Here is a 72,089-nt window from a genome sequence, read left to right on the forward strand (position 1 = left end):
TCTATCTATCTATCTATCTATCTATCTATCTATCTATCTATCATCTATCATCTATCTATCATCTATCTATCTATCTATCTATCTATCTATCTATCATCTATCTATCTATCTATCTATCTATCTATCTATCTATCATCTATCATCTATCTATCATCTATCTATCTATCATCTATCTATCATCTATCATTTCTCCCTTTCCCTTCCTCACTCTCTAGTATCAATGAAAAACATATCCTCAGGTGAGGATTTAAAAAAAGAAAAGACAAATCTAAAAACTAAAGTAAGATTTGTTTGGCAGATTAAACCTACTTCATTGATAAAAGTTCCCTGTGATTTAATTGTCTCCCTCTTCCTGGTACCCTTAACAAATGGAGATTTCCTTTATAAATGTAAATTTCCCTTACAAAAGGGTAACTGCTATGTTTTCAGAGCTTTTCCTGTGTCTGCTGTTTCTTAATCAGCTAAAATAAGATTTCTGCTGAAGAGTTTGGGGTGGCATGTTCTGACTCGCTGGGAACCATTCCTGGCTGGGTCAAAGACAGATGAGATGGAAGAAGAAAAGATTTTAAGAGTGAGAGTGACGAGACCTGATTTTGCTGCTTTTGTTATTGGCGAAAGGGGAGTTCTTGGGGTGTCACAAGGAAAAGAATTTCCTGAGGCCCCCACAGGAGGATGGGGTTTCATGGAAAGTTTTATTGATGATGTAAAATTAAGGGTGGTCCCCTTCAATGTCCCATCTCTGTTCATCCTGCCATGGAAAAAGTCTGATCATGTCTTCAGCAGGGCCAGAATTAAGGCCGCTGCCCAAAGTTTCTGCTCCATATTAAAGTTCAGTCCATGTGGCCAGCTGAGCTTGTGTTCCCAGCAACAGTGCATTGGGTGTGGGGTCCACATGGCCACGGGCCATCCTGCTGCTTAAGACCACATAGCTATGGAGAGAGCACAGGCGAGTGTGGGTCATAGAGCAACAGAGAGCAAGTGAGAGGGAACTCTTTGTCGGGGGATTTTTTAACCAGGAGCTTCTTCAAACTCACCAATTAACCCTCCAAGATTTTTCAGGCTTCTGATGGCATCCACCCTCTAGCCAGTCATTGTTCCCCAGGCTATACCGACAGGCAAGCATCTCCCCAGGGTCACCCTGACTTCACTGCGCATATGCCTGTCTCCCCCTTTGTTCGGTCCCTTCCCTCAGTGATCTTCAGGAAATGGACCAGTGGATGGTGGTTCCCTGGAGAGTGTGAAGCTGTAGCTTCCTGGTGAAGCTGCCCAGGTGACCATGCTTATAACTTCTGACTTCCTTTTGCTCTCTTTCCTTTACTAATACATTAATAAACTAGCTAATTATTATGATAATAGTTTGAAAATGGAAAGAGGTGAACAGAAGCAGGAGAATAGGGGTGACCTCTGGAAGCCAGAAATGGCCCCCATCTGAGAACAAATAAGGAAATGAAAACCTCTGTCCTACACATTTCTTAAGGAATTGAATTCTGCCAATAACTTAAATGAGGAAACAGGTGAAGAAAATAGATCTTGTTCTAGAGCTTTCAGAGAGGAATGCAATCGGCCAACACCTCGACTTCAGCCTGATGAAAACTTTGTCAGGGTTGTCATAACTAATTTGTATTGTTCAACTCATTAAGTTTATTGTAATTTGTTAGGGTAGTGATAGAAAACTTATACAACACCTTAACAATTTCTCTTTCTGTGTTCATTTAGAACTTGCTGAGCTTCCTAATATTTTTATCAGTGAGAAATTTTATGCACCTTATAAGAAGTATGTGTAAATGTCTTTTAAAACAATATTACAAGTTTTTGCTATTCTACCTAATTTAGATCTGTTTGTCCAAGTATTAAACTGCTTAGTGTTGAAGGGATACACCAAACAATTGCATGTTCCTATTTAACTCAGAGATTTAGAAAAAAGAGAAAAATACTGGGAATTTGTACACATATAAGTTATCTTTATGCTTTCCTTAAAAAGCAAAAAATATATAAAAATAAAAGAAGCATCAACTTTAAATAAAAGTGTATAAATTTAATCTTATATTCCATTTCTTGAGTAACAAATGAAAGATTTAAAAAGCTTACACTTAAACCAAGACAATTTTCCTTCAAACCACTCCTAATCCCCTCTTTTTCTTTCATTGTCCCTCTTCATTTATCCTGAATACAGAAGAAGCTACAAAATCCATAGCTTGAATCATTTATTGAGAGCACATGTATTTCTTCTCTTCAGCTTTAGTTACAAAATTCCCTGGGATAGAAACTCTGCTCCAAACACTACCAAACAAAAAAGATTCAAAAGAACACCAAGCCATTTAAACATCTTATGAAACACAGAATTCTAAAAATCTCTATTCATATCTGTTGGGCCCATTACTTTAAAAAGCTGGACACCAGAGCTCTGGTACTTGAACTCACTCTAGTATTTGTGAGGCCTGGATGTGGCCTTTCCCATTAGAGTGGGACACAGAACACAGTTCTACTCATCATGTCTCTTAAACAACTGGTGAGACTTCATAGTCACTTTTAAGTTTAGCATTAAAGTATAAATATCAATTGTATTTTTAAAAGTCATATATTTTATCCACTAAATACCTAGTTTGGAAATCATCGTGTACCCCATGACATATATGATTTATGCTGTGATACAAGGGGCTTTACTTAGGCTCAGGGAGAAATGTGTTTATACTGCAGTGTGCATGTTTGCTTTGGGCCATTCTTATTTTAGTCCAAACTTTCACAGTAAACCCAACCCCAAACCCAAATATTCTCTTTTATGCTCTCTTCAGCTCTCTATCTTCTACTTTATAACCAGCATCTGGGTTAAAGAAAAGCAGCTGACAGCTTTAGGACTTGAGATGAGTAGATTTTTATCACTACTCTGACAAAAAAATAAAGAGAAGAAAGCATCATAAAAATAATTAATTCTGGAAAAAACAGCCTGCTGTTCCAGACACAACAAGAACTCATCATGGACACGGACAACCGTGTGGTTGGTGATTGCAGGGAGGAAGCGGGGGAGCTGGCAGAGGGCAGAGAGGGGATAAATGGTGACGGAAAAAATCAAATTAAACTTTAAAAAAATATGTCCTCGGGGGAGGATTAAAAAATACATAAATAAATAGAAAAGCAGACATATTGTAAACCTGGAAGAAGGTCGTTTTATTTGCATATCCTGAGATTTTAGTGGCAAAGGTATGTCTTGGTGAGATGCACACAATCCAACACCTGCGCAAGCAAACTGTTGCCTACAAGCAAAGTGTGTGTGTGTGTGTGTGTGTGTGTGTTCCTGCACACGTGCTCATGTGTTTCAATATGAAACCACTTGTTTGGACCTTTGAGAATATCCTGACTGGACATTTTATTATTAGAACCTCATTTTCAAAATGTACTTTCAGAAAGAGGGAACCCCGCGACTCCCCCTGGCTGGAAGATCCCTGATCACGGTGGCTGAGCCAGCCTTTCAAAGGGCCTGTCATTTACCTCCAGAAAATAACATCAGGTCCACAAATTACTTGTTTGCAGTCTGTTTGTTTTCTCAGATCTCAGTGTCCTTTGATCTTGGGTGAGCCCAAACTAATTTGGAATAAAAGAAAAACAGTTCTGTTTCCCTACTTTTAATCAGCAATGTCCCTGACCGTTTTAATTAGAAGCAAAAGCACAGCTCTGTGTCAACTCTAGGCGGAGGACACGCAGGCCTGCCGTGGAGAGGGAGCTGGGGCCTGGGTGGAAAGCCAGGCAATATGAGATGGCATTTGGCTCTGTTTTCCTAGGAAAAAGGAGCGAGGTTTTGCTTCACTCTAGTTTAAGTTACAACACACCCTTTCCTCTTTATTTTTTGTTACTGTTCTTACGTACTCCAGGAATTCTTCCAACTCTGCCTCTGTTCCCCAGTGATACCGTAAGCCCCTGGCATTTTTCCACCGGAGAATTGTGATTATAATCCTTCACTCAACTTGCTGAGCTAAGCATGTGACTTTGTCAAAAACTATATAAAAGCTGTGTGGGAAAAATTGGTATCTTTTATTCTGAAGTTGCAATCAAGATGTACACAACTCGTGAGCCGTTCCTCATGATGCCAGCACTTTTGACTGTCCTTGTCACTCTTATGCGCTGGCATGACCGTAAATTAGAGGTAGCAACTAGGCTTTTTATTAAACAGCATGTCACTGAAGCAATTTACTCAAAATATAGGATTTCATAAACTAGGTCAGTGGTTTCAAAGTGGTGAATGCAGATTTCCAAATTTGGTATATTTATTGAACAAATAGATATTGCTTTATCATAAATATGCAAAAGTACATTTTTGTCATTTTCAAATTTTTGTTTAGTGTTTCTTCCTCACTTTCTTATGAATTATACATCAGTGACAATTCAAGCCTCCTTTTTCATGTACAATGATCCTATTTTGCTGAACAGAAACCCTGGACCGAAAGCATTAACATTCAGATTCCAAAATTAGCCAGTGGTAGAGGAGACGTAGGATGGAAAGTTCACACACCCATTCATTACACACTGTGCAAGATGAAATGGGGAAAGATGCTTCACCATGTTTCCATTCAGTTCTGAGCATTTTCCCTACTGTGCTTGGAGAGTTACCCTCAACTAGCATCTCCCGCTCTGGGGAGTATCTAGACACTCACTCCAGGTGCTCTGGCCCAGGAATCAGAACACTTGGGTTGTAGTCATTATACGGTGCTTAGCCTTTTGTGTAAATAAGTCTGGAGCTTAATTTCTTATCTATATTATAATGATGTTGAAATAATTCCTAAAATTTTAAAAATTTACAATATTATATAATTCTTGCTCTCAATGTAACCAACAGATGGTGGGATTTCTCCCCTTTTGTTGCAAGTTTTAAAAATTTACAATATTATATAATTCTAGCTCTCAATGTAACCAACAGATGGTGGGATTTCTCCCCCTTCGTTGCAATATTTAAAAAATTTAGAATAGCCCGGCCAGCATGGCTCAGCAGTTGAGCATCACCTATAATCCAGGAGATCGAGGTTCAATTCCTGGTCAAGGTACATACCCCGGTTGGGGGCTCGATCCCCAGCAGGGGGGTGCAGGAGGCAGTTAATCAATAGCTCTCTCATCATTGATGTTTCTGTCTCTTTCCCTCTCCTTTCCTCCCTCTGAAATAAAAGTATATATATTTAAAAAATAATAATAAAAATGAAAAAATATATATAAATGTAGAATAAAGATTTTGTCACCCCAGTCTCTGCATCTCACTACCTTTGGTATCATAGGATGTTTAAGCTACGCATTGATTGTATACATGCCATGAAATTCAGTAAGAAGATACTATGTAAATGAATCAAATTTACAACTTAGTAAAGGACAAGGAGCCCAATTTTAAAAATACAGTTAATAATCCACAAACTATAAACAAGTGTTTTTGTGCTGGTGTGTAGTTATGGGGCGATCAGTTTATGTGCTTCTATTTATTTTCCTCTAGCCACTGAGATCTTTTCTCCCTAGTGCTCTGACCCTTTATTAAATGTTTAGCTGTCTAAGCTCTTGTTTTTTTACTACTCTCAGCATTTTCTCACTTCCCCCATTCTTCAGCTTTGGTTTGGAATCTTTTTAAGAAAGTTGCTATAAAATTGCCACCAGCAACCAAAACGCAGCCAGCTGGCATAGTACCAAAAGTGGTATAATTGGCGTAAAATGCCCTCACATTTTTGCATGGCCTTGCAGGAACAAAAAGAGTAGGATGCTCTCTTCCTTTCTCTTTCCAACAAAGCTCAGCTAAGCAAGGGACACAGATAAAAACTTGAGAGAGGAGAAAAACAGGGAAGTTTTTTTTGTAAAATCAAGTTTATAAAAATATGCCTTAGTGCCACAGTTAAGGACCTTTCCCCTTAAGGACCATCACAAAGGCGCATTGTAAGGGTGTCCGCAGACGCTCCAAGAGGAGAGCACGCGCGCTGCTGAGCTTCTATTGCATGAATGCTGCAGGCACGCCGTTCAGCTGCGTGAAGCCATGTGCTAAGAAGCTCAGCCCTATCCTTGTTGGTCAGATCAGAACACACGGACCTTCATCTGCTTCTGGCCCTACAGCAAACCTTTAACTGGCCATAGATACAGGATTCTGGGCCCACGGTGGTTTTCTTCCCCCCAACCTACAATGGAAGGATTTTCCTTCTGCCCTTTCCCCAGGGACCATGGGTCTTTCCTCTGCCCTTAAGTTAGGGCTTCTGCTCCTCCTCCTGGTGCCTCAGGTTTTTGTTTCCTAGGAGGGAAATGCCTAAGGGAAGCAGGTGGCATAAGAGTCCCCTGCAGAAGCTCAAGGTCATTTTCTGCAGTCTTGCACGGAGAGGAGCACTTTTTGGCCTCTATCCCTGCCTCCAGATTTTCTCCTATTTACTTTTAGAGCAGCTAAGGAGCCTCTTCTTCCCTCATTGCTTTGGCCCGGGTGAGCTACTTCTTGTATCTTATGTCCTTCTATAAGGGCATGTTTATCTTTGGAATTCAAATAATTTGGTTGAATTGCAACCTCAGCTTTCTGAATTTTCATCAATGTAACCTAAGTTAGTCTTCTAGGATTCCTAGTTGAGAAATGTTTTATCATTACTATTTTACAAATAAAGGAGATGAGCAGTTCAGCGTCATCACAGGGTACTTTGGTGGAAAACTAAACATAATTCCTACGTGTTCACAGACATTTAATTTGGATTAATTAATTTATAAATGCATATTATAATTTAAGTCATTTTTATAACTTTTTAAAGAGTCCCAAGAATGTAGAATGCATTTATACTGTCATTAAGTGCATTATTTAATACCATATTAACTAACATATAAAGATAGGAACAATCAATTAAAAAACTATTGCATGAGAACTACTAGAGTATAATTCTGCACACTTATCTAAGGTTAACGCTTCTCTTAATCTTTAATAAACTTTATTTTAGAAAGTACCTCAAATATCTAGTCTTCATACTTCTTTCAAGGGTATTCTTAATTTTAATCTCAGATGTAATATGATTTTATGAACAAACACTAGATTCTTTGTCCATGAGACTATCCTGCTCTTATTTAATCCCATTTAAATTCCTTGCAAAATATTGAACTGATGTCTTTGCATGTTTTTGTTTTTCTTTTAAACAGAACAGAGCACAAGACCTTTTGGAAGCCGCAGTGCTTATTTAGCAGCAGTACTGAGATGAGAAGTAATCTTTTTAAATGTTTTACCGAAGATTTTTTCTTACTGGGAACTGCATGATGTTATGCAATTCTCTTTAAATCTCTACCTTTCTTTCTGCAAAGGACAGAGTGATTCGTTTTTACTGACATAAGTGTTTCTCCTGTGCTTCCTCCAGCCTGCTCATCGAGTGCGTTAACGTACATTCTGCGCTTTCCAACACAGCACTCACGGGTTCACGTCAGTCTCCTGAAGCAAGACGCTCTCCTCCCTTGGTCAGCTCCGGGGGGTAATGGTGGAGAAAGAAAAGGAATTTTAAATGCTCAATGAAAAAACAAAAAGACCATGTTTTTAGGCTCTACTTTGTAATAGATCACAATCACGGAGGCCCTTAGAGCTAGAAAGATTTCTAGTATAGAGATCTGTACAATTCTGCTGATACAGTTCTAGTGATAGGTACCTCACTGACAATTTCACTTACAAATTTAAATAACTTAGTCAATATCTGACTTCTTATAATTACCCAGATTAAGTCCAATGGGCCTACATCAAGTAATTTTAATTCTATTTTCTCATGAGAATCACTTAAGGACAAGACTCATTAGCAATAGCAAATATGCTGTTTTCTGCCCACATCCCCTCTTGAGCTTCCTTTGCTTCCTTCACTCCTTGTAGCCTTTGGTGAGACCATCTTGGTGGCATGTGGTTGGGGTGACCAGAGAGTACACTGTGTCCCCAGCACAGCTATGATTCCAAGGGCTGACGTGTGGACAAAGTGGAACTCTCCTTGGTCTTTGGAAACTAAAGCTAAGTGAGTCAAGATCTCCCATTTTTTGCTTATAATAACCTGAGTTATTTCTGAGCCTTCACTAACCATGAACGACTTGTTACTATTCTTTGTCTATATCATACTTTTCCTTTTTCCGTTCCCTCTGTTACAGCTTTTTTTTCCATTCTCAGTGTCTTTACCATGTAAGCATTCTTTCTTTCAGTGCAGTGCACTTTTTTGTCAATGATTTCTTTTTCTTAAAATGAATTTTTCAGAAATGAGCAAAAATGTGCTCCATGCCCAGCGCAGAATAGTGTGCAGGGCCACTCTCCTCGTTCTGGGCACTGGCCTTGCTTTATGGCTCTTTACCACCTAATTTGTTTACACTGAGTTCGTGATTAATGCCTGGGGCGCCCTCACTGACCATCAGAGGGATGAAAGCGGGGAAGGTGGGCTATTCAAGCCCTTGGATGCCTTCCAGTGAGCTGCCCCCAGGCAGAGGTCATTACCCCTCTTACACAACCTGTTCTCTGCAATTCTTCCCCTTCCAGGCTCTGGTAACCTGTCCCTGCCTTTGAGTCTAGGCTTGGTAACAGCTTCACTGTGCTAGCCAAGCTTCCTTTGATGTTTTCCTATACTTAGTTTATACTTCTGTTTACTGTTGTTGTAAAAAAGTTTCTTAAAATGATCCTAATTTGAGTGTCATTTGTTTCTTATCTCAAGCATGGCGAGTAAGTTAAAAACAAATATGAGTCCTTTACCTGACCAATAGACACCTCTTTACAGGGTGGCATTGATCTTTCCCTCTAAAGATAAAAAACAAAATAATGCATTGAATCTTAAGCCAAGTACTTTATTAAACTGTCTTACAGATACCTTCTGATTCAGTAGAGAGAACTTGGACTTTTATAATCAGGTAGAATTTGGTTAAAAACCTTATTTTACTACATTAAGTTTGTTTCTTGGATCTAGGAATCTCAGCATTCTCTTTTGTACCACAGGGATAGTAATGTATTTTTCTAAAGGTGGTTGTAACACTTAAAGAGGTTACACATTTAAAGAGCCGTATAGAGAAACTGAAGATCAGTAGATAGTCTATCATTTATTCCTCTTTGACTTTTATATATTTTACAATGGATTCTAGCCACTGGGCACTAAAAGAAAAGAGGATCTGTATTTGTTTGTTAGTCTTGAGATTACATGGCCCCACATCTAGTTTAAGTACCTCCCAGAGTTTAGGATATTAAGTCTTGCACATTTAGAAAATGTTCTGGACTGGAGTTGTGGAGTCCTGGAGTCTAATCTCTTATCTGATGATAGTTATGTGACTATCTTTCCTTATTTATAAAAATAAAAATGTAGAATAGTTAACTCTGACGGTATTTTCCACAGCTAACATTCTTATATAGAATATATGATTCATCTACATGGTTTATATATATGTTGGGGTTGAATTCACTAAATATCTCTTAGTTTGAATATCAGGAGTTGAAAAGCTAGAAAATATTTATACTTTAGTAATTACCAAAAATGAAATGCTTATAGAAATTATTTTTTCTGTAATTTTATTTTCATAAAAGCTTGCTATTTAAGCCCATTTGCCTCAACCTTCTCACCATCAAATTGATTTGCTACCTACTATCAGAACTCCCAGGTGCCAGGCAGGTCTCTATCCTTTAGCAGAAGCTTTGAGTCCAGATGAGTTACATTTTAATCGAATTGGAAACTAGCAGAAGTGCTATAAAGTGATTGGCTGACTTATAAAATACCATTACTAAAATACTATTTAATAAAATAATGTATTATTATTATCAATATAATAAAATGGTATTATATAATGGTAGTATTATTACATAATAATATGCTAAAATATTCAAATAAAATAATGCTTTATTACAAAAATAATAAAATAGTATTTAATAAATATTAAATATACTAGTTAACGTAGTATAGAGGTAAATTATATGTTATAAATAAAAGGTAACTTTTGATATGAATGATATCTTTTCATAGTTGTATTTCATCAGCAGAGTGCAACTGTGTTAATAGCTATATGCTCTTTTCTTAATATCTAATAATACCCAAGCATGTGTAGTTGAAGATGAAAAGTAGGAAATAATTTTACATACATATAAACAGAAATGACTATGACCATTTGCTCACAATAAAAGTAATCCCACTACCCCTTTGTTTTATTGATTCATATCAAACACTGAATATTTGTATTTTAATGGGAAGGGAAGGAATGATCTAAGTTAAACAAGGCTGAGAGGTATGACCCAAAGACTTAGGTTCAACTACACTTCTTAAAAAACACTTCTCCACTTGAAAAGGAAGTGCTTCTAGACTGTTTTGTTAGAAGGTTCTTGTCTTATTTCAGGAGGAGTATGTGTGTGTGAGTATGTGTCTGTGTGTGCACATGATGTGAAAAAAATTTTAATATGCCAGGCGATAGTGAAAATACTAATGGTAAAAAAGAGTTCCATTTGCTAGATATATTGATTAGCAAGCTTTAAAGGATGTTTGACATTTTAAAAAAAAACACAACCCTCCTAATTCTACCATTCAGAGATAAGTATTTTTATTTACTTTTAATATTTTTCTTCTGAAGGTATTTCTATTCATGTTAATAGCATTTTTTAGACTTGAGAATTACAGTCAAGTGGTGTAAATACTTTTAAGTTTCTAAACATGGATTGGTAAATTCTATATTGCTGAAGCTGTTTGATAAGGTTAGACCAATTTATATTCCAAACAGCAGCACAAGGAGCGCTGCTCACACTATGCTCGCTCACATTGTTGAATCAGTCTAACTGCAGCCCTCTTCACAGGTACAGAAGCAAAATCCTTGGGAGATGGCCAGACAACTTGAAGGCAAGGACCCTGTTTTGTTTAGAAACACCTCTGTTTAATGTTTGCCCAGTTAACTTTAATCCAGACCCACCACCTAAACTTAGCCCCCCATACAATTGAGAATCAACGTCGAGAGCTAATGTCGATTACCTTAAAGGGACCTTAATGTGGCAGGAAGAGGCTTCATATATTTAATACAGAATTTTTTTTAACAAGCTGAAGGGAAGCGATGCATATTTAGAGAGAGATGAAGGAGAGGATGAGAGATGTTTGTACATTTCAAAGGAGCCCATTCCAGCTGGGGGCCCATTTGTCTCAGGATTACTTGTAACAAAGAAGAGAATCTTGCCTCTAGGACATTATTTCAAGTGTATTCAAAATTTCATGCAAAAGTAGTCATCCACAGCTGGTTTCTCTGCAGCTTGCTTGATTTGAACAGATCGTCCCAGAAATGTTCTTAGCAGCGGATGGCTGCCCGCGTCACAAATCCCTGATTGTCAGTCCCCGGGGAGCGGACAGGGTGGAATGCGGATGAGAGAATCTCAACCCTTCCTCCAGCCCTGGAGAGGCCTCTTTCCAGGGCCGCGTTCGCCTGCCTCCTGCAAGGCAAGTTCTCTGCTCTAGGGGACATCAACCCAGAAAGGCTAAAAACCCTGCCCATGTGCGTTTAAGACCACATTTTACTGACACGCAAAAAAATTATGCTTCTGACCTTTAACCATGCTTTTAAAAATTCTCTATTTTAATTCTTTTAATTCATTAAGAACAGTTCCAGGCCATCAGGTCCATGACTACCCAGACCCACAGTGAACTCCTTTCTGGTGTTAATTATCTCTATTGTCATTTATTGCTTCCTATTTCTTTGTTATTGTTGTAAACATGCTTTGAACCCTAAGAAAATGATAATTATGTCGAGGTTAGGGCTGTATATTTTATTTCAGTCTATTTCCTTAGGTGCCTTGGACAAAGTAGGTTCCATCCTTATGTCCTGAGTACTCGCTAACAATTCTCAAAATACAGAACATACCAAACGTTTAGCTTGTTGGAAGAGTAATTTAACATAATCATGTTGAATGTTTATGGTCTGGTCGGGGAGTGATATTTCCTCCCATTAATTCCCATATGTAGACTACTTAAACTAGAAATAGTTTTTATTGGACAAAAAGAAAAAGGAAAACCACATTGAATCTTACTACTAGTCATCATGGGCCTTAATTTTAGTGATTCCAGACAGAGAAAATGAAGTTTAACGAATAAACCATAAGTAAACATTATATATACCTTTAAGAAAACAAATTTTGAACCTTTTAAAAGAAGAATATTTATTAGAGAGAGCCAATTAAGTGAACTGAGGCGAAAACCCCTCAAGGTTTTAATAATGGGAGATAATTTGCAGTCTTTGGAGTATTTATCGACACCTCTATAAAATTCCTTTCTGAGTAGGACATCCATACACAGAAGGACTAAAGTGGGTTATGGTTGTATGTGAAACACAGTTTATTCTTGTATTACTATTTATTAATTGTTGCATTATTTTCCGTATGAACAACTGTAAACCTACTTTGCCGCACCGTCTATATCTCAGAGTGGTCAAGATAGTTCTGGCTTGTGCCTGACATCCTGAAAGGTTATGAATGGCCTTCTTTTGCCCCTTTTCATATCCATCATGTCACAAACGGGATAATAAATTTTATGATCAATGCATAACTGATATCTTAGTCAAGGTTCTTGCTTTCAAAGCATGGAAAAACACAAACCAACTCAATAAAAAGGAGTATTCCAAGATTAGATAGTTATATAATTTGTTAGTTTTGAAACACATATCATGTAGTGGACTGTTTGAAATATACTGCCAGCTTTATTATAGTAAAAGTAAAAAATATATATTTCTAGTCAGGTTCTAAACTAGTTCAATGTGTGCAGACTTTCAAAATAGAATTTGAGGATGTCTGTTATTTGCACTTTGTTGATGCAAAGTAAATTACAATGTGGTATATTGTAAAGAGTTTTTAAAAGAATGTTTGACTTCTTTCCTTGAATTGAAAAAAATTCTTTAGAGGGAACATTTTGATCTGATTAAAGCTATTCAAATTGAGAAGAAATAAATGACTTCATCGCAGAATGATGGGATATGTGCAGAGTGACTTGAAGTCTCAAGAGGTGATGAACTTGTGTGTTAATTTTTTTTTAACAGTGTTATTAACAAGCAAGTGGCTTTTTGGTGCAAGAGCATGGTTTCCAAAAGGTAAGTCAAAATTCATCCCATATTTTCAAAAGCATGCCCATTTAAGAAATTCAGTCTCACAATGCAAGCTCATGTCAGTCAATCTCTAGCTTCTAGATTCCAAAGATGCTAGAAGAACAATCAGTCCTTCAACCTTCAAGTTTCATCTGAAGAAGAAATCAGTTGTTGGAATGAACAGAAGCCATCACAAATAGCATGACGTTCTGGGACAACTCATTCCTCTCAAATGTAATCTGTTTTTTTCTGCCTTATTGAAGAGAGAGCATTTGATGGTCAATACCTAAATTGTTTAAAAATGTTTATCATAAAGTTTGAAAATAATATAAGTGCATATGAAAAAAGGAGCATATATTTTGAGTCCTGGGAGGTAGGTGGAGCTTATACCAGGAAGTGAGCAGGAGTACATTGCAGTTGCCTTTGTGGTCACTGGCCACTGTTGTTCGTTGTCAGTATATTTATGGCCCAGGCAGTCTGGAGATAGAAAGAACTCCCTTAGATGGTAAGAGACGAAGGTGAGGAATGAGATTTGAGGGTATTAGAGGTGGAGACTCATGTATATTGTGAGTCATGAGAGATCAAACAAACAATATCCATGTGACAAAATGTCAGTCACTTCTGTGGTTCTGGAAGACGGGCCTTAGATTTCACTGTTATTACTAGCAATACGTTGACTCAGTCTCCCATTCTCGTTGCTAATTGTGCCCATTGGTTGGAAACTCATTATCACTTTGTATTTATTTATGCATTCTAAGTACTCAATACTTTTGGCTCATTGAAAATCAAAATCAAAAATTGGTCTTGAAAATGATGTTGTAAATGGAGGAAGAGACTGCTATTGAGAGAGAGAACAAATCAGCTAAAACCTGTGGGTAGTTCATGCTTAGAACCTCATTGAACTAATCAAGGGTAAAAAAATCTTTGCGACAATGGGGAAATTTGAAAATGGAGTAAGTACTATATTCAGGAATTCTTTTAATTTGCTCTTGCTTAATAATAGCACTGAAATTATGTAAAGTCTGGATTTCTTGGAAAAGAATACCAAAGTCTGTATAACAAAATATATTCTGGGGAAAATGTGGAACATGAGAAACATAATTTCAAAGTGTTGGTCATTGTTGAAGATTAATTATGGGGATTTTATAATCTGGATTGGTAAACCAACATTATATTTCAAGTCCCTTACCAAGATGAATCTGAAATGTTTCTGATTGCTGAGACCCAGAGATGAGCAAGGCGCTTGGGGGGGGATGAGGGAGAGAGCCCCCTTGTCACATTTCAGGACTTGCTGTAAAGCAGCGTGAACGCACTCACTTAAGTGCTTGTTGTTCACAACCATTTTCCAGGTTCTCCCATAGGCGCTGAGCCCACAGCGATGGGGACGATGAACTGAAGGGGCTCGGAGGCCAAGGGCAGGCCCCGCCTACGCTGGTGCTTGATATGTGACTGGCTGGGAAAAGATACTTATTAGGGAAGATGTCGGGCAATCAGCTGTCCCCAAGAAAATAAGATTCGATCCCTATACGACTTGCACACGCACATGCACCCTTAAAGCGCAGATTCGGTGCCCCGGCAGGTGTGGCTCAGTTGGCTGAGCATCGCTCCACACCCCGAGAGGTCACTGGTTGGATTGGGTCAGCGCCCACGCGGGGTTGTGAGCTTGATCCCCAGTAGGGGATGTGCGGGAGGCAGCCAATCCATGTTTCTCTCTCTCCCTCTCCCTTCCTCTCTCTCTAAAAAGTCAATAAAAACATATTTTAAAAAACACACAAAAAGTGCTAAGCATGAAAGGAAATGTTTATCAATTTGAGTAGACAAAAATTAAGAATTTCTGCTCATCAAAGCATACTATAAAGAGACACAAATAGATGCTCACACAGAGATACAATCAAGAAAGAAGTTTTTAAATTCTGTAACTCTTACAAATCAATAAGAAATAAGCTAAACAATCCTTAAAATGGGCAAAAAGGTAAAAAAGGGCATTGTGCTAAAGAGGAAGCATAAAATGTGAATAATTGTAGGAAAAGTTGATTGACATCTTATGCCACTGGTGAGAGTGTGATTTGGCATAATCACTTTGACAAAAACATTTTTGCACCGTCTTATACATTTGAGATGTTCGTTGTCTATGATGCAGCAATTTCACTGTTCAGTATATTTCCTAGCAAAGCTCGTGTTCACAATGTACCAGGAGTGTTCTGATAATATATTGCTACATAATAAAGTACCTACAGTAACTTTATGGTTTAAAACAACTTTCACTTTCTTACATACTTAATACTCTGGGTCAGGAATCACTCAGGGCTCATTTCAGTGATTCCTTTGTTCCAAGTACCATCACTGAAGTCACTCAGTGGCATCCACTGGTGACTGGCCAGGTCTGGAGTTTTCAAAATAAATGATGTTCCCTCTTGTCTTCTATATTTGTTACACAGGGCTCTGTGTAACAAATGAATGTGTGTGCATAGTTAATTATCTTGTATAATGGTTTTTTTAAATGCACTTTCAGAATTACAACCATGAGAATATTAGAGCTAGAATAGTGGGATCGAAAATGTTGAGAGAAAACATGTTTGGAACATATACTCTGAGCACAGCAAACAGGAACTATGGGCAAAACGTCCCAATGTGAATTCAAGCAACTCACAAAATTCACAGAAAAAAAGGTTTCCCAATAAAAAAGGCAAAAAATAATATTATAGTAATATTAAATCTATACAACTTTGGTTTGGAATAGAGAATCTTACACATTGAATCTCACTAAATCAGCCTTATACAGTAGTTTAATTAAATAGTGATACACATTTTGCCTCTAAAATTTTTGGACTCTCATCTAAAATCAGATAATAAATTTGTAGCAATGTTTATAAATATTTTTAGAGACACACACACACACACACACACACACACACAGGGAGGTTCAGAGTTTTGTTCAAAAACTTTCCTATTGCAGTCAAAACTATTCCTTGGCAAGTTACTACCCATGTGCATACATATTTACGACAAGTTTATATTTCTTATAAGACAGTCACACATACCGTGACATATATTTTATAGACCCAGATGCTGTAGGGACAATATGCTACAGTTGTTCAAAATTTGAAAAGGTCTGAAAGATTTAAAAGCAAATATGAACTTGGTTGTGATTAAATAAATAGACTTAAGTCCAAAAGTGTATTTCAATTCCCTTATTTCTTAATACAAGATGGAAGAGGCAGATGGATACTTTCACATCAGGACAATTTCAACCAGAATGATCTTAACTGGACAGTTAAATATCATAAATAAAATTAGACTTAAAAACCAAATGGAACTAAATGTCCTGCCAGAAACAGCAAAAATATATCTCAGGGTAATAAACTATAATATCTTTAGAAATTTTCCAGGGAAATAGATATCTTAATTCTCTCAGCAGGTAATTCTATATTATACTGTAGGATTTCTTTTTAATATGAAAGTCATAGTCGGCAGCTGCTAAGGAGCTGAGTTTTTTGAGCCAGGCACGTCCAGTAAGCATGTTGTTGTTTCCGTTTGCTGTCTTGGTCTTATGAAGATAGCATGGGAGAAAGAAATTAGAAAATGGACGCTGATGACCAAACACATTATAAAGTTCAGTTCACTTCAAGATAGCAAAGTGGCTTCAGGCTCTTCTTCAAAGTCAAGAATCTACTCCTGTAATTATCGCTAACCTTTCAAAACAAGGGCTATTGATCTCTGTCAAGACCACCGTAGACTTTAGATTGAACACTTGTTATAGAGCAGCGATGAGTAAATGCTGCCCGCAAAAATACAGGCCTGAGGCCCAGCACAGATATACTGTGCTGGGGCTCAGGAAGCTTTAATTTCCAGAGTCAAGCTCGGAAACTACTGCCTCGGAAGAGACAGAAAGGAAGAACTTCTCCCCCATCGCTGCTCTTTAGGATCTTCTATAAAAGCAGGAGACAGTTGCCATAGGAGTGGCACCAAGAAGTATGTTAGAATCACCAAGTTGCCTGTCTGTCCGGCATTGTCCTGTCCTGCCTTAATTTTACTTTATGCCACTCCACAGTCACTATGGTTGTGACGGACGATGCATGAGTGTAGGAACCATTCATAGAAAAAGAATAAAATAACCTACAAATATAGAGAACTCATTTCCTGCTAGATGCTTATTGCTTTACATCATATGACTGAAACTTGCCACCACTCCCACTAAGGGCGCATCACCTTCTTTCCGCACATTGTCACCGATGAGGAAGGACATCCCCTGGAGAACAGCGAGACATTCCAACCAGGCCATGCAGCGCAAGTTCAGGTGCAGGTCCTTTGAAGGAATGGAGGAGGCAGAATCCCCTTAGGGTCTTTTACCCTTTGTCCCCTGAAATATGGGTACACTGGTAAACCATTGCAGAACCTCATTTCTTAGCTGCAGTAGGAGGGAGGAGACAGCTATGTCCCTTCTGATAAATCTAGAAATCTGAAATTGTGATCAACAGCTTGAGGGGTTATTATTATATCATAGACTAATTTCCATCAGATGCTTTTCCACTTCTAGAAAGTGTATTGTCCTTGTTTTGTGAACTTTGTGATTCCGTTGTCATGAATTTACCACATGGGTTGAACTGTGAAAATGCTAGGCCTAAATTTAATATCCTATCAGTGTTCTTATCTTATGGCTTATTTTAACAAAGGAAAGGTCATCATGTTTTGAAGAAAATCTAGAACACAAATAAGTTTTTAAAGATAACTAAAGATCACAAAGTTGTTCAATCTATGAAACTAGCTGTTGCCTTCATTTTCTTCTTTTCTAAATGTGATTTTTTAAATGAGATGTTTCATAAATAATACTCAGAATTAGAAGCCAATCTCTACATGTAAATGTACAACCAGGTGGAGGGAAGATGACTTCATCTGCAGTCAGCCATTTCTGACCGGCTCTAGCAGTAACTGCAATCAAGGCGTTTTTGTGAAAGAAAAGTGTCGATGCCCTCATTGGCTCTGTTTTTGTCATTCATTCATTCAAAAGTGTCTCGTTTGTACCTACCTTGTGCTGGAAATTTAAAATTGAACAAGTGGCTCCTGAGTTATTTGGAGTAAGATTAGGGATCAGCTTTACAGCCTCTAGACTAGACACTCAGCAAGGGCCTTGAGAAAGACGGGTCTCGTTTACTGCAGGTTCTGTCTCACCTATGGCAGTGTCTGGCATGCAGTCATGGCTCTTCCAACATTTGTTGAATGAATAGGCAATTACAGGGACTTTTCTTGGAATGGTGTTTTTTTCCTGTTCATCCTGTACATTTCTATACGTTCCACAGCCTTCACCAATTCCCAAGTAAATGGTATGTTACTGTCCCCATTTGAATGAGTTTAATAAGGTGTCACTGAAAAGTATCCTTGAAGGCAGATTACAATGCTCTTTCTTTTACAATGTGGAAATCACACACACACACACACACACACACACACACACACACACACACACACACAGAAAGATACTGAGAAGCGCTGGACCTCTTCAGATGATCACAAGCAGCAGACATTGCGAAATACCTGAACAGTGTGCTTTCCCCAGGGGAGGTGAGCACATCATAAGATGCAGATGTGTTCTTGGTTGTTCCTTTGGTTTTTCACATGTGCACAGAATACATGTGCATTGAATAAAATAAAGATAAATGTGCTCTTTATAATGAAGACATCTGGCTTTGCGGGAAGTTAGATGGCTATGTGATGCCTTAGAAAATGCCTAAAAGGGCCCAGCGGGGCGTGGCTCAGTGGTTGAGCATCGACCTAGGACCCAGGAAATCGCGGTTCTATTCCCAGTCAGGGCACATGCCCAGGCTGCGGGCTCGATTCCCCCACTGGGGATCATGCAGGAGGCAGGTGATCAATAATGACTCTCTTATCATTGATGTTTCTATCTCTCTCTCTCCCTCTCCCTTCCTCTCTCTGAAATCAATAAAGATATATTTTTAAAAAAAGAAAATGTCCAAAAGGAACTTGAACTCAGCATTAAATTCAATACTAAAACCTCTTGATCTTAAACTCTAACTTAAGTTACCATTTGAGTTAACATGCAAGTGATAATCATATGCCTAAGCTTTCTCAAGACCGCTAATCTTGGGAAGAACCAGTCCCATGTCCTGCAAGTACCTATGTAAGCAGTTTTGTTTCACAGAAGCCTGGGCCCAAAGGGAAACAGCCAACATCTACTGAGCACTTTGTGTATTTCAGGCACTAGGCAAGCAAGGGGCCTTTTTAGGTCAGCGACTTCCCTCTCAACATGAGGCTACAAAAAAGAGGAAAACTAGTAATAGTATAGATTTTAAAAAGCAATATTTTATTCTTTATTATTACCTGCTATTGACATTTCCCATCTACCAGCCTAGGAAAAGGTGTAACAAAAACAATTTCCCTAATTGTGGAATTAGGTACACCCTTACATAAAGAGTTTGTCTGGTTAACAGTGATTACTACCACCGCTTTTTTTTTTTTTTTTTTTGGCCTGAATCCCTATGATAAGAGATGCCATGAGAATCAAAAGAGTGAATCCACATAACGCCTTTAGAAAAATACCTGACATATAATATATAACAAACTGTCACTATGCACTAGTTGTGATTATTATTGTTACCCTTTTCCCTCATCTCACCACACTAAGAAGCCACCAGGTATTTATGACTCCTCCCTGTGGCTTGTGCACTAATTCTAACCATTTTTCACTGTCACTGCCAGAGACATGATGTCCCTGTTACCTACCCTACCATTCTGCTTTGGCCTACAATTGCCACCTGACGTTTCACTATGCTGCAGATTTCTCCTCCAAGATAGCACACATACCACTACTATCACTCTTACCTTTTTTAATTTATTTTTTTATTTTAAATTTATCTTTATTGTTGAAAGTAATACAAATGTCCCCTTTTTTGCCCATTGATCCCCTCCACCCTGCAACCCTTCCCCCAGGCCTTTACCACACTATTGTCTGTGTCCATGGGTTATGCATGTATGCATATAAATTCTTAGGCTAATCTCTCCCCACCCAACACCCCCTCCCCCCCGGCCTTCCCTCTGAGATTCCTCAGTCTGTTCCATGCTTCTACGCCTCTGGATCTATTTTGTTCATTGTTTTATTTTGTTCATTAGATTCCACATATGAGTGAGATCATGTGGTACTTGCCTTTCTCTGACAGGCTTATTTCACTTAGCATAATACTCTCCAGGTCCCACCATGCTGTCTCAAAGGGTAAGGGAACCTTCATTTTTACAGCTGCATAGTATTTCATGGTGTAAATGTCCAAGAAGATGCTTGATGTGATTTCAGTCTTCTTGAACTTGTAGAGACTTGTTTTGAGTCCTAACATGTGGTCTGTCTTTGAGAATGTCTCACGTGCACTTGAGGAGAATGCATATTCTGCAGCTTTGGGGTGAAATGTTCTGTAAATATCAATTAAATCCATCTGATCGAGTGTGTTATTTAGAATCACTGTTTCCTTGTTGATTTTTTGTCTGGAAAATCTATCCAGTAAAGTCGGTGGGGTGTTAAAATCCCCTACTGTGACTGTATTGCTATTGATCTTGCCTTTAAACCCACCTCAGAACCAAAGACTCACACAGGCTGAAGAAAAAAACAAAAAAAAAGAAGAAAAAAAAAAACCTCATCTTTTTAAAATGGCTTTGGAAATATAATCTTCCTAAAAAACTTCTTTCACTTCTCCCACTTTTTGAATTAAAGTCACAGTGTAGGTTGGCATTCAAGACGTTCTACTGTCTAGAATACACTGTTGATTTTACTAACAGGTAGCCTCCAGATGAACTGGATTATTATTATCTTTTCAGATACAATTTGAATATATGTATTTCTCAGGATTAGGGAAATGATCATTTTCTCAGAAAACTCTCCTTTAAATCAAATGACACATCACTGTCAAGAACTTCTTGATTCTCCCAAGTGAGTACCTTCCTCCATGAACCGCCTTAATCTATGTGCTTTTTTAAACATGTATCTTATGTTTCTTTGTATTGAAGATGTTTACATATCTCTTTCTATCAATGTTATAAACATTCTGATATGCATAGGACATTTAAAAATATATGTGGATATAACAAATGAGTGAATAAAAAATATATTTAAGGCTTACAAAATAATTCCACAATGAATGTCTTTTAATACTGCCAAAATAATTGAATAAGAAAGGTAGAAACAGCAATTACATGTATATTTTATGTGCATAATACAAATAATATTTTAAAATAAAGGTATATTTGATATCACATATACATAAATTAAGCCATGACCAATTTAAGAAAATTCTATTTCAAGTTTTTAAAATTCAATATCAATTCCTTTCACTCTTTAAAAGTCAGAATTATCTGAAAAAATGCACATGAAGCATAGAAAGCTCTCCTCCTTAGTACAGGGGAAGCAAGGAAGAAATAACTTTTGTTCTGGTGAAAGACTTAACGAGGGAAAAAACAGAGGATGGAAAGCCCTAATCTGACTTTCAAACAAAAAAGTTCTTTGAAAATAATGAAGTAAGTGATTTCCTTCCCTCTCTTGGCAAAGCCATTTCAATCTCTAAGAATTTCCTCTTTACCCCTTGACCTTTCAAGTGAGGTCATCACTAAAGGAAATGTCATATTTCAAGAGTAACTTCTGACTTGAGAGATCTTAGAGAGTTGCAGAGTATAGACCTTGTTAGATCCGGTTCTTATGAAGGGGAAGAGTAATCAAGAGCATTTGTCAATGAAATCACTTGTCAATGAATTTCAAAGTGCACGGGTGTTTCGTGAACGTGCCGCCATGCTGTGTAGAACTGGACTCTAGGTAATTCTAACATTTTAAAATATTTCCTAATTGTTTGTCTTGAAATGACACCTTAGAGACTGAGGTTCTATCAATTTAGACTCTTAAGGTTGTAAAAGCAAAATAAAAGTTGAGCTAAAAAAAAAACCTGTCAAAAATATGTCAGTACTATTCATTTCATTTATGCTGCTAGGTGGGTACTTGAAATACTGGGGGAATTACTTTGTAAACTATATGATTGTCTAACCACTATGCTGTATCCCCAAAGCTAATATAAAATTATATTGAATGTCAACTGTAATTTAAAAATAAAGTAAAAAAATACTATTTACTACATGGCTTCTTCAAATTCAAATAAGACGCTAATTTTCTATAAATCTACTTATGTGTGTAAAATTATTTGAAAATTTTAGAAAAATATATATCTATATATCTATCTTAAGATTATTAATAGTGATCTTATAAAAATAGCTATAATGTTAAAATTTCTATTAAGTTACCTTTACATTTTTATTATTTGCATTTGATTTATGGTGTCCAAAGCTTAATTAAGGCAAGAACTTAGTGAAACATATTTACCTCATAAAACATAAAAAATCAGCTAAGTGTATAAATAAATGATGATATAAGATACTCTTTTCATGAAAATATTAGTTTCAAAGATTTTAAATCAAGAAACTGAGTTGAGGGAATAATTATTTTTTAGTGCATCAGCTTTCTCTTTTCAGATCTGTTATAAACATTTTTGTTACATGATTGGTTTATATTTAAAAGTAAGAGATATTAGTGTAGTCATAAATAATTTTGAAACCATCTTAGGTTAAGTTCTCTCAGAGGACTCTGAGCTGAGCATTCAGGAGCAAGTGATTTAATAAGGAAATTCTTCCAGGAAAAACCTGTAAGGAAGTGTAGGAGACAGGATAGGAAAAGGGAGGAAGTCAAGCAAGGCTATGATCTCAGGTGACGTACAGACTTGGCCGCATCCCATGCGAGCTCTAGAGTAAATTACACAGTATGTTCCATCTGGAGTCAGGGGAGTTGAATTGTTGTATCTCGCTAGTCATTTATTAGCTATGGGCCACGTTTTTTAACCTAAGCTATCCACATAGACAACTCAGTTATGATAAGATAAGTGCATTCCTCTTGCCATTGCCCGTCTTTAGCTGCAAAGCACATAGAACTCAAGGCATGAGCACACAGTTCCCACAAAGGAGATCGAGCGAATTTCAGATGAGGATCCAATATTATCCACTCTAGGAAGTGTATTCAATTTTAATTTGCAATATTAAGAATGTCTAATAATATCATTGTAGACTGCCAGCCACCCACTCCAAATCTACTCACGACCCCCAGCACCACTTCTAGTTCTCTGACACCTTGCAGACAAAATATGCTATTATTAAAATTTTCCTTTACACTATTCAATTCCAGACCTCAATGGTTGAATTGGGATTGTTTGGGGCCAACCTTATAAATGGTATTTTATTTGACAGTGATTGGTTTAGACATTGCCAAGGCACTTAATCCTGTTTAATGAGATTTCAGGGAAAAGATGTTCAGATGTTCACCCTAATGAGAAAAGCTGTACAAAAGGAAATGTTCTTCATCACCAAATGTCACTATGGCTCCATGCAATGCTGGGAAATGCTAAGGTCATCTTGCCATCTTGAGTGGCAACAAAAGGTACAGTCAGAGGGTGAGAAGAAAAGGGTGGGAAGCCACTGAAGTTTGTATGGGATTTCTGGGCCACTGTAACTTCCCAATATCCAGATTTCTAAATATGTTAGATAATAAAATTAAAGAATTGTCACTTGAGATTTTTGTTAATTGTGACAAAAACATATTAATTAATGTAATAATAGCTGTCAAACTATTTGCGTTGATAGATAGATAGTATGTAAAGCTTGCAATGCACCAGATATATTTCTAAGTATCTGACATATATTATTCATTTAGCAATGTAGCTATCGATGGGAGAAAACACACCCCACAGCTGCTAATAAATATCATGATTGGCAAACATAATCAATGTCCTTGAATCTTGTTGAAAATGTTCAAGCCACATTGTGTTGCTCACTGAAATTACTATATGTTCCCATCGCTAAAACACTACCAAAACCACAGTGAAGAAACAATAGACTTTGTCCTTGGTTTTTATTTAAGAAATGTAAATAGCATCTTAGTAAAATCATGAAAAAAATATTTCTTCATGATTTGCTTAACAATAGTTCTTTATAAAAATGTTTTATAATTTATAAATATACTTAGTATACTATGCTAACATTGATATGCCATATTTCATTCTGTGTGTTCTTCCAGGTAATATTAGCTGAACAACACCCAAGAAAGTTTTCCACACACATACTATATATCCATATATATCATGTTAAGTTCTGTATAGCTCCCTTTTTTTATTGTGTTCACCATTACGTAAGATATATCAACTCATAAGCTATAGTATTTAATTTAGGAAGGACATCATCTTCAAAATGCGACAGAATAGTTCAGCTTGGTTCAGCTCACCTGAGCAATTAATTAAATGAAAATCTTTGATGAGTCACTGCTACTAGATTTTAATGAATAAACTATTCAACATCTTATATTTACCTGCTATCAGACTTCCATATTTCTCTTTATTAACATCCTAGGGTAATTAAGACTACGGTTGAAATATGAGAAGTTCTGGGGCAAACTTCACGAGTAGCCATGTGACCACCTCTCTGTGCCTCTTACACGCTACCCAGCACACGTAAGGAAGAAGAGCAGTCAGGGTGTGTAGTTTCATCAGAGGCAGGGGCAGGGGCAGGGGCAGGGGCAGGGGCAGGGACAGGGGCAGGGGCAGGGCAGGAGAGTAAGGGCAACTCCATGAAACCCACGGGTTTCTGTTCCGGTCTCCTTCAGTCACATGGCCTCGACAAGATGAGTTCATCCTTCTGAGATTTAAAGCCAAGGCATTTTCACTGGTAACTGATATTTATCTCCTTGACTTGATAAGACTTTAAGGATGAATATGAATGAGTATGATTTTCTGACACTCATGGTGCATATGCTCAATAAATATTTGTTCCCTCCTCTTCTTACAGTTGTGATTCAGATTCAGAAACCATATTATGTGATGTTAAGTTCTTGAAGGGAGACCGTTTCTGCTTAAAGGTCTGAATTTTAGCCTCATACAGTAGCTAAAATTTTAATTTATGCTGATTTTTTAAAACTGTGTTGATGTATTTTATGCCACAAGTGTATTTGAATTTTTAAAGAGAAATTGTTAATATGAATGTTAATCCAAGAAATTCAAGGGCTGAGTGGGAATAGTCTAAGAAAAGGATTTTTCCCAAAATAATGAGGCCTAGACTTCTATGCTGAGCATTTTCATATAAAGGAGATATAAAGTGTGAGTAGGATACGAGGCAGGGCAAGTGAAGATGAGGATTTGAGAGTGAGGGCCAAATATTCAAAAATATTGTTCAAAATAAAATAATAATAACAGTTAACATATATAAATTTCTGTACTTTTCAAATAATACAAGACTGGTGTCCTTTTCTAATGTACCAATTCCAGTCCAGGATTTGGGGAGTAAGGGATGAAAGTAGGAAATGCATAATACACATGAAAATAGACAGGTAACATTGAGGATCAGAATGAGAAATTAACTTGAAAGGTAAGGATGAGACTTCAGATATTGGTATCAATCTGTTAAAGTTTTCACCTCCGGGTCTCCGGGAATAACCAACTCTTCTCTAGTTTTGTATTTTGATGGAAAATTTGAAGAAACATTTGCCTAGGCCAAGCTTATTATCTGATCTAATTACCACAATTATAGAAGGTATGGATGAAGAATCTAAGGCTTAGGTGGTAAAAATAAATTTTCCAAGATTCTGTTACCTACAATTTACAGAGTGGGGACTCTACTGACCTAGAATTAAACTTTGTTTTCCCCAAATGCTGTACTTCCTTAAGTAAACACATTTTTAGACAAAAGTGACAAGTCATTTGAGCATTGAAAATTAGAAAAGGCCACAATTACACACACACACACACACACACACACACACACACAACATGGTAAAGGGAGGGGGAGCCATTCAGGCATTTGAAATCATCCTGGTAAGAAATTATTAGGGCCTGGATAAGTGTAAAATTATATCTCTTTACTACCCAAGGCTGTATTCATCTTGAAAGTATCACTTTTTAAAAATGATGAAGGGAGTACCTCAGTGTTTATTAAGAGCTTACAAGATATATGTGAATAAGTCACATGGCTGCTTCCAGATATAATTCATGACAGTGAAAAGATGTAGGGAGACAATTAAGCCAATATTTTTAGCTTTCATATACTTTTAAATGTACAAAGCATTCAATTTACTGTGATATAATTAGTGGTGAAAGTAATGCCATCAAGCATTAGTGGAGGCTTTTAGCTAGAATCATGTAAAGCTGTTGGATAGAGTTTAAAGGATCAGAATGTTGGAGGATTATTTAAAAATGGAAAATGCCCAGTTGCTTTTGTGAGAGATTTTTAAATTAAAGCATCACACAATAGGTAGAATAGAAAAGAAAGCTAATTAATCTAAACTATTTTATAGTTGCACAGCCTTGTAATAATCTTCCATGGAGTTCATGACCACAGGATTACTAGACCTTGAGAAGTATTTGGAAAAGAGGTCAAGGTGGGAGCAAAAGCAGCCATGTGCAACTCAACGGGCCTGCTGGGCATGCCTGAGCCAGATCTCCACTCCTGGTCCAGGTTTAGAAATAGGTAGAAAATAAGGTGCTGCGTACACATATCTATGTTAAAAATAGGTTCTATGAATATATGTATGTACATGTATGTTATAAGAATATGAAATAATATGTCCTAATCCATAAGAGAGGGTAGTTTGACAGCACACTTCAAAAGCCTTAAAATAGTCACACTATTTAATCTAATATTTCTATTACTACCAATTTATATTAAAAGCACTATCAGAAAGAAATGTGAATATTTACTAATGTACTATTTACTGCAGTATTATAAATAATAGGAAAATATTCCAATAATCCAATGGTCTTATTTTTCTTTTTTAATTGAAGTATAATTGACATATTATATTAGTTGTAGGTATACAACATGATTCAATATTTGTATATATTGCAAAATAATTACCACTGTAAGTTTAGTTAACTATAGTCACCATGCATAGTTATCAATTTTTTTCTTGTGATGAGAACTTTTAAGATCTACTCTCTTAGCAACTTTCAAACATCCTACACAGTATTATTAACTATGATCACCATGTTGTACATTACATCCCCATGACTTATTTATTTTATAATTAACTGCAAGCTTGTACCTTTTCACCATTTTCAACCATTTTGGCCACCTCTATTTCTTGCCTCTGGCAACCACCTATCTACAATAATTTTAATTTTCAATAGTAGAGAAATGGTTAAATAAATGATGCAATATTCATAAAAACAGAATGTGTGCAGAGATGAAAACTCATGCATTAAAAGAGTATTTAATGACACAGGTGTAGAATAACAACACAATATTTAAAATAATTGCATGCACCAATTGATAATATATTTGTTCATATAATTTATATGAATATATATGTGTATATATATAGAAAAACTAGTAAGAAATACACCAAAATATTTAGCTTATATTCTCTTAATGCTGGAGTTATATACTCTTTCTTTGTTGATGCTATCAGAATTTGGCCAATTATAAAATAAAATCCTTTGTGTATTATACTAAAAATATTGTTTCTAAATATGAACATTTGGGAAAAACAGGGTCATGTTAGAAATGAATTCAAACAAATATTATAAACATAGGAGAGTACATTTTAATGCAGCCTAAAATTAAGTTCTTAAAGTTCATTAACTGAGGGAAATCAGAAAGCTCATTACATTTCCTTAAGCTGCAAAGTATGTAACTCTGAGTCTCTTTTCCTACTGTGCATTTATTAAAATATTTTCTTTGATGTTCTCCTGTAATATGTCAATTTTCTTTTAATAAATGTGGGTATCCACGGACACATTTTCATATATTGGCACGTGATATTTGTTATTCGAAGGCTGAAATAAACACAGAGCCCAAGCCCAGCCCAAGCAGGTAATTTGAGTCCCACATGGTGGCTCCAACCTCCCATTCCTGAGAATCTTTTGGAATGATTTCCTTCTGCAGTGTTAAGATTATGCACAATTCACTATAGCCTTACCAACACCAGAAATTATCTTTGGCTTCATGCAATTCATCCTTATATCATATATATTCTAAAATATATAAATTATTGGTTCAACTTATTAATGTAAATATATATCAAAACACATAGTTGTTTACTCATGTAGCTTATAGTGTAAGGATGCTACACTGACAGTTAATATTTATTTTATTTTGTTGAACTTAGTTTGGCTTAGGACCTTATACTATTAGGAAAAATAAATACAGATATAGAATTTATAAGTAAAGCAGTAAGTTTATTGATTACTTAATAGTATTATTTATATATACAATTTATAACATTTATACATGAATTGATACCTATTTATGATATTTTATATCATGCTGTGCATATGAAGTAAAAGTCAAGGTGCTTTTTCAATTAAATCTATGAGATGAAAATCTGTATTACTCTTGGCTTTGAGGCCATTATTAAATAAAATAAGCACTTGAACATAAGCACTGAGCTTCAATAGTCAATCCGATCACTGGAGGCTACATACACAGCAAGGATATGCTGGACAGCGGGGTGATTCAGGTTCCAGGTGGAAGGAGCAGGATGGCACAAGATTTCATCACACTACTCAGAATGGCATGCAATTTAACTCTTATGAATAGTTTATTCTGGAATTTTTCACTTACTATTTCCAAACCACAACCGACCATGGGTAACTAAAACCATGGAAAGTGGATGGACAAGGGAGAACTACGGTGTATGCTAATGGGAAAGTCATATCCTTAGGATGCTCTGATGGTTTCTACTCTCTCTGAGGCAAGAACAGAAGCCATTTGCATGGGGGAGAGTGAAAGGAAAAAGCCTGACGTGGAGAGTCTAAAGAGTGGATAAGTTTGGAAATAGTTAGTGTGTAGTGTAGGCGGGCATATTATCTAGGGTAACAGTGTGCTAAGAATAATTGGCAACCCTCGACCTTTATTCAGAGGCATGCTATAAACAAAATATTTTAATGGAGGTTGTTTTCCATTCCCGGGGAACACAGGGAGCTCACATTAATAACGAGTGTTGTATTTTTGAGATTCTAGGAGGGCCCTTGGTTGAGTAGTTAAAATAGAGAGAAATCTCACCATTAGCTAAAGCTTGTTAATAGGAGATAGGATTTATACTTGAATATTCTTGATATAGGTTGATAAGTGAATTGCGCTCCCCTTCTCCCCCAAAATTAAAAGAAACTGTGTTTATGAGTGAAAGTGAAGCGGGAATTAAAGTGAAGCGGGAATTAAACCATACAGAAAATATAATATCATCTGGGAAATTAAAGATATCCTAAGCTGATGTGTATGTGAGGGAAGTGATAGGAATTAGAAGTAAGAGAGGGGTGTCAGCAGTCTGGATAAAGGGGCCTGCAATCATAGCAGTTGGAGCAAAGATTGGGCCAGAGCTTTGGAGTTCTATTTCTGTCTCATGACTTGGAGAGGGTAAATGTTGCCTTGAGAGGATAATTGCCCTCCCACATTATGGAAATGTCAGCAAGAGGCCAAGCTGCCCCATCTTACTGAGTAAAATCAGAACAGCAGAAGGCATTGATGTTGAAAGGAGCTGATATAAACCATACTAGACTGATTGGCTCCCCTTGTGTGTTTTCTCCTACCGATCCCCTCACTCTTTGCATCTCAAGGAAAATGGAAAAAAGGGAAGGAGACCTCCTCTTTTCTCAGGGCAGGCCCAGGAAGCTGACCGGAGACTTTGAAATCTGTAGGTGGAACATGCTCTCTGGAACACCATTTAGAAAAGAGCAAGAGAAACAGAATTAGGTAGAAAAGTAAAATGAACTGCATTGTAATGCTACAGCAAGGTCAGCCAGCCTCACAGGAAATTCTAGAGCTGGGGTGGCCCTTCAGAGATATCTCTAATTGAGACCAGGGAGCCAGGACTTGGAACTCTGCTGTGACCAGTCATTAGGTGCCAATCACTAGGGATGGAGGAAGAAGTGGGGCAGCTCCCTTAGGATGATGGCAATTTCTGGAAATGGATGCAGGCTGCATGGCAAGTAGCTGGGAGATTATGTGCTGCAGCACTGAGGGGGAACACGAGAAGCATCCCATAATAACTATCACACTTCCTTCAAGGCTACTCCTTTCAAAGAAATTCAAGGTTAGTATTTGACCAAAATAGTTGCCTTGTGATGAGGCGATAAAAGAACTGTTCTTAAGGGATGAACTTCCACCCTGGGGATACTGAGTTCCTGGTGTTCTCTGTCTCTCTCTCCCTTTCTCTAAATTTATCCTAGGCATACAAATGAGAGCTAGGCTTCCAATCTTTCCCAATACACATTAACAGAGAAACTAATACCCACAGGGGATATGAACTCAAAGGTGACATTGACTAGAGGATGGTCAGCAAACTCTTTCTGTAAGGGGCCGATAATAAGCATTTTACAACTAGCAAGCCATACAGGCTGTTTCAATTGTTCAACTCTGCTGATGTGCATAAAATCAGCCACCAACAATACATAAACAAATAGATTTTGCTGTGTTCCACTGAAACTTTACTTATAACTACAGGTGGGGGCCCGATTTTGGCCTATGAGCCATCATTTGCCAATTCCTGAACTAGACACCTGAAAAATATAATTACTATAAAACAAAGAAAACAAAATCATAAATCACACACCATCAAATGCAAAAATACTGGAAGAGATGGTCCAAATTTTTTCTATAAGATATATTAGTCTCCAGAGATAATGAAAAATATTGGCAATATGAATCAAGAGCAAGGATTTACAAGTAAAAGTTGACATATTTTATATGAGTTAAATAGGAGTTTAAGTGGAGGTGGGCAAAAGGGGAAAAGGGGGACACCTGCAACAATGTCAACATTAAACATTTTTAATAATGATAAAACAGAAAGAATACACAGGAAAGAAAGACTCAATAGATGAAATAACTAGAAGGCTGAACACAGACAAAGAATAAAGTAGTGCACTGGAATATAAGACAGTGCATTCCCCCCTAAAGACAGAGAGAACACAAAGAGAAAGAAATTACCCAAAGAACACCTAAAAGATGTTTCAGATGGTAGTAGACATGCTGATATCTTGGTGACAGTACCAGAAAGTGATGGGGAAAACAAAATCACTGAAAAGAATACAATGTTTGGAAAAAAATAATACCCAATTTCCTGGAGCTAAAGGAAAAAGAAATATTTCAGGTTGCAAGTCATCACAGATTGCCAAGGGGGTAGGTAGGAAAGTCCATATAGATGCATAAAGAAATTTAAGAACATAAATTAAAAGAAGGAAATTCTATAGCTTCCAAAAATAACAAACCACCAATAAAGGTATGAGAATCAGATAGCCAACACAATCCTTAAAAGAAAATGAAATGTATAAAGTCAATAATGTAATATTTCTCATATGTTAAAGGAGAAGATTATAAAATATAAGTTTTATGTGGAGCCAAATTGTCACTTATATGTCAGTGTAATAAAAATGATCTAAATATTCAAGCTAAAAAATAAAACAGCAAAGAAAGGCATGAGATTTTAAGAGCAGAAAAGAAAATAATAATGAAAGAAACAAAAATAATACAGTAAAAACTGACAAAATTGATAAACCAAATATTTAAAGAAGTTGATAAGATAGACTCTGTAAACCAAATTTAAAAAATAGAAGAGAAGGTGCAAATAAAAATACAGAATAAAAGAAATGACAGAAAATTAAAAAATAATAAAAAGGTGTTGTGTTGAACAATTCACTAATATATTTGAAAGCCCAGAAAAAATAAATACATTTCTAGATTATAAAACAAGAAAATTGCACTAAAATATTGAAAACTTGAAAGAGCAAAATAAGTTATGGGATTTTAAATGGTAATTAAAAAATAAGTTTCCCCTTCCCTAGTACCTAAGCTTAGATGTTTTTTCGCCTGAGTTCTAACAAAGTTTAAATAATAATTAATTCTTATATTATACAAATCATAAATTATGTCCAGCTTTTTATTTTCAATGATGATAGTGTAACTGTTTCCACAATTGGGAAAAGAGGTATAAGATAAAATTTATTTAAGAATGTAAATGCGAAATCCCTAATGGACCATTAGATAATTGACTCTGATGGCATATAAAATCAGGGTATAGTACAAATATTGATTGACATTATAAAATTCTACTAATGTAATATACCAATCAGTAGACTTACAGCAAGCATTCTATGTAACAGAGGAAATTTAGGAATATGAAAAACAAACAAACACTACCCAATCACTGATTTCTCTTGAGCATAAAATATAACATGGCCAATGCAACAAAGAAAGCAAAGTGGGAAACAAATGTAGTGTAAGACTTGTAAAAATGGTCGCTTTGGCAGAATCTATAGACAGACCATTTAAAACAAGAGAATTCAACAGAGTGACTTCATTCAAGATAAATTTACAAAAATAAAGGCATTGTTTTTATACTAAAAAATCTGCAAAATATGAACTATGACTGAATCTTATTATTATTGTTCATGTCAAACTTCTTCCGGAAGGTTATCTTGCCTGGGATTCATGGTTTTCAAATTAGAAAGTTTTTTTTTTTTATTAAAAAGGTCAATGTGTTTTTGTCATTTCCAAAGAATTGTATTACAGCTTATGGAAATGCATATTGTTTTAACATTTACCCAAATTGTCGTTTTCAAGCTTTTGAAATTACCAGGAAACGCACCAGCTAAAGGTCAAAGGGATTGTTGTTAGCTTTTTCTCCATTATTTTTACTGACGTACAAATGATAAAACTGTTGCAAAAGCAAGTAAAAGACAATGTCAATCAAGGCAAACACAAAGGAGCAGATGCATAACATGTTAAAACTCACCGCTGTCTACTATGTGCCTTTTTGTGTTTTTACTCTCATCAGCCAAACAACCTGTAAAATACTAAGCCCAGAGCCTCAGCTGTTACAATTTCACGGCCATCCTTCCCCAGGGAATGAAGAACCCCAAGTACAGTCGGCAAAACCTGCATCATGGGGGCAGTGGTGAATTTAAAATTAGAATTTGGCACACTGATTTCCTTTGAAAGAAAAATAAGGGAAAGAAAAATGTGAAATTAAAAAAAAACGAATTATATCAAAATTCTTGCTATTTGAAAGCGTGCGCTCCATTGTTGTTGTAGGCAAATACCAATACAATGATTTGAAGCAGTTGACTGGCAACAATGAGGAAGAATAGAAGGGACTATTATTGTGCTTGGAGTTTTAAAAAATTTTCTTTTTAGACAATCATATTATATTCACCCCTCCCAAAGGATTTCCCATTGTAAGACCCAATATTCCATACAAGAAGTATACAGATGTAAGAGCATGTAAAGTTAAAAATGAGAAGTACAGAATCTGGAACAGCTGGGGATAATTAGAAAAAAAACAAGTTTTCGCCAGAAATGAAAGGAAGTTGGGTAGACGGATTTTTTCTTTAGCCAGGCTTTGGGAGATCCATGGAAAGAGAACATATTTACAACCCTTATCCTTTCTCTTTCATCTCATAGAACCTGGCAAAAGAAAATCCATTGTATAAAATGTAAAAATTGCCACATATTCACTATTTAATTGAGACTCTTAATGAAACAGGCATGACCCTCTCACATTTGAGGAATCGATCGTTTCCGAGGCTCCCTATACCTTTTCAAGCCAATTCTGAAGCATAAACATGGAATTTGAAATTCCTGAGCAGACACCCCAATAACTACATCCTTTTAAGTCTTTCCTTTTCTGAACCTGAATGCTAGGGTCTGATAGTGTAAGATTGCTGTTCTACAAGTACTAACAACTTCGGTTAGTTTCTATAGAAGCAAATGTTTTCCCAGGTTATGAATTTAATGAGATAATGATGGTTTCATAAAGCTGACCTTATCCCCATTTCATCCAAGTCAATAAATAGTGATCAGCATCTGCTCTGAGTCAGGCAGGTGGATATCCAGGGATGTAGATCTTGCTAAGGCTTAATTCCTAGTCTCAAATCCCTTGCAGTTTAGCTTACAAGACACAGGCTGCCCCTTTCTTAATGATTAAAATGTTCCATGGGTTGGAAATGCTGTACAGTAGATATTGTCTGGACTTTATATCTATCATCCAAGGAGATATTTTACCAACTGGTGAACTGAAAATACTTCTAATTGTATATTTCCTTCCCATTGACATTGAAACAATGTACAAACATTGAGGAAATTAATGAGAATAACTGATCGAACATATTGTGTACATATAAACCAGAATATTTTTATAGATTTTAATGAGTCAAAAGAAGTTACGCCCAGTCTTTCCATGAACCAGACGAAGCTGACTTTGTTTTTCTGAAGCCAACTTAGATTTATGCAGGCTTGTATGTATTTTTCATTCAATCCATTTGCTACTCATTAAATTGCCAATGTATATTAACTAAAAAGGTTGAAATTACATTAATTTATGATGTCTGGGTAAAGAGTTTGGTGTTTGCTTTTTCTTTAATGCTGGAACTATAAGCAAGATATTCAAACTTTAAAATTCACAAACAGACATTCTCACAAGCTGACTAGAGGTTAATGAATATCTGATAAGCCTGCACCTAAGTGTGAGGTCAGGAAATGTAAGTTTTTCATAATGTTTCTGTTTTGAATTTTACTTTCCTTTTTCCTTGACATCCTTCCTTTCCTGTACACTGTTCTCTCTCTTACTTCTAAGTACTTCCTCTTTCTATTGGATACATCCTTCCTGCTATTTTTCAGGGTTGACCTGAGCCTAGACCTGAGGCAAGTTCTTTGCTTCGGCTTCAAGAATTGGGAGAAAAGCCCAGCCAAGCGTGGCTCAGTGGTTGAGCACCGACCTGGGATTCAGGCGATCAGGGTTTGATTCCTGGTCAGGGCACATGCCCGGTTTGCGGGCTTGATCAACGACTCTCATCATGGATGTTTCTATCTCTCTCTCTCCCTTTCCTTTCCTCTCTCTCTGAAATCAATAAAGGTATATTTAAATTAAATAAAATTATTGTCTTAGAATTTTTTTAAAAAATCATTATTTCTCATTCCATCCATGATACTGGAAACAGACTCCATAACATTCTAGTTTCTTGAAAATATTTTTTTAAGTGTATATATTACATTTCATTTATATGCTCTTTGAATAGAATTACAGAGGTCTTCAAAATTATACAAAGACTAGTTTAGAGCAGTTGTATTTCTCTTCCACAAATATTTTAAAAAGTGTCTAAATTATATACATAAAAAATAAACAAACAAACAAATAAATAAATAAATAGTATACATAAACTTGGAAGTTTCCAAACCCAGATGCTAAAGTCTAAATATGCTTTTTTTTCATAAATTAAAATTGTGATTTAAAAATATTTAGTCCTTAATATGTTTTGATTATATCAAAACTCTAGAACAAAAATCAAGTGTATCTCATTCTAATTTCCAACAGGATCACAACTGACAATTGACATTTATTCTATTTAAAATCCACTAGTAGAACATTCCAAGATCAAATACTGCTTACTGCTGGGGAAATTCCTTTCTTTCTAACGCAGCAAGCATTCAGCCCTGACACATGCATGGCAAAGACATCCAGGTTGCACAATGATCCAAACCCAGCCAGTCCCTTGGCCCAGGGCTCCTGAAAACTTTACGTGCTCCCATGGTACTTGGCCCCTGCCATGCTCTTCAAAACAAAATAATCCTGACTAACTGAATTCCATCACTAAAGAACAACTCTGACTCCAGGCAACAACTCATCGCCCAGGTCTTATCACCACCATTTGTCCAAAACAGAGACCCTGTATCCTTTTGGGTCCTCATTTTGTCAGGGACAAGCTCCAGACTTTAATATTTTTGCATTTTCTTTTCCCATCTTGGGTTCCTATCTCTACAGTCATGTTAAAGTGACTAACAATATTTAAATTTCTTGCAATGTGACAGTGTATCTATAGCAATTTTTAATAGGCACATTTCCTTATATTCTCTCACTTTTAATGGAAAAGAGTTAGTCATTGTTTATGAAGAAATCTGGCTGTTTCCTCAGTAAAATCAGCCCAGATCAACTTCTGGTCCATAATTTATAATAAGTAAATGACACTGTAGTTAGTTGTGTTATGATAGATCTTATTATTTCCCAAAGATGGCAATAGTAAACAATTCTCCTTTATGGGAAAGAGTTAAAAAATATAACCTTCAAGTGTCCTACCTGAGTGAAATTTGTCCAGAAATATTTCTCTCCCCTTCATCTTAAAAGGCAGAGTCTAATTCCCCTCATTGCTGATTTGTTTGACCAATAGAATGCAGCAGAAGTGACATCCCTAGACCTCTGAGGCTACTCAGAAGAAGCTTCAAAGCTTCCACTAGATTTCTTAGAACACGGGTCTCAGATTCTTGAGCTGCCATGTAAAAAGTTGGACTCTCTTGAGATCTGCTGCTGGAAAAAACACATGGAGTATCCTGAAACTACGTGAAGAGCTGGTCAGAGAAGCACAAACAGCCTCAGTTGATCCAGCCCTTAGGAATGTGAGTCTTCCCAAAGGTTGGGGGACCAGATATGAGTCACCTTTACTTAACTCTACACAAAGTGCAGATTCGCAAGCAAAATCAGTTTTGAGCCATGAAAAATTTATTTCTGGGGCAGGGAATGTTACACAGTGATTGATAACCGAAACGTTTTCTGTTATCAACTATTGGCTATGTGAAGTTGAAATCATGAAAGTTGTAGGAGAGTTTTCTAATTCCATTCTCCCCACATAATAACATAACTAGAGCCTCCTTGAGCCAAATTGTGAAGCAGGTAGAACTTGTATGACTTTTATGTCTCTGGGCTCAGATGTCCATGTATATATTTGTCACTGGTGACATTTCCTACTTACTTTGCAATTTAACAGGGACTTAATGTTCCCCATGGACTGCTTCTCCCTGACTTTTCCAAATAAATCCTGCACTCAGAAAATGTCATCTTACGTTTATCTATTTTTATCCATTTGTAGTTGTGACTGGTAATTCTTACTTGGATATTTCTTTTAGGATTGATTCCTTCAGCCCACAAATGCCATTTTCTTTTCTTACCATCTTTATATCAGTTCTGAACTAGATTACTTCCAGATTACTTTTGTTTATCCTACCCTTCCCCATGCCATTCTCTATACTGCAGCCAGGAGTCTTTCTGAAATGTAAAAATCCCATCACTAATCTTCCCCAACCCCCCTACCCCATACATCATATACCCTGCCAGACACACGCGCACACGTGCACACACACACACAAACACCAAAAATAGTCTAAACTCCTTAAAATATTCTATACTATACTTAAAGAATTTGTCCCTGATTTTTTTGCCAGGCTTTCTCACTATTTCCCTAAACTCAGCTGGTGTCCTAATGCTATGAAATACTCATAGCTCCTCAAACTTAACGTGTATACTCTCTTCTCTAGGTCTCTGAAAAGATCTCTATCATGAGTTTCTTTACTGTGTAGAACTCACCGGTTCTCTTTGCCTTTCCTTATACTTTTTCACCTTCTAGTTTCCCCTACACCTCTGTAAAAAAAAACTATTGCAAAAAGGCCTCTGGCCTCCTCTCTCTCGATATTGATTATGTGATCTTTCTGTTGAATTCAATAGAAACTATAGATAACTCTACAATAACCTCCAATTTTACTATTTAATTGTTGGTATATCCCAAACATTTAAATTCTAGTAGAATGATTTAGTCACCATTTTTGGTAATCCCAGTGCCCTCTAGACAGACTGGGCAACAAAAAGTCTGTTCAATGGATAAATATGTGAGTGAATCACTATTTTTGCGCAGCCATATTGAACTATATATTAACACCAAAAAAATATAATTTTAATATCAAAGTAAAATTTATTATATTAATAGCATTACTATAGCTAGTATTTATCATAAGTTAAAAGATTATATAAAGGACTTTTGTAGGATTATATGAAGTTCCAGATTCTGCCCGTCTGCACAAAGCATGCAAACATTTTCCAGCTTTATCAGAACTCACAGGTTTTAAATTTTTGTATAAATTATTTTGTCTAACTAGATTACTTATTTATATAGTAGTATAGCCATTTCTTTCAAAGGAACATATGATAATTATATATAGCTCTTAACAAATTAATAAGATTTTTGGTGTTACTAGCATTTGCAGAACCCTCAATGATCACTGCTGAGTTCCTTCAAAGAGTAATCCAAAAATATACCTCACTAAAGAGACCCATGTCAGTGGCAGTAAAGTAGATCACATTTTATTATTGTTACCAAATTATTTCCATTTTATTTAGTTACTTTGCAATCAGAAGTACTTTTATCTGTAGATTCATAGGTTGTATAAACGGGTGCATCTGTTTCATAGTTTTAGATTAATATAAATATAACAATTAGTTCATGTCTACAAACAATAGAATTTATTATTTCTAAAACATTATATTTATTATTTTTAAAATAACCTATTCAGCATGTTTTATGTTTAACATCAGATTTCTGAAAGGATGTTAAACTAAATGAAAATTAGGAATAACTGATTAGAGAGAGATGGAGAGTAAACGTGGAAAAGCAGGCAGAGGTACTAACTTGAATCAGGAAAGGTGCAAATGTGCTGAGGATTGGAAGAGTTTCTTAGAGGATTTTGATAGGACACTCAAGGACCTGTGGGTGAAAGAAGAAAGTATTTACAACCAAAGGCTCTGGCCAAAACTTGAGCAAGATAAATCTATTCCAGAACAACATGGCATCAGCATTCGTGACTGACCAAAAAAAATGAACAAAAGTTGATGACTTCATTTAAATTTGGCTACTAAATATGCTCTTGACAAATAAAAGAGAATATTCAGTATATAAAAAATAATAACAAAATGGGCCTGAACTGATGTATCATTTCCCTAAGTGTTGGTCCATATCCACAGGGAAGACTAACAATTGGATATGTCAGGAACCAAAATCCCACTAAATCCCAAAGAAATGAATCTTAAATCATTTTTGAGGTAAAGCTGAAATGACATGACCAAGCATCCAGGAGGCATTAGAATGAGAAATGAAAAGAGCAGGATGCTTGAAATCATCATCTCTCAATATAATTATATTTTCATTGAACTATAACAAGAAACTTATATTGCATCAATTTGGATTTCCTTTCTTTTTTCTTATATTCATAGCAGGGATTTATTTTGAAAAAAGTATTCACAACTTGCTCATAGGTATTAGGGAGTCACTGTGGCCAGAAGTTATAGGGGCCAAAGAAATTCTCCTTCTCCATGCCAGAAAAGCCTTACTGAGCAAGACAGGTATAAATGCAGTATTTGAGAAGCAGGTCTAGGAGATGATGGTGAACCCTCTTTATTTATTATTCACATGTTAAAATATATGTCAATCAGATAGGATAGTATATATCATTCAAACCTACTATACATCAAATCTGCTGTTTTCTTTTGCCTAGAAACAACCTCCCCATAATTATCCACAGGCTCATTCCCTCATTTCCTTTAGGACTTGACGCAAATGTTACCTTTTTTGAGAGGGCTTCTGTGACTTAACTACTTAACTATTCATTTCTGGCATTCCTTATGCTCCTTTACCACTGATTTATTGGATTTTTCTATCACACTTAACCACCATCTATCATAGTATATATTTTACTTATAGTATGACATTAATAGGTCTCATCCCCACAGAAAATAAACTACATAAAGATTGGATGTTTGTTGACTGCATTAGCTACTGTATCCCCAGAAACCTAAAACAATGCCTGACACATAAGAGATACTCAAGGGATGTTTGTTAGATGAGTGAATGAACATCAGGAAAGTCTAAAATTGTTGTTGCTCGTCCTATTGCTACACTTAAGGCAATAGTAATTCCTTTGGTTCACCCAGAACGCTTTGGCAAGGCTGATACCTCGTGCCAGGGAACCACTCAAGGACTCCAGACTGACTAACAACGCCTTTCCTTAGCGTGCCCTCCCGCCCCGTCACCCTTTCTCTTCTTCCCTCCTCCTCCCTAGCTTTCCTCCTAATGAAATGACTTGCTTAAGCTCTATCAATGCGAGGCCCACAGAAATAAGTCAAACAAGGCTTTTCAGGTACCTAGCATCTTCTACTATTCTGGAACCTCACTTGTGCTGTAGGAGATCTCTTCCATACTACATTTTAGTCAAATATTAACCTGAATATCAAAAAAAGTCATCTTTTGTATTTTCTTGATTGAAGTACATTTGAATGACTAACCTCTAGAGACTTTTGCTTTGTTTTGTTTTGTTTTAATGAAAGAAAAAACAAACACTTTGAACAATCAGGCTGTTTTAAGCACTTTACAGGCATGGTTTCATTTAATCCATCCAACGTCATGTGAGGGATTAGAGAGAAAGGGGAGTAGTTAAATACCTTGAGCATGGCAACAAAGCTAATTAATAAGTAGTGGAACTTGGCAATATGACTCCAAATTCTGTTGTTAACTCTTAAAATACACAGTGTGAGTGTTTTTAACCTTTTTATTTGAGATATTTCTGTCCTTTACGTGTTTCCCCATGGTGCTGAGCTGTAAAACTTTACAATGCACAGAGACGAGGTCATTTTCCTAAGGGGCAACCAGGAAATGGGGATTAGAGCGAACTGCCTCCACTCCACAGCCTGACTGTACAGAGGGGCCACAGATAAAACACCGTCCAGCTGACAGAGCACAAAAGAAAAGAAAAGAGTGGGTAACAATCCTAATTTTAAGGAAAAAACAAGGACAATCTGAGAAAGTTTGCCTAGGCCTAAAGACTCTCCCCACTAACTAAAAGAAATAAAAATAAAATAATAAAATCTTCAACTTGTTTTTTATTCTTTTTCTTGAAATACCAAACATACCATATTTCTAATTTTATTTATTACTTGTGCTGGAAAATGCTGTTTAAATTAAGGCCATGACACAAATTCGATTCTGTGTTTCAATTTTCTTCATTTTCACCAACTCAAAATGCACATAGACACGCTCATGTACTTGCTTAAATTTAGTGAAGGGAAAAGAGAAACAAGGAGGATTGCAGTTCAAATATTTACAATTTTCTCAGGACCTTCAATAATTTGTGAACCTAAATTCTACCTGTGTTTGATTACAACCCAGTAAATGTTTCTTAAAATATATATATATTAACATTTATATATGAATATTTTGGAATAATTAAATTAGGTTAAAGCTCATTGGGTAGGCTGTAGACTCAATTTTCTATTAAACTACAGGTAAGATATTTTGCCCTGGATACTAGCTATTAAATGGTGCCTGTATTCAAGTCTTGGGACACCCTTAATGTAGAAATTACCTTACAAGTGGGACTTTTTAGCACATAAGTAATTTTCTCAAATGGGAGAATTTCTTATATTCCCCTTAGTAACAAACTGGTAAATGGAGGATACAACCTATAATAAAAGCATTTTGAGTAGATTTATTTCCAATGAAAACACACAAAAATTTGTGCTGACATTACTGTGATTTCATATTTATGAATTATAACATGAAGAAATAAATTTTTAGTCTTCCTGTTACACTTTTGCCTTTTTTCCAATCCAGAATTATAGTAGAGTTGCAAGGCAATTAAGAGTGTTGCGTGAAGCATTCAGGTGCAGCACTGGAATTTTAAAACAGTTTAAAGGCATTTTGAATAGTAATATACAGTAATACACCTTTTAAACTCTACATGGACTTTCATGGAAAATTCCCAAGTTACCATGATAAGGTAAAGCTCTGTTTTCTTTGGGGAATATTTTTGGGGAAAATAACTTAGTTTGATTTTTATGGAGAAATATATCTAAATAGTATTGCTGTTTAAATTTTGTCACATTTCTTTTTGTGGGTATTTTGAAGTAAAGGAACAGGATTATGTAAACATTATATTTTGGCTTCTCCTGAATGTTAGAATGAAGCAGTGTGTAAGTAGTGACGTACGTGGGCTTTATGTAAAGAGATTTTGCTATTTTTCAAGCCACATATAGCTTTTGTATCAACAAATGGGACACAAATCTCCAGTCTTAGGCTTAGAGAGAGAAATCCTATGATACTTAAATTCTTTGTATTTTAGGTTTCTTGATTAGATCATTATATATATCTAATGCTACCAAAATTTTAATTTTATTATGTGCTCAAGTTAATAAAAATAAGTAACCATCATCTGTAGTAATCCTGGAGGACAGAAGTGTTACTATGAGGGACCTGCTGACACAGATATTTATAAGTGAGAGTGGAGGTAAATATCTGAGCAGGTCATTCTGCCTTCCTGGGAAATAGCTGTTAGGTTGCAAGTATATGCTAAGTAAACCAAGGCGTGAAAATTATTTTCGTTTGGAACTTTGGATACTGTTTTTTATATATATATACAGCAACTAAATCATGAAAAATATTTAATGGAGCTTCTTATGTTGCAGTTATAAATTATTTTATCAGAGATGTGATTTTACTTTCACAGTAGGCTTCCACTCAAATATACAAGGTGGAGCAAAAGGAGGTCTACAGTTGTTCATATGAAAAATAATACAATAATAATAATAATACAAGAATAAACTCTGTTTCTCATACTTACAACTGTAAACCTGCTTTTGCTCCACCCTGTGCTAATCTCTTCTCAACCTTCTGTACGTACAATTCTTTGGTTTTTAAATGCTTTATCTTGGGTTATGTTAGCCTTCCATTTCTGTTTACTAAGACACATTCAGTTACCTTCCTGGCACATCGAGAGCCTTTCTACTGACTCTTGAAATATATTCCTAATCGCTTTCACCGTTGATTAGCTTGAGGTGGCCGTGTAAGAAAGGGCCACTGTCAGCAGTACAGGTCATTCCTAGGGTGAGCGGCTAACATGATTCAGTTTGAGAGTCCCTTTTTGTGCATTCACACCCAAACTCTTAAGCAATGATGTATTACCCTAGAGATAAAAATAAGTAAAGGGCATTCAGAAAACCCAGGTAGGGTTTTATTCCATTAGATATTTACACATTCTTAAAACAGGGTAGTTTTGTTTGGAGAAGCCAGCAAAATGGGTCCCCTAAATCCATCTCAGAGAAGTCCAACAAAGGGTCTTCAGTCTAAACATTATTTATGCTGGATGAATTTCCCCAAATCATGTAAAACAACCATTAAAAGGAAATTCATAAAGCTAGAAAATAAGAAAACTTTTAATGGCTCTCTGAAAGATGGACCGATGTCTGCTTCTGCATGCCTTTCTTTTTTATCTCTTGGGTGATGCTGAAGTCATTGCTTAAATGCCTGAGTGTGAATGAGAACGACCATTTCACACCAACATTTCCAACTAGTCTGTCATCTGGCAGATAGCTGAGAATGCTTCCTGACATCTTGCTTTGCAGGGCAGCAAAAAATCTCTCATCACCCGTCAGTTCCACGATGTCTGGTCACCTGTCGCGGTGATTCCGGCCATCAACAGCCAGTGCCTCTGCGATAGCGCTTCTGCCTGATAGGAGGGCAACACTTCAAGCTGTCCTGCTGCTCAGATAGGGAATATGTTGACTAAAATGACATTTTAGAGGTACTGTTTACACACTGTCAACAGAGATAAAAATACAGACTGAAAACAAAGGGGCAATGGGTATAAGGATCATCTTTTCCTCAGGGATTATGTACATGCTCCATTGGCATATGCCCCTTTATGTGAAAACATTTAGCTTGTACAAAATATTAATGACATCATTGGGTTAGATAAAGAACAGCAAACAGAAATTTCAAATGATGCATTTTGAATTTAGCAAAGTCTGTTTTATAACTAAGGGATATCAGGTGAAAAATCAAACTGTTAATCGATGTCTTTCCCCTAGAAAGGAATGATCAATAAATAAATGAGTTTGGAATACCATGACACATTGGCTAATGAGGAAAATACATCTTGGCTTTAGGTAGTGGTCTTGACATACATTTCCCCCTACCTCACTCTTGGAATTATTTCTGCCTGTGTGTCACTGGTGGGCCACCTGTTAGTGAGTAGTTGCTTAACAAGGAGGAGCTTGTATGTGCCTATTGTGAAGCCTTTCACTTTCTTTTATCTTTCCTGAGTACTGATATCCTATCCAACTAGCTCAAGAATTCACATCTCAATTGTTCATTCAGTTTAGTGAAAGATGATTGAAGAATTATCCTAATATCCTTTTTTAAAATAAATCTAATAACCTTTATGGTTAGAGGATAAATCCACTAAAATTACATTTGAGTAATATAAAAATTATGTTTATTATAGTAAGAAATATTTCAAATCAAATCAGATATCATATAAATGAGAGGTCTTTGTAAATCTAATAACTATCATAAAAGTACAATGCCAAGCAGCAAAAGCTTAATTATAAGTCAACATTCTCATTATATTTGGAAGAAATCTTTGATGATTACACAGCCAATCTCTCACAGTGGGTTCGTTCCAATTTTTTTAAAGTGAGGCAATTTGAAAATAATCATTAAATTTGGAATTTAGTAGTTACAGGTAAAGATTAACCACAAATATCAATAAATGACCATGAAAAGAGAATATTTTTATCGCAAGAAAATTTTTTGTATACTTGTTATAATGCGAACATGTATCTCCTGACGTATACGTACTTAGAGCACAAACAAACATAGACATGGCCGGCTTGTGCATAAGCAAATGATATGTCTATTTTCGGAATTTTCTCTAACTGCAGTTGGCCAAGGTCACACTTCAAACCCAAACCTTAATCTCACCCATTTCAAAGATTCTGTGCGCACGCACTGGCACACCTGCAGTGGCTTGGTCCTGCCCAGCTGGCTTTTCGAGTTGGATTCACCAAAGTGAGCTGTCCCCTGACCACTTTCACACGTTCCCCAGTCTATGCCCGGCCCGAATTGAAAGCCCTGTTCAGACGGTACCTGCAAAAGCGGGCACCAGTCTCTCCCGGACCACGGACACGCACATTCCCTCTCTCGCGTGGTCTTCTTTCCAGACTTGGACCAGAGAAAGTGCAGCCACTTCTTTTCCCTCCGCTGCCTGTTAGGCAGACAACCATCCGCAACCCGGGCAGCACTTACCACGCTGGGCAAACCCAGCCAGACGGCTCAGCTGGGTCCGCAGGGAACACACGCACCCCGATCACAGTACCAGCAATGTCTCCGTTTGCCCGAGAGTGGAGATAGGGGGTAAATTCCATTTTAATCACCCAGCAGATAGAAAAAACATAGGCCACCTAAAGGCCTGTTTGTACTAATGATGAGGAACAAAGGCTTGTTTCAAAAGCTGGATGCAGTTATTATTGTTTTACATTCTACATGCTTTATTCATAAAAAGCATGGAAACAGGCTGAAACTTTAAAATTGCCGTCTTGTTTTTTCCCTTCCAGCCTTACCACCCCTGACCATACATACAAATAAAGAAAAGAGAAAGAGAGAGAAATGAATTAGGAAAGAGCAGTGAAGTGGGAAAGAGACGGGTTCTTCCTGGGCGAGTCTGTCATCTTGAGTTAATTAAACACGAGCTATCCCTAAAGCAAAGAAGGCATATTTAGTTTTGAAAAAATATTGTGATTTTTTTTCTATACTAACTTCTGTTTCTTGTTTCCTCATCAGTGACTAAAATAGTGAAGCCTGTCACAGTACAGAGACCCTTGGGAAAAGAGCCCCAGAACAATTGCTCCCAAGAAGTTGTCACCTCCCCCGGAAGCTTCCAGCAGCTGAGGCGCTCTCACTGCGGCATGAAGGACACCCAGGCCCACGGTATCATTCCTTCTGTTTGCCTTTCCATTCTCATTTTCCAGCTTGTTTCATACAGCAACTATTCAAATGTTGTTTTGGATACTTTCATTAGCTATGGCTTCCAAAAGTTTGGTTAAAATAGCAAGCTAGCTGAGCAAGCAACACTTTGGCCTTTGGGTTTTATTGGGCACAGCAGTGAGCCCGGCCCTCCTCGCCCATCCACCGAGCGCGGGCCGGGCCTCCCGGGAGGGCCCGCGCTGCCTGGCCAGGGCCCGGTCCGCAGCGCGCCACACATCTGTGCCCTTGGAACCTGGAGGCTCGCCTTCAGTTCAGGGCACCGGGGCTATTTCTGCCAAGCGCAAAGAGTGCTTTCTTTCTTTTCTGTTCTTTTCTTCCTCATTGATTTTTTTGTTTTTCCAATTCCTGAGAGCAGTATGAGCTGCACACATACCTGACACCACTAGAAAACACAAGAGCAGATTGGAAGGTTTGGATTCATCTCCTAGCTCCCTCACTGGCCCACTCTATGACTTTGGAGAAGTCATTTAAATTCTCTCAGCTCCTTGTAAATTTATCTACAAAATGAAGCTCATTGTAGGACTCTGTGAGGAGTAAATAACTGCTATTAGTCTTACTCATAGGTCAGAGGGCCCCTCATCCATGACTGGCCAAAATGCAGGGGGGCGGGATGAGCTGAAGGGATCCAATTCCCTATTTCAAGGCTGCCTTCTGCTTAAATTGTCTTCATCTCTTCTTAAAGCTGGGAATGGGAATTTTAAAGGCCAAGTAAAAACAATGATGCTTTGTTAACCCATTAAAACAGCCACAACAGAATTATGATATCCATAACAGTGCTCAGTTAATATTTTAATCTATAAATCAACATTTCAGAACTCTTTGCTCTGTAAGAGATAGCGATTGTACACGCTTATCTTGGCTGACGTAGAATGGAATAGCTTCTAATCTATGCTCACAACCTGGAAAACGTTATCATATTTAAAAAGTCCCACATGGGAAGGGACTTTTAAGACATACCAGTTACAGTTTATACACAAAAGTCAGTCCCTTTCTAAATGTCATTTCCATTAGTATCTTATATCAGAATTACAAGTGCAATGAATACACTGTAACCTAGTATTTTAAAAGGTTATGTTGAAGGAGCAGAGAGGCTTAAATTAATTTTCCCTGTGCTTATCCAGTAGGCCCTTACCTCAATAGGATTTCCTATAATTCTACCTTAATCCATGTCTCTGTGGATGAACCAAACAGACCACAACTTAGAAGAGCCTGCCAAACTGGCTCCCTGCCAGCAGCCCTTTCTACCCTTTAAGAGAGACTCCAGCTTAATGATTGTACAGGGATCCAAATCAATCAAGAAAGCAAAGAGCAGATGCGTATCTTATGCTCTGCAAAGATCTATTTGTTTAGTCATGTGCAAACACTGCCCTAAAATGGTCAGGAGGTTAGCACGTTAATCATTTGCTAGATATATTCAATTTTTTAAAACTAATGTTAAGAATAAATCATTTCAAGGAATTTTTCTATATAAGTAATATTAATTTGGCTTTTGAAAGGAATTGCACTGCTGATTTTATTGCTGGAGACTTGAAGCAGAAAATTATTTATAAAGTCTAATGGAATCCATAATTATATTTTTGGACTATGAATTAGCCAAAGATAATAAAAGTATTTTCTAGCAATACCAGTTAAATGGAAGAATAAAAGTTAAATGAAGGCTAAAAGCCCACACAATGCCACCCTGCCCTAAGCATTGCTCTAAACTATTGGAAGCACATTATAGAAGTTCAGTCTGTATTTTCTAATGAACTATTTTACTGGAACTATTTGTACCACAATCTTTCCTTTCCCTACATTTTGGCTACTGTTGAGAGACTAGAAAAATGTATTATTTATTTTAAGGCCAATATATGATCATACCGGATAAATGTAGATAGACAGTTGGACATCTATCATAGTAAATATTATTCAAAAGTTGTATCAATTAGAAATTTTAAGTCTAACTTTCACCTTGATGGAATTCAGCATTACTGAATTTAGAATATTTTTCACTAGAAAATGATTTTGGCTATAAATACTATGATTAAAAATACCCAAATGAGACCAGAATTTTTTTATTAACTAATGAATAGAAAGAAGGGTTGGTTCCAAAAAAACTTATATTTTGTAACTATCTACAGAGGACTTAGAAAATGAAAAATGTCTTATTTAAATTTGAAAGTTGGTATCTAAATCTCTTCATATGGACCCTTGTCAGAGTTTGAATGGATAAAACGAATGAAAAGTGTTTACTTCTTATCAAAAATTATTACTAAACCAAGAATGAGTCTGTTAAATAGACTGAAGAATCTATCAATCACTGCACTCAATCACTTGAATATTTACCAAGAAAAAACAAAAATTTTGCACTGTGTGTATTGCAAGAGACTTTTAAAATATGAGATATATCATGTTATAATTCATTTAATAAAATAAAATGACGTGCAGAAAAATGAATTAACTCTGTGATGGTGGCTTCAGTGAAATGCCTTCTACTTTAGTCCAGGAACTACAGGTCCACTAAGGAGAACTCAACTCTCAAGAGGTCACCTACAAACAAAAATATCTCTCAGTGCATCCTTACCTTGCTCCTATTACCTAAAAAAGAAGATAGCCTCTGGAAATTTTGCTCTGAATTTAATGTCTGGACAAATCCTCAGTCCCTCCCCTTTTATTGAAACATTAGCAGGTGACATTGCAACCTAATATAATTAAAATAACAGAAATTATTCTAAGTAATTTCCTTGAAATCTCTCCTGGAGCCATTTAAATTTCTGCATCATTATGTTTAATGTCCTCTCTATAGCTATCATTCTGTCCATCCATTTATCCATCTGTCCATTTGTCTATTCTTTCATCTAACATCTATACATCTGTTTTTGTTTTCATTTACGTATCTACTTATCTATCGTAATTATAGCTTCACATATTTATCAATCTATGTTCAATGAGTCAGTAGTCTGGCCTCGACCATCACTTTTGATCTTTGACTTTCTATTTCTACTTTATTTTATCCCTTAGTAAACTTATTCAGAGGTTTTTTAAGTACTGCACTCAATTCCCACATTTGCTAAACTTGAACTCTTATACCCTGAACATTTATTCTAAGAATTCTGCCAGTTCAACTGCAACACATATTCTAAAATTCCATTGAAATGGACATTTTCTCCCTTTCCTTAATATTATAACTTATTTAGAAATCTGTGCATGTATATCTGTTACACAACTTTATGCACATATGCATTCCATTTGGTTTTCGAGCTATTTGTGAATCTGTATTATTCTACCAATAAATGGAACCCTCCTTGAAGGTTAGGTCTTTTGCTGTACTCTTTGGCTTTGTATGTCATATAACGTCAAACACAGAGTTCTGTAAATAATGAGAATTTAGTATATGCTGACTAGACAATTTAATTGATGTATGAAAATTAATTAGGAAAACAACTGCAAGTTGGATTGTGTTCGTGGAGCAACCTAGATTCAAGAAAAATCACAAAGGATGTCTGATAATAATCTAGGAACAGATTTGGCTGAATAATGGAGATGTGAAAATCGGAAAAAAAAATTCTGAATATACAATATTTCCAAAAATAGGATGTGATTACATGACAGAATAGATCTACAGAATTAAGGAGGATAAAAGATCGAAGGTGGTTTTGTTAACTTATCCAGCCTGGGAAACTGGTTAAGGAGACCACAGTGGGTAAATCAGGTTGGCACAGGTAAACCGTATACTAGTGCAATACCTGGGCTTAATGTGCATAGAGTGTGGACTGGCAGGAGGCAAAATGAAAAAGGCATTGAGGAGAAGCAAAGGACCCAGGAGGGAAGCTGGCAGACGAGTTCAGTTACTACTTAGGGAATGCTGAGAAAGGGACATGTTTGCAGAAGCAATAAGTGATCAATAATGAAGCCGGATTGAAAGAGTGATCAAAAGTCATGAACAGCTTGATGTTACCAAGAATGTGATCCCTGCCAAGCTCACGAAGGTATTTTAGTTGAATGGTAGCTTTGTTATCTCTTGTTATCGAATATATTTATATTTAATAACACAAGGTAATGGATCTTCATTTTGCAGGTCTGTTCTGTCATGTAATTCTATATCTCCCTTGGCCCTGTCCTTAATGTACGACTTTTCACATGACATATTCTTCTCCGGAGAGCCAAATAATAAAGTAGTTTTATATATTAAACTGGGTTATGCATGGAATGACAGAAAATAAAACTGGTTACACATGACAAAGTTCAATATGCTTTAGCTCTCCACTCACGCGCTGCAAGGCCTCATACCAAGCAGTGTGGGTCCTGCTTTTCGGCTCATCTCTGAACTCTCTCTTGATCAGGAGTATCATTACCTATAACGCTTAGGTGCTCAGTTTAGCTACTAAGGTTTAAAAAAACGGACTTGAAAAAAATAAGGAACCTAGCAAACCAGGAAAAAAAATATGACTCACTCTTGATCACTGGCTTTATTTGCTTGTGCGTGTTGGGTGGTGGTGGTGGTGGTTGCCCGTGAGGCTCGCTTGAGCACAGCAGGGAATCGCTGTTCCCCCCATCCTGCGGGTCCCCAAGGAGCACACACCCAGGGCCCCCCTTCTTCCTGCCGGTGTATCTAACGTCTTCCAGCCACTTAGTGCTCGTCACGCCAATACTCCTGCCCACCTCTTGAATCAACCTGAGTCCCACTAAGATGACAATGAGTACAAAGGAATTAGAGAACCACTCCAATAAAATACGAAAATCAAGTGCACCTTTGAGAGAATGGAAGAAATTTTACCCACTGGGTGGTGATAATTTTGGCTAGAAGAGCCATTTAGAACCATTTATATTTATGAAACAGCTAAGCTTGTTACCTGGTCTATTAGTCAGGCTTCTCCAGAGAGAAAGAACCAATAGGATATGTACATATACAGTTGAGACCCATGAAAAATTCAGAGGGGTAGGGCAGGTGGCCAAAGGATGTGGAGTCAGAACACCACGTCAGGAGTTCGAGCACCAAGGAACCAGGTGGAAGTGGGGACATTTCTTGAAAATAAGACATTGGAGTTAAACTGGTTCTGGGTAGTGCAAAAGCTAATTTATTAAGATCCAGGCATAAGGTCAAATATTTACTATTAACAGAATTGATTTAATTAATCATCGTAAGACTCCTAAAAAAAGATACACCCTAAAGATGGTAGCCAAGCCTGAAGATCTGAATAAAATAACCAAGCAATTGGGAGGCGAGAAACAAGGTGGCAAGAAATGAGGAGCTCAGACTTGAGTTAGGTTTGCAATAGCCAAGGTGCAATCAAGCTGATCAGTGATTGTATAGGGCGTCGTAAAACATTTTGGCTTCAATGTGCTGTTTAAAATTCATTTGAGAATTGTTTTTAACTATAAAATAACAATATCTTAAATATTTTATAGAAGTAGAAGTTGATTTTCTTCCACAGATATATCTGCCTTTCATTTATTTTTTATTTTTTTTAAGTTTCAATTTTTCAAGGGATTTTGTTATCCTAGACAGGAGTATTATTATTACTGCAACATATATTATAGAAAATCACACACAGTGAATGCTTCCTCATTCCTAAGATAGAAAAGATTATACATATAAAGGTTGGTGGAACTTATATATCTACCACATCTAAATCTACTTAATGATAGTATAATTTGACACTATGGATGCTGTATGTCATATATTCAGTCATTAACACACTCCCACATACACTGATTTTTAGTTATATCTCTCTGTACTAGCTATCCCCTTTAAAGACCTTGGTAATGTAAACCTCCACTGCCATGGTTTTCCTATAATTTCAATTTCTATTAAAGATTAAATATATCACAATTTATAAAATTACCCAGAATATCAAAACCTCTAATAACATAGGTTTTGGACATTCTGAAGAGATTCAGAGAACTTAATATAATCCAAAATTCACAGAGCATATCATTTTCCCCATAAAATATGGACTAGACATAATAGAGTACCACAAAATCAAGTCAAGATGTAGAAGCTTGGCAGTTCCTTTGCATACTTTTGAGCTAATTCTTACAACTTCTTACAAGAATATCACAGTTTCTCATTCAAATTAGTGCCTTGGAAAAATTCAAATAAAACTCTAGGGTCTTTAATGACTAATTAAATGGCAAACAAGGAATGTTCTAAATCTGCTTTACAGATTTTTAAAGGCAGTTTGGATTTCTCACAATTCTTTCCTTATTGATGCTACCGCTTTTTAAAAGTAATGCCTGTTGTTTCATCCAAAAAGTCCTTTTCTCCAATATATTAAAAATATATATCTGGTGCCTGGCCGGGCGTGGCTCAGTGGTTCAGCATCGACTTAGGATCCAGGAGATCACAGTTTGATTCCCAATCAGGGCACATGCCCGGGTTGAGGGCTAGATCCCCAGTCAGGGGTGTGCAGGAGGCAGCCAATAAATGACTCTCTCATCATTGATGTTTCTCTCTCTCCCTCTCTCTGAAATCAATAAAGATATATATCTATCTATCTATATATATGGTGCCTAATTTAATAATACTAATATAAGGTAAAGAGAATTTTCATTGGTAATTATATTACCATAAATTTTACTTACTGATAACTTTACTTTTTCACCACCATTTGAGACAATTCATATCAGAGGAAACTAAGATGATATAAAATTAAAGGAAGATAAATGAATAATGTTAATGTTATTAAAATTCCAAAAATGCATATAAATCTGTACTCGTACGTATGTTTTCATCATTAGGTTATATCATGGAAGGAAAAAATATCAGATGCCATACAAATGTGAGTTTAAGATTTGTCCTTAGGCACCAGTGTAGATATATTAACTTATCTCTTTTTCCAGTTTTATTGTTACAGCTTGATGAGAGCCTCAAAAATTCCTTCATAACAAATGAGTTTTTAACAAACTATTAATAATTAAATTCCTCATAATTGGTATAACTTATTCAGTGTTTTGTATTATTTAACTAATTATTTAACTAATATTTAAGAAAATGCTAGCATTTTCTATTTAGACTGAAAGTTGTAAAATTAAATGCATAAAATTCCCCAATCTTAAATTTCTCTTCAGGTAGAGAAACCTTCTTCATTTGATATATTTTATTTTTTCGAAGTAGAATTTAATATTATTAATATATAATTAAGAATATATATGATCAATTTGGAGGTGGTCTTAGAGATTTAGAATAATTTGTGTCTTCAGAAGGTCTGTCAGACATTTTTCAAATGTCTTTACTATTGAAAGTATTACAGATGCCCCCTTTTCCCTCCATTGACCCCTTTCCCCCACACCCACCCCATCCCCAGGCCTTCACCACACTGATTTCTGTGTGGTTAATCATGTCATTTAACTCTGTGTGCTACCTGATTATTTGAAAAGAAATAGTAAATATTTAATGTAATAAATAAACATGCTATTTATTAATAAACACTTATGTTCTCTGATAAATACCAAGGAAGACAGCACATTTTGCACTGGATGAATTTATAACCTTAAATGGAGGTGTTAAAGCAAAATTTCCAAAAGGACTACAATACCATTAAATATGTAGCATGATGTACATTGTGAGTAGATTGTGTTTATTTAAAATATTCAATTGGACAAAGTTAAAAACCTCATTATTGTTACTATTCTAATTATAATGATAAAACATACAATTTAATAAGTATTTACAATGAAAATTTCACTGTACTGTTACATGACTTACTATATTTTAACAACTTTCCCATATGAGTGGCCTACTTAGAATATTGTATATCAGTGACCTTAAAATATTGTTAGTAATCAAAGTTGTCCTAATAATTATCTTCTTTGTGATCATCAGAATTATCATATATAACACTCATGGCAGAGGCTGCTAATAACTCACTCAAATTCACACTTGTTTCTTCTTCCTGAGCCCCCAGCTTAATCCTATTTCTCAGCCTTCCCTATAGTTCGGGGCACCCGTGGGATAGAGTTCTCGCCAATGGAAAGTTGCGTCACTTCTGCACTTGGCCTGTAAAGACATCCCACAGACGCTCCTCCATGCTTTCCCCTTCTAGCTTGCAGGATTCAAGATAACAACCAGGATAACCTTGGAAGCTACATGTGGAAGATGGCACAGCCTGTCAGCCTAGAAAACTGCATGGAGGAAGGTTGTCCAGCCACACTGACACAGCTTCTTTCCTCCTTAGTATTATACATGAGCCAGAGATGCTTTTTATTAAGCTATTATGTTTTGGTGTGTTTATTCCAGTACTTAGCATTCGAATAAAATGGGTGACTTTCAAATATACTTAGTATTCAAATATATTTTAATAAATCATTATCTGTCTTTATTAAGATAAGAATTATCAAATATAACAACATACTAACATTTTATATGAATGCATATAAAATAATTATGTAGATACTTTTCTGAAAAGGAATTTTTGAAATGACTTCTTCAATTTCAGACTACTCAAAACTCATGTGTGTTTATCAGACAAGTGAAAAAGAATTAAAAATTAACTTAATTTTCATTAAATTATGTTTCTGTTGTGTGCCAGGAGGTGACTGTCTCCTGAGGCATCGTGGAGACGCGCTCCCGCCTTGCTTTGTCTCCAGGGCCCTATGGGTGTAAAGTGGAAGTGAGGCCAGGGTGGAGGCCACCAATGGAACTGCCTCAGTGTATTCCCCAGGGAAGAAAATCCTCTCCTCCTTTAGTTTCCTCAGCTGCCTCTGACAAAGATGCGGTTTAAAGCTTCTGCATTTACTTCTTGCCTAGAATGTAGCTAATGTTGGCTCTAGACTTTCCTTTTGTTCCTTTCCCCAACACACACACACACACACACACACACACACACACACACACACACCACCACCCCCCCCCCCCCGGCCTTAGTCTTTCCTTCTCATTCTTTTTGGGACCTATAACACACCTGCAAAAATTCTTAGATCAACACCAGTAATCAATCCACATTCATGTAACCCCTGCAGAATATTCACAATGGAAGGACCATTGGACACCTACAAGATGAACTTCTCATCCCACATGTCACCATTGCAGAATCACAATAAAGACCCAAATCCCATGCCTTCTAATTCAGTACTCTTTCCTAGTCACTGTAAAAATTTTATACATCCCTAGTCTTAGGACCTAACTATTTTTTGCTTACCTGTTCAACTAAGGTTGGTAGTTAGCTAACCTTAACAAAGAAAATGAAGAGCCTTTTGAAGACTATTAGATATGGTTCAAATGAAAGGTGAGCCAGCCTGATGCACTTTCACTCAGAGATTCAAAATATAAATCTAACTCAGTTGCAATCAAGAACATGACATTAAATATCAACATACCAAAAAAAAAAGGAGAGACAGACCAAATACACACAAGGAAACTAACATGCTACCTACCTTAAAACACTAAATATAGAACAAATCTCATCGTGTTTCTCACTGATTTATAACTTCCATACACAGGTCAAGATAAAAAGCCATGTGTATGAAAGATGAGATCTGTATTTTATCCAAAAACTCTTTCTGGCAAATAGTTATTGCTTTCAATAACCCTGTTACCTGAAACCATAGAAGGAAACAGGTACTTCCTCCCTTGTTTTATTTTTCAAAACTATCCACTAATCTTTTAATTAAAAGTGAAAGAGAGATGGCAAGTGAGCAGAAGAAGCTGAAGAACACAGCTTCCTTATGTACCTGTACAACCCTAATCGGCCTGCACATCTCTCAGAGATTAATTACATGGAATCCAATACCCTCTACTAAAGCTGATGCAGTCAACCACCATGGTTGGCTCTGGTCATCATGATTGTAGACACAGGTTGATAAAATATATAACCTAGAAAAGAAACTTCTAGGAAGCTTTAACATACAGTAGAATATTAACATTTTAGAGCAAATTGGGACTTTAGATAATGAAAGAACTCTGATTTTCCTAGAAGTTCCTGAACAGTGCATGTAACTTAATTTTTCTCATAATTCAATAAGTTTTCTTTAATTTTAGTCATAAAAGTTCTATTTTGGTAATTATATGTAGAAATATCAAGGCATATAGGATACCAACAGGTTTTTTAAGCCCAGAAATTGAAATGAAAAGAATACATATTCCCCTCTATATAACAATGACAGAATATATAGTGTGTGCTTACTCTGCTGGGCACTCCTCTAAGCCTTTTTTATAAGTTATTGCAGTGATTGTATGAGTTATATATTTGTAATTTTACTTTTGAGGGGGGAAAAAGCCTTTAAAATGGTAAATAGCTCACTCCCTTTTATATATCTCTTAAAATCTCTAATACTTAAAAGCCATGAATTCTACCACTATTGTCTCTTTCTCTCAACCCCTCCTGTTTTCATATGCCTTCCAGCACAACTGGTATTTCAAGGCACTATATTTCTTTCTACAAATATTTCTTTCATGCTTATAAGTGCCTGCACTCTTCTAGGTGCCTGAGTTGCACCAGTGAGCAAAGTAAGCAAGTTCTGTGTCCTCAGCAAGCTTCCCTCATTTCCCAGCTTCTAATCCCAGTTCCCTTGCCTCGATCCCTTCCTCTTACAAGTCTGACAAAACCACCATCCTGACTAACTCTAATTTGTGACTACTTCCTACTTGTCACCCACACATGTAAAAGCCATGACAATGCTTGCCTGACTTCACTATAAATTAGTGACCAAGAACATCAAGTGGACTATTACTGGTCACCATTAATACTACACTTACCTTCTTCCTTGATTTTTTTTCACTTTCTTAGATGACTTTCAGTCTTTTCCATTCTTTCTTCTTATACCTATTAACATCTGTTTCCATCTCACCTAATGACCTTTGGTTTCTTTTTTACAAAGAAAATAGTAAGTATCAGAACACAGCTAAACAAACCCCCACCTGTATCTGTGAAAAGCATCACTGCCTGTATCTGTCTCAACACTTGGCTGTCCTGGCCACTGTGAAAGATTTCCTTCATGCTTCTATCCAAGGAGACCCTCTCCTTGCTAGATCCCATTTATGCTACTCTAGAAGTTGTCCTCATATTCCCAAGCATCATCATGTTCCCTTTTTTAAATATAATTCCTATACGTAAAGAGCCATAATAGCTCACACACAAAAAAATTCTCCTTTGATTAAAGATCCAAGATCCCTTTAATCTGATATGTATATACAAAAGCTCCTCAAATCTGGCCCTGTGGGCTCTCAACTTCAGGATTTCACCATGAGAGCCCCTGCCAAGACCATGACCGATCTCAAGTTGCTGAATTCAGCCCAGTTTGTGGTTCTTATCTTACTTGACCTCTCAGCAGTGTTTGAATTGGCTGACACTTTCTCTTTCTTAAAACATGTTTTCCAGATAATTTCCAGGATACCATATTCTTGATTGTTGACTCTCCAGAGATTTCACTCAGATTCCTTTGCTTGCCCTTTCTTAAGTCTCCAGCCTCTGGACTTCAGGATGCCCAGAACTCAGCCCATTGATATCTTCTTTTTAAAAGTCACTGCCCTACTGAAATCATCTAATCTCATTTTATCTATCCACTGATGATTTCCCAATTGATATTTCCTGGTTGAAATGCCTACGTTAAATATTACTTGGATGTCTAAGAGGCATCTCAGATTTAACAGGTCGGCATTTGGTCTCCCTCACTCCTCCCTCCCTTCAATAAAAGCTTGAGTCATCTTTTTAGTCATCTTTAATAGCAAATATTTTCTTCCACATGCTGATGTGGAAAACCTAGTGTTTTCCTTGCTGTACCCTTTTCTCTCACACTGCACATCCAATCCCCCCATCAACGCCACTCGTGTCAAAGCATCACCTTTTTCCAGCATTACTGCAATCTTCTCCTAATGAGCCGCTCTACTTTCACTTTCCCTCACATCAGTTCTTAACAAAGCAGCCAAGATGATTATTTTGAAATGAAAGTCAGACCCTGTCTTTCTTTTTGATATAAATCCTCTAACTCAGAGTGCAGGCCAAATCTAACAATAGCTCTTCAAGGTTTCCATTTCATCTCCTGACCTTATCTCTTACTACTCTCCTCTAACCCATTCCAGGTATCCTGGAATCCGCCAGCACCCCGCACTTGAGTCAGCCTCTGGATCCCTGCCTGAAACACACTTCTCTCGGATAGCCTCAGAGCTAGATTATTGGTTAAGGTCATTAACACTTACTGCTTTGAAAGATATTCCTCACATCATCTAAATAGTTTAACATAATAAAATTTAGGAGTTGTTGTTTTTATGTTTTCTTTTGTTCGTTTGTTTTGTTTTGTTTGCTAATGTGACAGCTCAATGAGAGTTGGGAAGCATCCCTGGCCAGTTCTCCGCAAAGCAGAGATTTCAGTTACCATTGGGCAATGCCACCATCTTAGAGTCCTGTAATTTTGGTCACATAGAAAACAGGAGAGAAAGTAAGGATAGTTAGGTAATAGTGAGAATTTTGAGGATCTGGTGTGAAAGTGGCACATATCTCTTCTTTCCACATTTCAACAGTCACCACTCAGTCACACAACTAATCTGGCTGCAAGGGAGAAAAGCCTCAGAAGCACAGATATAGCCTAGATATTTGGGTGATCCTAAAGTCTATACTATGTGGTTGGCTTCCTTTCTTAGGGAAGATCCCCAAGGCTTTCCCTGGCTATCCTATTTGAAAAAGCAATATCCCCTGAGCCACATGTTGCTGACTGGTCACCAGTCCTGAAGATTTTCTCTTTCAATTAAATAAAAAGATCATGGGAGGAAACTGTCTCTCCTCTTTGAGAAGATCTGGTCATGATCAGGTCTCCCTGAATGCCTGGAGTTGCTGAAACCATTTTGGAAATGTGGACTTTCACAGAGCTGATATGTTGAGTACAGCAGAGGGCAGAGATGGAAAAGCACAGATATACGGATCTTACCACTGAGCTATTGAACCAACCATGGAACTAACTGCCCTGCATACTTTGTGTTCTCTGATACAGTTAATTTCCACTTTTGGTTGTGCATTTGATTATTTGAAACTGAAAATCTCTCAATTTAGGCAATGATAGTTACAATAAGGCCATTTATGTTCATTGCTTCTAAGTAATTTATCTATTCAATGACAAAATGATATAGTAAAACCCTCATTCATGTCGAACAATTAACTAGGACATGATTAAATCTACTTTAGTTTCCAGGGAAATAACATGGAAACTGAGATAAGAAATAGCCTATCAGCAGTTCTGGGATTTTTTTCCACATAAGGAATCAATTTGTGTTGCCATGATGGTGATTTGAGTTGATGCCTTTATTGAGCACTGGCAGTGCTCTCTAAATGCTACACTGAAATGGATAAATGGGCGGCAGATTGTTTGCAAAGAGCAAATGTATCCTTGGCTGGCTTGGTCACTACTTTCATGCTGGTAGTAGAATAAACTGGATCTCCTATTTTGTAAGATTGTTCTGAAAATGGAAAGCACTTTAAAATTTTGGCATACAGTCAATGAAGTGATCGCACAAAATTTATTATTAAATTAACAGTTTTATAAATAATGGCATATTCGAATCTAAGAAATACATGAGCCCCACCCCAGACTGACTGCCATGTTGGCTCTGTATCTACTAATCTAACAAATAAAGAGCTTGTGTCTAGAATTTTGCAATAAACAAATATCTAAATATGAGGACAGTTAATATTTCTACTGATGCTTTAAGCTGAAATTAAATCTTTTGCATACTGTTCTTACCTTATAAGAATACATAAGCTCACGTAAGAAAATTAATGATTAACAAAAGATGACATTAATAAGTTGACATTTTATCTTAAAAGATATTTATTGTTATAGTTTTGTAACAAATAAAATTTTCAGAGATATCATCATTGTTTTCTTATATTTAATATTTCTAGAACTTATATAAAGGAATAATTGAACCTTCTAGTTTAGGACTATATGATTTATATCATTATGTAATAGAACTGCTTTGAAATTTACAGTCTGAATCTAGAAATTCAGTCTCAATTCCACAATGTATTAACTTAGTCCAATCTCTACTTTTGCATAATCTCGGAATAATCATAATGATCTCTTACCTTCAGAAGTTGTTTTTGGGATCAAGTAATGAAATATGTGTAAAGCCTTTGTAATTGTTTATGTTCCATAAACATATGTTTTTTACGTTCTTTAGTTTTTATGATTATTGCCAAAATCATAACAATGAAATAAATGTGGTGAGAGATGATGTCTCATTTATAGTAAGAAACTGAGCAATAAAACTGTGTTCTGATAATAGCATAACAAAGACCAAATTAGAAAAATAAAAATATTTATAAGTACCCTATGATCTTTATAAAACAGTTTTCATTTTTTATTAAGAATAAAATAAATCAATAAACATAAATTCTCAGGCTGAAGTTTCACAAATAATTGGAAATAGTCCCTGCCCCTGAGGACATAACATCATAGTGTACAGACAAATAAATAGATGCTAAGCTGTAAGCGAGACAGGAGAAATAAAGACAATGGCTACCCAAGAGCAAATGCTTCATCAGAGGCATGAAAAGTGCGGGTGCAGTTTCCTGAGGTTAAGTTTCCATAGTTCTTCATGCTTTGGGCAAAATGAAATTCTTATTCTCAATTTTGATGTGTCCAGGTTGAATTTGGTGCTGTATAGCAGGGGTCATTTTGTAAAAAATTGCAAAAATATCCCAGACACTGCTCATATGATGAACAAGATAAAAAATATTTGCCAGCGAAGAGCTAGTAAAGCAGCATCTCGAACTTTAATGCTCACAGATTATCAGGGGACCTTTTACAAAATTCAAACTTTAATTCAGTTGGGCAGGCTAGGAACTAATAAGGCCCAAGGAGATAATGACGCTATTGGTCTATGAATCCCACTCTGAGTAGAAAGGTATTTAAACACACAGACAAGTAAACTAGTAATTCTAGTCCAGTGTGTGGTGAGAGGTAGAGAAAAACACACAACACAGAGAGGTCAATGAGGTCAATGAGGAAAAAAATATATGTCTTGAAAGTAGATCTCATGTAAAAACGTTTAATAAATAATAAAGATAGATCAAAAGTATCTGTGTGAAAATAGGAATATCCACAAAGTATGTTATAATAGCTATAAAGGTATATTCTCATTTAAAACTGTTTAACAAAATATATTCCTGATAGATTAGAGAATTAAGCATATTTAGAAATCATCAGAAACATAGAAAAAGTATAAGTGAATACTCAAATAATCTAGAGTTGAAAAAGAACTTTTCAGTTATTAAAAGAATGAGAAAAACCAGAAAATAAAAAACTCAATAAGATGACGATAAAACTCAAACATTTATGTGCCTCCAAAAGTGAATGAAAAGGCAAGTACCTGTTTCTTTCACTCTCTCTTCATAGAAACAGTTACATCCAGACTCTGAATTAATTAATAAAGTCATTTATTTGTTAATATCCTGTATTGAGGGTAGATTAATCTTAACAAGCCTTTATCTTCCTTGGATCCTATACCCACACTTAAAATCTGCAATGACTATGCGGCCAGTACTGTTTAGGAAGCATTGGAGACTCTTGACAAGAGGGCCTAATTTCACCTACTTTCCCACTATTATATTCTACAGCGTCTTTTATGAATTCCTCACTGTAGCACTTTCATAAATCTGATTTCTCTTTCATTGTGCCTTTACTGTACCGCTTTCCAAATTGATGCTTCCACCTTCCCATCTGTTTTTCCAAACCTAACAATGCACCCAAGCGCAACTCAGGTTTCCCCTTTTCTTAACGTTCGGCCAAACCCCTACACCAAAGAGCAATGTTAGACTTCACGGGAATTTCACAGCACCTGAGGCCTGTGCACTCGCTCTAAGGAACGGAATGGGATGCCCTGGTCTGAAACCATTTATGTGCAAGAGACCTGGTCCCGTGTGGGTGTCAGCCTACTAAGCGGACAGGAAGTGCCTGGCACCTAGCATGTGGCCTCGCGACCTTGAGCGCCAAGTAAATAAGCACTGAGTTAGCGCCCAGCTCTGCGGGGCAGACGCTCACCACAGGCTTTAAGGATTTTTAAGAGTTTTGCTTGTGTCTTTATCTAAGCCATCAAACAACCCTAGAATCTTTATAGCAGGGTTAGTATATGCAGGGTGGGGCAAAGGAGGTTAACAGTTGTTCCTATGGAAAATAATATAATAGAGGAAACAGCCGGCGGGTAGGTAGCAGGCGCATAGGTAACCGCGGGACCTGCCGCCTCCCGCAACCACATCAGACTCACAACTAAAACACAGAACCGCCGTCACTCAGAGCCTCCTGACTCCCGGCTGCACAGAAGCCCCACAGCCAGGGACCTGAGGGAGCATCAGACCGGGAGGAGGGGCGGAGACGCGGGTGGGTGGGGGCTGAATCCCGGAGACGCGGCCGCGGGCCCACACCCGGTGCCGTGGGTTAACCCGGGAGGGCAGCTCGGCAGCGAGGGTTTCCCGGAGGAGTGAGGGGTCCCAGCCCACAGCAGGCCCCCAACCCAGGGCTCCAGGGCCGGGAAGAGGCGTCCCCACAACTCTGGGCCGTGAAACCAGAGGGACTGTCGCTGAGGGTCGAGGAGGCTGCACTAGCCCCAGCAGCTCCTCTAAAGGGCCGCGCACGGACTCACTCGGACGCTCCCTCTGAGCCCAGCGCCGGGCAGCAGCCTGAAGGGACCCGGGACACTCGGGGAGGAACTAACCTGCCTGAGATCCGGGTGAGAGGCGGAGGGTGGCTTCCTCCCGGGCAGAAGGGCTGGCGGAGGCCATGGCTCCTGTGGCGAGTCCTCCCCGCACACAGCCGGCAGGCAGGCGCCATGTTTGAGTCGCCAGCACCTGACTCGCACCCTTGGCCCCGCCCCGTGATTCCTGGAGGCCCCGCCCCTCCCCACCTGCCGCTCATCCAGGCCATTCCCAGGGACTTTTCTGTGCAAGTGGCCTCTCGAGCCCCATGCTTAGGACTTTCCTAAAACCTCTCAAACAAGCAGCAGCGGGCCCCATACGGCTTGATAAGCGGCCCCAGGCCTGGCACTAGCAGCAGCTGCACTGGCTCATAGCTGGGCCTCTCCTGGGCTCCTCCAAGCCCAGCACAAGGAGCAGCCAACTACGGTTTGCTGAGTAGCTCATGCTGGGTGGCCCCGGGCAAGGCACTGGCAGAGGCTGACTTTGCACCTCCCCGGAGGCCCCAGAGACAGTGCGCCTGGTGGGCAGACTCGACCACACTGGATTACAGCCCTACCACATCCACGAGTGACACACTCAAGGGGGGCACTTGGTGAACACCAAAGCCCCACTGAAGTAAATCCTGCTCCATAGGGGTGTCTCCAGCACAGCAGCTCTTGGCTGTAGTTGCAGCTGGTCCTCACAGCCGATTGGCCTGGGGGTCAGTTCCTCCAATGACGCCAACAGCAACCAAGGCTCAACTACAACAGGACAGAGCACACAGCCCACACAGGGGCGCACCTAGAAGGCCCAGCTGAGGCGACTGGGGAGGCTGAGCCACTGGACCCTACAGGACACCTACTACAAAAAGCCACTCTACAAATTACAGGAGACACAGCAGCTCTACCTAATACATAGAAACAAACACCTGGAAGCAGCCAAAATGTGGAGGCAAAGAAACATGTCACAAAGGAAAGAACAGAAGAAATCTCTAGAAAAGGAACTAAATGAAATAGATCCAAGCAAGCTAACAGATACAGATTTTGTTTATAAGGATGCTCAACCATATTAGTAAGAGTATTACAAAAATAACTGAGAAAATCAATGACATAATAAAGTACCAATGAAATGAAGGCTACACAAATTGAAATGAAGAATAATTTACAGGGAGTCAACAGTAGAGTAGAGGACACTGAGAATCAAATCAGCAATTTGGAACATGAGGAAACCAAAAACACCCATCCAGAAAAGCAAAAAGAAAAAAGAATCCAGAAATATGAAGATAGCATAAGGAGCCTCTGGGACAACTTCAAGAGGCCCAACATTGTATTATTGGGGTGCCAGAAGGAGAGGGAAGAGAGCAAGAAATTGAAAACCTATTTGAAAAAATGACAAAAAACTTCCCCTATCTGGGGAAAGAAAGAGACTTACAAGTTCAGGAAGCACAGAGGGTCCCAAACAAAAGAAACCCAAAGGGGCCCACAGCCAGAGGCATCATAATTAAAATGCCAAAGGTTAAAGACAAAGAGAGAATCTTAAAAGCAGCAAGAGAAAAGCAGTTAGTTACCTACAAGACAGCACCCATACGACTGTCAGTTGAGTTCTCAACAGAAACCTTGCAGGCCAGAAGGGAGGGGCAAGAAATATTCAAAGTGATGAAAAACATGGAACTACAACCAAGATTGCTCTACCCAGCAAAGCTACCATTTAGAATTGAAGGTCAGATAAAGAGCTTCACAGATAAGAAAAAGCTAAAGGAGTTCATCACCCCCAGGCCAGCACTACAGGAAATGTTGAAAGGTCTTCTTTAAGAAGCTAATGAACAAAAGAACCTGATGAACTAAATAGATCCAGAGACATTGACGCAGGCAACAGATGATCATATGTCAAAGGAAAGAGGGAAGGGGGGTGGAGGGTGGGAAGAGATTCACCAAAGAAGTTATATGCATATATGCATAGCCCATAGACACAGCCAATAACGGGGTGAAGGCCTGGGGAGGGGGTGGGAGCGAGGTGGAGGGATTCAATTGGGGGGGAAAATGGGACACCTGTAATACTTTCAACAATAAAGATAAATTTAAAAATAATAATAATAATACAATAATAAATAAATATAACAAAAGAATAAACTCTGTTTCATGTACTTACAACTGCAAACCTACATTCGCCCTGCCTGTACAAGATGTTTCCTAATGGTCAAGGTGCTCCAATGAATTCCATTGATGTTCTATATTTCATAAAATTAGGTGATGTTTATATCACTAAATCTGTCTTCCTTCAGATTATAAAGAATTACTGCATTTTTAGCAAAAAATTTAAATCCCTAACAGAATTTTAGAATTCAGCCATATTCTAAACTATGCATTAAGAAAAAATAAAAATTGTATTATAGTATATTAATCTAAAAGTTAGAACTGTTTTTAGCTATGTTACTTTTTATTAACAGATTGATTGATTTTCCTTATAAAAATATTTCTCACAGCTATTTATTCTCTATGTATACATGGATTCAGTGTTCACCATTCAGTTATTTTGCAGTGCTTTCTTCATTGGTCTCTTACACGGGTCCATTCTAAATTGGGATGAGGGATAGCATATTCTCTGAGTTTTTACATGAATGAGCATTCCAGCATTGCCATTTGTGCTTGAATGATAAGTTGCTTGGTTGTAATATTCCTGAGACACACTTTTCCCTTAGAATTTTGTAAATAGTTCTCTATTATCTTCTGGCACACCATTTTTCCACAAAGGTATTCCAGCCCAACCAGCTTTATTCCTTTGTAAGGTCTTGGATACCTAATGAATTCTTTCTTTATCCTTGAAATTCAATCACTTTACCAGAATGTCATGAAATCGGTTATTCTAATGAATTTCTTGAAAACAGTGTGCTTTTGATCTGTGAAAATTATTTTCAATTTCGGAAATATTTTCTAGTATTACGTAATTTTTTAAATTCCATTTGTTGGGTTTTGTTTCATCACACCATTTATCTTTATTTCAGATCAACATTTCCTATACACTATGGACTTAAACATCTTTCGGATTACTTTATCATTTCCCCTTCATTTCGCTGAGACTACTTCATGGCTTTCTTCTGTTACTATTTTTATTTTCCACATTGTCTAATCTGCCTCCTTCCACTCAGTTCTGTAATGGTGTCACTTTGGTCCTCTGTTCATTTAATCCTACAATCTCTCTTTTCAGCTCATTCACAAAGTTAATCATCTTGTATTTAAAGACTTTTCTCATTAAAATTATATTCTCTTTAAGTTTTTTTTATAGCATGAAACGTTTGTGGGAGTCTTCTGTTTTTCTCTTTCAGTTACATTTTCTTCTAGAATTAATTATTTTGTCCTTTCTGTGTTTTATGCCTATCTTTATTTTTGCTTTAACATTTTGCATGCTTTCCAACGTTTACTCTACGATTAATTTGGTCTTTCTTAAAATATTTTACTTATTTTGACATAAGGTGGAAACATTTATGTTGATACTCTTCCCAACTTACCTGAGACTTGTTAAAATTCTTTTTTTAGCCCCACCAGTGTAGCTCAGTGGTTGAGCATCAACCTAGGATCCAGGAGATCGTGGTTTGATTCCCGGTCAGGGCACATGCCCAGGTTGTGGGCTTGATCCCCAGCAGGGGGTGTGCAGGAGGCAACTGATTAATGACTCTCTCATCATTTATGTTTCTCTCTCTCTCCCTCTCCTTTCTTCTCTCTGAAATCAATGAATACTCTTTTAAATTCTTTTTTAAATTTTATTAAGTTTATTGGGGTGAGATTGGTTAATAAAATTATATAGGTTTCAAATGTACAATTCTATAATACATCATTTGTATATTGTATTGTGTTCATATACATTTCTTCTTAAGACTTTATTCAAGGTTTGACAGTGGGTATTCTAGGCACATTTTTATAGCCTAAAAGCCTGTAATATAGAAGAAAAAATCAACTGGATATATCAGTGTCTTGAGTTGAGAATTTGATCTCTGGATCATGATCAGGGAGAAGAAAAATTCCTGAACACCTAATTATCCATGCTGTAACAGCTCAACTACATATTACTTGACTTATAGCTTCTTTCTAAAAGACTTTTTCCTATTAATTTAAGGTATCTCTCACTCCCCTCAGGAGTATTTATCTAAATATGGACTTTAAAACACATTAAAAAAATAAAGCTCCTTATAGCATAGAGTGAAACATGTAAACAGTAAAGGATTTTCTATATTTGCTTCCTTTAGACCATCCATCACTTTTGTACATTCAGCCTAAAGAAAACAATTATTACTAGGCTCTAAATATACCTATATTTAGATACTGAAACTAGTCAAATGGTCATATACTTTAATACATAGTATTATGTTTGTGTTTTGTTTTTTTATCAACATTAACCCACATCAAATATTTCTCCTACTTATGCAACCCTCATGTGGACAAGATAACTCATATTTTATTTTTTCAACATTTCATTATAAGGTAGAAACAAGCTACTTCATATGGATATGTTAGTTTAATTATATTAACTTTTCAGTTGCAAATTATAATTATTAGCAAATTCAGTCAGTACTTTCATCTAGTTTATCTTTTAATTACATATCTAGAATTGAATATACAAGAACAATCTTCCTTCAGTTTCAGTGAGAATTTAAGTATGTAAAGTATGAGCTCTGCAGTCAGATGGCTGGGGTTCTAAAATCCTAGCTGGCTCTGCCAGCGCAGGCTCCATGGTGGGAAATTCACACAAACTGCTTTCCTTCAGTTTCATTCTGTATAAAATGGGGATAAAGATCCATCACATTATCATGGAGAGCTTTCAATGAGATGATAGATAGAAAACCCTCAGAACATTGCCATATAGTAAACAGACAATTAAAAGTGTAATTATTAGAAAGTATTGCTTGGACTTGTAAAGGTGTTGGTTGGCAACCTGGGAAGTTTCCCGGGTGAGATTCAAAACTGGTTCCAGACACGGAGCGCAAGGAGGGACTGACGAGGCCGGCCACTCCCGACGGCAGGTGGCAGGTTTGACAAGAAGCCAGCTTGCTTGGGAGCCCTGATCTCTCGGCTGTCGCGGGATTCGCATTCCATACCCGCTCTCCAGGCTCTTAAAGGTTTACATACGGAGGCCGTAACTTGGTAGAGCCACATACACTGTCCCGAGGGTCTCCTCACCCCCTCACTCTCTTAAGGCCATGTCCTTGAAATGGCTGCTACCATGGTAACAGCAGGCATGGAACCTCCTTGGCAATAGCCTACATCCCCGGACGGGGCAGGATAAGGGGCCTTCTGTTGCGCGGGTCTAGCTCTCAGCTCAACCGGTGGTCATGTCCTCTCAGTGCCTCCTTTCAATAAAAGCAGGCCACAGAGAAGTGAGGACTGTTCTGATTTAAAGAGAGGCCAGAATTCTGAGAATTGTAAAGAAAACTGTCTTGTAAGGAACACTTGAAAGAAAAGCAGACATCAAAACACAACCTTGTCCCACCTTTGGACTTCGTTGTTGTTGTGTGTCTTTCTAATTGGGAATTGAACGTTACACAAAAATTAACATGATAGCACATACCGTGGTTCCATGAACTTTAATTTCATTAGGGAACAAGCTTGAAGACAAACCTTTATCCTGACTTTCTTTCAAGAAGAAGCCATACTTACAGTGGTTTAAGGCAAAGACTTGGAAAATGGGTAGGAGATTCCTAGGTAGACATCACAGCAAGATGACTCCGAAAGGCAGAAACTTGATTAGAAGACAGAGGAAAGGTGCAAGAAAGGAAAAAGGAAAAGAAACTATCGTGAGCAGTGTGAACAATCCTCATTTTATTTTCTAAGACTTCATGTGTGAATGATGCACATTCAACCCTAAAATTATGCCAAACAAAAATAAGTCCGATTTAGATAATAATTCATAGTCATTTAGGACCGCAGAATATTTGTAGTGAAAACTGTTCGAAGCTATTGCCTTAGAAGTTGGGCTGAATGGTTATGTAATGACTTACAGCAGAAGCGACATACTGAAATAAATCTCTGCAATAGAAATATTTGCTTTTTGTGTATCTTTTGAAGAAAGAAGAATAAGGAAAACAAAAATAAATTTAGTATTCGAGCATTACCTTTGCTTAAATTTCAGGTAAATGTGAATCTACTGTGGTTGCTTACCCTTCACATGGACTGGAGGCTGGCAAATTTCAACACCAATTTTATTTCTGCAACCTCAAATTAAATCTTTTGTTTTATCATAGGTGACTGGGGAACAATTTTAAAAACTAAGGAAAATATCTAATTTCTTCAAGAAATAAAAGTTTATATTTATTTTGAAACATCTCTGTTGTCATAGTTACCAAATGCTCTATCTTTCTTTCCCTAACACCCCCAAAATAATTTCATTATATAGCCCAGCCGGTGTTGCTCAGTGGTTGAGCATCGACCCATGAACCAAGAGGTCATCAGTTCGATTCCTGATCAGGGCACATGCCCGGGTTGCGGGCTCGATCCCCAGTAGGGGGCGTGCAGGAGGCAGCCGATCAATGACTCTCTCATCATTGATGTTTCTCTCTTTCCCTTCCTCTTTTTCTAAAAAAAAATCAATATAAACATATTTTTTAAAATATCACTACCTAGATACACACAGCTTATAAAAGTAAATGTTTTATTGTGGACACTTATAATAACATGGGCACTAATTTCAATGAGTTTCAAAAAGCTTAAATTAAATGATTTTATTAATAAACACACCTGAGTGAACTTAAATGCTTTTCTGAGCAAGAGTGTAGAAGAGAAGAGGGGAGTAAAGAAATTGAAAAGAGTCAAAGAGTTTCAACATTACTAAGGTAAAAGTGATCTAATTAGAATTTGGACATAGTTTATCTTCTCCATCCCACTGTATATAAACACTCTCACATGGGGGGCCGTGTCTCTAAGACCAATACCTTCATCTGGATAAGCCACAAGAAATGAAAACATGCACAGACACACCTACACACACACACCTTGAAATAAGAAAAATATAAACCAGCTTATTTTCATTATTGGTCTTGCCAAATATAAACTTTAGAGACAAAATTTTAAATAAAGCAGCAACTATAAAAATAAACAATGAGATCCTTGTGTACAGGATTACGTAGTTGGGGTGTGCATATTTAAAATCAAGCTCTGAGTAGAAATAAAATCAGCTTTCTCTGCCTTCCTTTACTTTTACTTTTTGAGAAGTGGTCACAAAATTCCTTATTAACAGCAATCTGAGGTGCAAACATATACCTGTTGGGGAATAAAAGTTTGCTAAGAAGTATGTGGTCAATGTAATCATTGTAAACAATTCTATCAAATAGTTCAGTTACTTCAATGAATTAAAAAACCATCAAAGGTGTTTATGACTTGGAAAGAGCCTTAAAAACTAAGAAAGTCTAAAGACAAAACATAACCTGCATACTTACCTCAACACCCCCTTTATTGCTAACATATTAATTTTCTTCTTGGTGTCTTCTTTTATATCTAAAATGTTTCTTATCCTACCCTACATGGTATATCACAAATTATAAATTTTTCCTATTAAAGGCTTTAAAATAGAAATCATTTAAATGCTTCATATTTTAGGGCACTATTGAATTATAAGTATGTTATTTTAATGTAATCTTTAACATTAGTTTTCTAGAATAGTGCTCTCATTGTTATTTTGAAATATAGAAAAATCAAAATTATGTTAACATAAATTACTTTTAATTTTCTTCACAAAAAAGTTAATTTAAAAAAAATAAAACTACATATTCAGAGCATGACAGTGTTTGAGAAAAACTGGCCCTACCTGTATAACTTGACTCAGGATGATATAAGCAAAGCATGTGGAGAGAGGAGAGATTATTTATTTAGTTTCAAGAAAGTTATATGCATAATATTTTATATATGTATACATATAATACATGCATATATGTTATATGTGTTATATATATTATATACATATATAGGTCTCATATGTATATATCATGTACTACAAAGAGATTTTTTACGTCTAGTATGGTTTTTAGTAATAAAGGCCATGATTTCTATTTTATAAACTTTCTCTTGATTCAAAACTGTTTTTGTGGGTGGTGGGTGGGATGCTTTATTTTTTCTTCTGCAAACTTTGTTGGCCTTTCTAATGCTTATTTTGGTTTATCATTGTTTCTATTTTGAATTACTGGCTGAGAGGCATACTTTGTCTTGCGGATCAGCAGTCTGAGTCTGAATCCCACCTCCTTTCACTTTCTTGGAAATTTTATTGGTCAGTTTCCCCCTTTCCTATCTTCTTAGTTTCCCTTCCCACTAATGCGGGCTCAGCCAATTCTAAATATTCTCCTTGTGCTTTTATACCAGTTTTCTCTGCAGACTCTCCTCCTTTGCTTACTAATTTCTGAAGTGTCCCTGTGCCTAAAGTCAGATGCTCTTTTCAATTTAATGTAATCTTTTTTATCAACCTGATCTTCTTCCAGTAGCTTCAGCTCTCACTTATCAGTTACTAACTCCCAACCTTTTAACTCTCCTCTGGGATTCAATATATATGGACAGTCACCTAGTGGATCAAGGCCTCCCATCCTGTTCGCCTTAAACTGGTAGAGTCTCCTTTTTTTCACCATCTGTGTTAATATTTCTATCACTTGCTCCCCAAGCAAAAACAATGAATTCTGTATCAGACCCTCTTCATTTTCTGTAGCCTTTGATCTGTGTGATTCTTTTTTTTTAAATATGTTTTTACTGATTTCAGAGAGAGAGGAAGGGAGAGGGAGAGAGAAACATCCATGATGAGAGTCACTGACCAGCTGCCTCCTGCTTGCCCCCTGCTGGGGATCACGCCGGCACCCCGGCACCCCGGCATGTGCCCTGACTGGAAACGGAACTCGTCACCTCCTGGTTCAGACATTCAACCACTGAGCCACGCCAGCCGGGCTGTGTGATTCTCTTAAATCCACTCCGTCTTTTTGTCACATCGACACTGTCTTATGGTAACCCTAACCCACCGTAACCAATTAGGGGCATCTTTATTAAGCATGCAGCTAATTATATGACTCATCTAATCTGAAATTCTTCAAAAACATGACATATACCAAAAAGAGAAATTCCAAATCCCTCAAAATGGTTTACACAACCTTTATAATTTTCACCCTCTCTGATGAAAAAGCTCCTTTTCCTATAACCATACATATATTACGCACCCACCATCCACTGCCCTTTCAGGCATGACAGAACTTCTTCTTGCCATTTATCAAAAGAACCGTGCTTGCTTTTCCTTCTCGAGCAAAGTCTCTGCCATTCCCGTGGCTGGAGCTCCTCTCCACCCTCTAGGGCTGAATTCACTGCTGGCCTCACGGTAAACCATCCTGCCTCTTTTTTGTTCTAAATTGTAAATCCCTTATATGGGTTTTATAATTCTATTATAACATTTTGCATCATATTTTAATTTTGAAGATGACACTAAATTAAAACTGTTAGCTCAATTTATTGAGCACATATACTATGCCAAGAATTTTTCCAAATGCTAAGTATACAACATTTTATTGAATGTTTACCCTCACTGCTTGTTCTGTATTTTCACTGTACAGACCACGAAGTAGATAGATACTCACAGATGTTACGTATTATACCAGATTTACTCAATTAGCACATAGCCAAACTGATATCTAATCCAAGAGCTTCCTGAGTCAAAACCCTTTGATTTTTTCCTATTACACATATGACTTTTTATTTCCAGTTGTTTGAATTCTAGGGCTTCCCTACCAGGATAAAGGACATAAATACTGACCAAGGGAGGCTACAGAATCTTTCTCTTGGACCCA

This window comes from Miniopterus natalensis, chromosome 6 (assembly GCF_054644295.1).
Source record: "Miniopterus natalensis isolate mMinNat1 chromosome 6, mMinNat1.hap1, whole genome shotgun sequence".
Taxonomy (NCBI): domain Eukaryota; kingdom Metazoa; phylum Chordata; class Mammalia; order Chiroptera; family Miniopteridae; genus Miniopterus; species Miniopterus natalensis.